At 40.4% G+C, this 60948-nt stretch overlaps 3 protein-coding genes across 5 annotated transcripts in view; 2 read left to right on the top strand and 1 right to left on the bottom strand.

Moving 5' to 3' along the window:
• Positions 1-847: 847 nt before the first annotated feature.
• LOC112201442 (zinc finger protein WIP3) lies at positions 848-20726 on the top strand. 2 transcript variants are annotated; one of them, XM_040519775.1, is made up of 3 exons: positions 848-867; positions 17563-18127; positions 19618-20726. In XM_040519775.1, the coding sequence occupies exons 2-3, from the start codon at positions 17597-17599 to the stop codon at positions 20047-20049; spliced, it is 963 nt and encodes a 320-aa protein (XP_040375709.1). In that variant the 5' UTR covers positions 848-867; positions 17563-17596; the 3' UTR covers positions 20050-20726. The 2 variants fall into 2 exon arrangements, with proteins under 2 accessions (XP_040375709.1, XP_024198090.1); XM_024342322.2 differs by lacking the exon at positions 848-867 and having other exon boundaries at positions 17266-18127.
• Positions 20727-51468: 30742 nt separating this feature from the next.
• Positions 51469-59034, top strand: LOC112203797 (protein ADP-ribosyltransferase PARP3). The gene is made up of 19 exons (XM_024344716.2): positions 51469-51656; positions 51911-52064; positions 54710-54993; positions 55087-55282; positions 55383-55496; positions 55578-55635; positions 55725-55794; positions 55887-56061; positions 56166-56299; positions 56373-56610; positions 56680-56807; positions 56896-56972; positions 57042-57202; positions 57267-57476; positions 57567-57669; positions 57883-57965; positions 58056-58199; positions 58277-58459; positions 58596-59034. Exons 1-19 carry the CDS (start codon positions 51469-51471, stop codon positions 58662-58664), a joined length of 2769 nt encoding a protein of 922 aa, XP_024200484.1. The 3' UTR covers positions 58665-59034.
• A 1817-nt stretch (positions 59035-60851) lies between these two features.
• Positions 60852-60948, bottom strand: part of LOC112166526 (beta-1,6-galactosyltransferase GALT29A) — a 4105-nt gene continuing 4008 nt past the window's right edge. The window contains exon 3 of one of the 2 annotated variants that reach the window (XM_040506644.1): positions 60852-60893. In XM_040506644.1, the coding sequence (XP_040362578.1) occupies positions 60867-60893 (27 nt within the window). In that variant the 3' untranslated portion in view covers positions 60852-60866. The other variant, XM_040506645.1, reaches the window with a different exon arrangement.

Raw genomic sequence — 60948 nt, 5'->3', positions numbered from 1 at the left:
AAGTTCAGAAGTGCTTCCTCTCACAGCACAGCAATCCCAAACTAAGCCTTAAACTGAAACTTTCTTTTTTCTCTTCAAAAGTCCACTGGGCTCCGTATATAGCAGGGATGGATTTCTTTTGGATGAAAAAAAAAACAAAAAAAAAAAACACAAAAAAAAAGAAAAAAGAAAGAAAGAAGAAACTACAACAAAAGCCCATGGGGCAGTGGGGGATTCAAGATTTAAAATTGGGGTGAGTTTGAATTTTTTTTTCTTTTTACTTAAGTGATAGGAAAATTTAGTCACAGTACTAGTATTTAATTAAAATATATTAGATATATTTTTAATTGAGATGCAAAAAACAAAAACCCATCCAAAACTATTATTTAATAGAATTACTGAAAAATAATAATTTTATAATCATTTTTTACTAAATAAAATAATCGTGATATTGAGAAAAGAACTGAACTAATGCAAAAAAAAAAAAAGACCTAACATCTACAAAATAATGCAAGCCCAGAGATAAAACAAAAAATACAAATCTGAATACCAAATAGATCCAAAGCCACACATCAGGGAGGCCTAGTGTCCAACTTCGAGTATGCATTGGGAGAAAGAAATTAAAACAAAACATTTAGAATAAATCAAGAAAATAGGAAGTTTATTGGGCGCCTCCAACTTCGAGCCCAGCATGCTTGGTGGGAGAAAAAAAAAAAAAAGGGTCCTTGACCAATAGCATCAAAATAAGCCAAAATTATCTCACTTACCCTAACAACAAATTTTTTTTCCCACTAACCCAATTTAACATCAAATGACCATTTTGCCCTTAACCTAATTAACAAACTACCATCATGCCACTCAAACATCTCTCTCTCTCTCTCTCTCTCTAGGCTGAATCAGGGTCGCCAGCAAAGGAATACTGCTCGTCGACGTCAGAGCGTCTGGGTAGTCCAGCTCGAATCGGGTTACCGGCGGAGGAATACTGCTCGAAGATGTCATAGTCTGGTTGTAACGTCCCGTATCTCAATTACCCGTTTGCTAGTCATTTGGACAGTAAACGACTTTTATTTTCACTTTTACTATCGGTTTCAGTACGTTTAGTGGCCCTAAAAGTTGACTTTTCGTTCGGGTCAAAATTTGAGAAATTTTCCTTCATGAAAGTTGTAGAGGGCGTTAAACCGAGCGCGTGCATATGTGGTGCGTAAAAATTGGAGTTCGTATGTGAAAGTTATAAGCGAAAGATTAAAGTTACTGTTTACGGTTACTGTTCATGGTAAGTTTCTATAAATAGCCGAGTTACTGTGGTAAGTTTTCATTTTTGGAAACCTACCCGGCTCTGTCTCTCTCCTCCCCCGACATTTCCTTCCTCTTCGGCCCGATTCTTCCTCCTTCGATTTCTCCCTCCTCCGGCCGACCCACAGCGAAATCCAGCCATCCCCAAGCTCTTCTCCTCCCCCTTGACGCATATGTGGTGGTATTTTGGGGAGATTTGGCCGGAGGAGCTCGATTTCTTGCTGTGAAGATTACTGTAACAACTTGCGGGTTTTGACGATTTCCGGCGATTCCGGCCGTCTCCGGCCACCAAACCGGCGTCGAAGGTTCGGTTTTTGACATAGATCATTTCCCCTAAGGTCTTTCATTTCAATTTGCAGTGTAGAGGTCGAATTAACGAATTGAAATTTCTAGGGTTCTTGGAGTTTTCTGGGAAAAATTTCACCGGCCGATTTCGACTGTTTAAAGGTAAAATTGGGCAGTGTTTTAATTTCAGTTTTAGCCCTTTAAATTGTTTAATTGTTGTAGAGGTTAATTATGTGATTTTGGTTAAGTTTGGAAGAAGTTTGACATGGATTATGAATTTCCGAAGTTTGGGAGTTTCGGTTGTTGAATTGTGGGAATCCGACCTTCGGATTTCCCTTGTTCCGATATGGAATACATTAATCGACGGATGGATATTAATGGTGAAGTTTGGTAAGGATTGGTGAATTTTGATTGGGTGTGGAAGAGGATTGGAGAAGTTGAGGTTATGGGTTTTGAGATTAATTATTGATTATCGTAAATAGTTATCAAATTGTTGTTTACGGATTATAATTGTGTACAGGACGTGTTACCGACCTATCGCTCGACGAGGATCCTTACGCTTGGAGACCACGTTAGCCGTATATCGTGAGTGGACTTTTATTTTTTTCAAAGAATGATGCATGCTTTTATTTAAACAGTTCCGAAGATATAAATTATTTATCAATTTACTTTCTCGAGCATACGGTTATTTTCGGAAACGGTTTTGGTTAATTGACTTACTTGGAGATTTTATGGCGTGCGGGGTCACGTCATTTGGATTACGCTTATCTTCTTTTATTTATTTATCTCCGATGTGATTCCCGGATTTATACTATTTATATTATACTTATATTCGGCAATTTGAGATTTCTATGAGATTCGATGAAGTTAATCCTTATACTTATTTATATCCTATTTATTTTTGAAGATGAGATGATCTTGGCGTGTGGGACACGTCTTTGGAAATTCATTTACGAGAGTTGGGGAAGTTTTATGGATTTACTTGGTTTTCGGGTTTCTTTTGCCATACTTTGGGTGACTTATCATTGTTAGCAGTGATTTTCCGCCTTTGTGGCGTGGTGATGGGATCACCGTAGCCCTTCCGCCTTTGTGGCGCAGGTTACTGACTTTGTGACAGTAATTCTGTAGCCCGGTATCCTATCGCTACACTTAGTGGCGTAAGGGTATATTACGGGAGTCATGGGAGTATTTTTTAGCCTGGGAGGCTATCACCCAAGCCTGGGAGGCTCACTCGTATGGCTATCGCCTTCCCCTACTCACTTTACCACTTAGCTAGCGGGGCTAGCTCGATTTTTGTTTAACCAGCGGGGCTGGTCTTATTTTCCGTAAGTATCGGAGTTCCAACTTTTTCTTTTAAATCGTATGTGACTAGCGGGGCTAGTCGGTTTTCATGAGTGGAACTCCTCTTGTTTATTTGTCATTAATCATTGCATGCATCGGAAGTTTTTAGAGAAATAACTGTGGGAAAGTATAAAATCCCTTTTATTTGAAATTGTTTATTTTTGTCCACTCACGCTAACGTTTTTCTTGTACTTTCCCCTGGGCCCTTCGGTTTCAAATGCCCAGTTCGCAGTGTAGCTGTTCGGCTTTAGGAGTTGAGGCTTAGCACCACCGCTGTCATCTATCCCTCGTAGGTTACTTGCTAACCTACTTTGTGTATCGTTATTTCTTTTGGTTCTAGATTGCTCTGATAACCTTGAGTATTTTGTACTAATATTGTAACCTATGACTTGGTTGTAATTTGAGTTATTTGGATAATTTGGTACTCTAAATTGTGAAGTTGTGCGGTTTTGGGAGCAGGGTGGCTCCAGGAGTTTTTTTGGGAGGGTTGTTTAGAAGTGAAATTGAAATTCTACAGGTTTTGGGTTACCCATTTTTAAGGGAGGTTATGCCGAAATTTTTGGTAAACCTTCTTTAAAGGTGGGTCCGGCGGGGCCACTTCGGATTCCAGGGTGGAATCCGGGGCGGACCCTGTCACTGGTAGTCCGGCTCGTTAGTGGCTAAGAAATACTGCTCGTCAATGGCGGTGGCGTTAGCTCGCTGAACATGCAGCTCCGGCAGCGAAGGAAAGGAAAAAAAAAAGTTTTGAATGTCTATTGGGGGACAATAGATGTTTTTAAATTGATATAATCTCTTAGTTTTTTTTCTTTAATCAAAATTTTATTTGTCTAATTTTAGGAATATTAGGAAGATTAGTTCCCATTCCGCTACCGAAAGTTCTATTGGGGGGCAATGGAGGTTTATTGCCCCTCTATTGGGGGGCAATAGACGTCTATTGGGGGCAATAAATATTTCCCACGACCTATGAAATCTTCAACTACCTCTTTAAGGACCTCCAGCTAGGTTTTCAGAAAAGTCTGGTGGGCTGCGGTCGATGACCAGATTCCAACAAAAGTTGGTCGGAATCCGGCGACAGGTGACCAAATTCAGGCAAAAGTTGGCTGGAATCCGGCAACAGGTAATGGGGCTCCGGTGAAATCTCCTACGGTTTCTCTCTTTTCCATTTTCTCTCTCTCTTTGTAAGTAACAAAGGCGTGAGGGTAAAATAGTCTTAAAAAAATAAAAAAACAAAAAGAAAAACTTAATGGGGTATTAGGGAAAACTTCCTTAGAGTATTTTGGGTAAGAGGGAATTAAAAAAACTTAATGAGGTAAGTGGAAAAAAAATCCCTAGAAATGGAGTAAATGGACAAAAACCCCAAAAAAATAATAATTGGTGGGACTGCTATTGATGTGATTCAAACTTGGGTGGGCTTGGTATTAGTTTAAAACACTAAACCAAGCTTGCAAGTCCTTAAATATGCACATTCTACACATACTCAGTCATTTATTCTAGAAATCTCAGGTAGGCTTGAGTTGTCCAAGCTTGTATGTAGATCCGCCCTTGCCTGGGGGCATCCTTCCCCATTTGATTCGAGTGAAAAGCAGAGGAAGAAGATAGGGGCAAGGAATGAACCTAAGATTGATTTGAAGAACAAAGACGATTAAGAGAAGCAATGTGATATGCTACAAAGTTTGCTTCTCTAGATTTATGTGGGAATGAAATACGAATCAATCATCTTGCTAGAAGGTGATGTCTTGGACACTTTCTTGTAGGCGTCAACGAGTTGAAATGAAGCCCTTGAACGAGTCATTGACCAGCTTAGAATTACCTTCTACAGGAGAAATTTTATGTTGCAAGGCTGTAAATAATTTATATCTTATGACCAACGCTTCAGTAACTAACGCATTTCTTAGCTCTTGCAAATAAAGGATTAAATTCTTTTTTCTTTTTCTTTGTTTGCTAGTTTGACATTCTGTGTCTTGTTAAGAAAAAAGAAAAAGAAATAGCGGGTGTCCATAGACGATCTGTGGGTGGGCATCTTTAAAATGGAAGTGTACTAACAAGTAGAAAAGGGCCTATACTGATTCACAGCCCAAGTCATAATTTTAGGGTTCACACTTCACAGCTTAAATTCTGGATTGACCACATTCAGGACAAAGAAAGAGCTTCCTCATCATTGCGTAGTGATAGCCATACGTCATGCTTACGTATCCTCCAGCCAATTAGTCATTTACTCCTTGAGAGTACTTGAATACAAATTTGTCAAACGTGGTAGTTAAAAACTAATCGTGAAGGACATGATGAAGATTTGGAATTAACATGACACGATGGGTTTCAGTTTCAAAGAAGGACCTAGACATAAGCCCACATGCACTTAATCTTCATCATTTCCGTCGCTTTACAAAGCCCTTGCTTTGAATTTGCAGACCGGTATGTTTGGTATTTTCCCATTCAGAGCTCAACGTCTTAAAACTGCCATATGACTACAGGTTTGCGAAAGAGTGAGCAAGACTAAGGTCAAGGTCCACTCTTCCCATGAGTTTACGAAATGGGATCTAATTTCTACAAGCTTGACCATATGTACAGCTCCTTATGCGTGAATGGATTGTTTTTGCTTTGAACAAGAGAAAGAAGGAAAAAAAAAATAAATCTAGCAGACTCATCGAACGGCCGTAAATACTAGCGGATCAAATATAGGTATCATGAAGCTGGACTTATTCGAAATCAAAACAAGAGTTAGGTCACAATTTGAAAATAGTGTTGGTTCTGCAATCAGAAATGTAGCTCATATCATGAGTACCATTGACTAAGAGGTTGATGAGTCAGTAAGTTTCCTAATTTCTGAACTTCTATTCTGCTTTCTTTTGTTGACGCAATCTAGCTTGCTACTATATGTTGGAACATAAATGTCAAAATATAAATTTCTTCCCGTGAATCTAGCCAAACAAATTCATGACATTTCATCTGGGTTTACCTGCCTAACTAGTACAACGTACGCACGGTATCATAATCCAAATAGTAACAAATTATTGTTGATGGTTTTGACCATATATTTCATAATCACTTCAATGTTTTAACCAAAACAATTTTTTCACTCTCTTTACTTTTCCCTCGTTTGATTGGTTTACAATATCATGGAATGTACTGAAAGGGATAGTTAATTAGTTTCGTATTATGAATGAAACTAGTAATTCCTTTTGGGACAAAGTAATATGAAAGTAATTAGTTCACTATTGAGTTCAATACTTTGTTGACTTTAAAATTTATCAGAAGGAATATTGAAACAACGGAAATGGACAGTGCAGATAACATACAATGGCTTCAGAGAAAGATAATGTTCGCAATATGTCATCATCTCCTGAAAATCCGCTCCTGATATCTTGATGTCGGCAAAGCTTTGGATTTCTAAATTTTATTAAAAGCAACACTATAGTTCCCAAACAAGAGTTCGCATTATTTTGGCAGTGTCCTGTATATGCTTTACCGACCTTTCTATATATATATATATATATATCGATTTTCCAAAATCTCTTCATAGATTGATAGAGATTGATCGGGGCCGCTGTGTGTACTTGATCAATGAGTTACTTGTTAGAACACATAATTAAGCAGCCTAAATCTTGTTCAAATGAAATTCATATCTGAACGTATGACATTGAGCCTCTCGATCGAATTAGGTGATCAAGCGGCGAAGAAAATACAGAAATGAATTAAAATCAGAATAGTCGAATAAATATGGTTTGATCCCTACCAAAGAAAAGAAGACAACCTTGTACGGAGCAAAAACTAATTTTTCGACCTCCTCTTGCGTAAGATTCCATTTCTGTTAAATCTGTAGACCATGTCTTACGCTCACGTTGCATTCATATGTACCAGGAGGTGGCATCTATACGTTCCCCATTTTCATTTGGTAATTTCATTATTTCCACTCTCTATTTTGGCCAAATTCATTAAGAACATAGATGGGATCTACTAACACAAGAATGTCATCATGGAAAAGTGGAAGCTAAATAATGCTCGGCTAAGAATACGTATACAGTAAAACTTTGATAAATTAATAATTTCGATTAAATAATAAAAAAATTTAGTCTCAATTCGGGGCACTGTATTAAAATAAGGGCTAAATACTGTTTACTACTCTGTGATTTTAGTCCAAAATCAATTCAGTTCCTAAACTTTCAATTTCATCAAAAGCACCTTCACACTATCATTTCTCATCTAATATGTCACTCCATCATAATTTCGTTAAATGGAGTCGTTAAGCAACTAACGTGGCATGCCAACTCAGGAGTAAGTGGGGTCCACATGAAAGGCAAAATTAAAATTAGTTAACAAAATTAAAAATAATTTACATAATATTTTAAATAATATTGTTAGAGTTGTTCTTGACATTTTTCTTTTCTGGGCTTTGGCCTCCATTAAAATAAAAAACATAATTCCTGGAACACAATGCCTATTCTGCAGGGTTCAGGAAGAAGAAGAAGAAAGAAATAGATTCAAAAATTGAGAGCAATTAATAGCCCCAAAGCAAATCCAACAAAAGCTATAAAATTATGAAACTAAAACTTCAAGATAAGATCTTGATAATATTTCATCGTTCACTCAACCCACACCTGCATTCATGGCAGTGGAGAAATTACCGGCACTAAAAGTCATATATATACAGATGATGACAGTCATCACAAACACCCACACATATCTAATGATCAGACCCAGAATACAAGCAAAAAAAAAAAAAAAACTAGGACCAAAAGACCAAACCTTTAAAGTTAAGTTGTTTAATTTTGATTTGATGGGTTATGGAGAAAAAGATGAGACCTTTCTAATTTAAGTAGCTGACTAGTTCACATGGGGGCATGAGGTGAAGACCTAAATCATGATCCTTTTCTAAATCAAGTACGCCTTAATTTCTCTTTTGGCTGTGTAATTAGATCTCACCGTCCGCCGCTTAGTCTACTCTATCCTCGGTGAAGCCGTCGACGGTCTTCTTTTGTTCAGGAGTCTTGTTACTCGCTAGGCTTATGTAGCCTTTGGTGCTGGATTGGGGATTGTAGGGGTCATCATTTGGCCCTTCGGAAGCCCGCTCCGCCCACAGGGCCAAAGCCCTACCCGACCCTTGCATTAGGGCGGGCTGGCCCGACCCTTTCTCAAATAGGGTAGGGTAAGGGCCATGCAATTAAAACCCGGCCCGGCCCTTCGGCCCTACCGGTTTGAGCCCGTTAGGGCCAAGCCTGGCCCGACCCTCTAGGCCCGCCCGTTTAAGCCCTAATATTTTCTATTTTAAAAATAAATTTCTCTTTTTTCTATAGTATACAACTTATCTCTTTTTTGGTAATTGATTTCCTAAGCTTTATTTTCTTTAATTCTTGTTTCCTTTGTTAAATAAAAATTAATTTAGAGATTTAGAGAGATAGTTAATTAAATATGATCAACAAAAAACAATGAGTCTTATATTGCCTATATGACCATGGAGGTGATGGAGCCACATTTTAAGGAAAAAAGAATAATGTATTTCTTTTGGTTAAACAAATTAAAGCCCTTTTAGGCTCATTTCGGCCCTATTTGGAAGGCCTGCCCGTCCCGGTCCTTTTGGCCCTCTCGGGCTTTTCGGGCGGGTAAAGATTAGCATATTTACGCCTCGGTCCTACCCTACCTGGGTCTAAATTTTGATGACTTTAACTAAGCCCGGCCCGGCCCTACCCTAAGCCCTAAAATTTAGGGTAGGGCCGGCCCTAGCCCGGCCCATGATGACCCCTAGGGGATTGGATCTACATAAACATATTGTTCTCGTTTATTTGAGCGATCTCCTGGAAGTGCAAAGTTAGCATCTCGTAAGATTGTTGAGACTCCTGCTTCTTAGGATGGACATGATTGAGGTTATGCGAGTGAAGCTAACACACTTTTGGGATTCAGACCATAGAGTTCCTTTTGAGATTGTTGGACAAAGATTCAACCTGATCTACTATGAAGGATACAGAGAAGATAGAGAAATGAGAATAGATTGAAGATGAAGATGAGAGAGAAACTGAAGCCGGAGAGGGGGAGAGAATCAAATTTTATTTTGGAATTTTGAAATTTTTTCCTTCCATATGGGTCCTACCTAATACTGAGTTGGCATGGTACAGCTGCTTAACGGCTCAATTTAACGGAATTATGACGGAGTGACCTATTAGATGAAAAATGATAGTGTGAGGGTGTTTTTGATGGAATTAAAAGTACAGGGACTGAATTTATTTTGGACCAAAACCACAAGGTAGTAAACAATATTTAACCCTTAAAATAATAACCTCACTATATGCATAAGATAATAAATTTTCTAGACATCCTTTAGAACCCAGCAAATATATAAATTAATAATTGATGATATATATAAAGGAAATAGCACGTAAATATTTTTTTTCATCAATAGGGCATCAATCCATTAATGTAAATGAGAGTTACATTACACAATGACTCACCCAAATACTAGACTACGACAATATTGAGCCATGAAAGAAAACCCTAGAGAAAAGCCCTAGAGCAAACTCATATAATGCAACCCTAGAGTGAAGCTCTAAGTAACAAACTCACCCAAACACCGAGATATGACAATATTGAGCCATGAAAGAAAACCCTAGAGAAAAGCTCTAGAGCAAACTAACATAAAGCAACTGACCTGCACAAAAGTTTGTGCTCAATTTAAAACCCTATTAATGTAGTAAGAATAAGTAGGGATCGTTCCAACTGAGGATCAGGGCTCTATTTATTCCTGCAAAAATAAAACGTTAGATAAAACAAAACAAAGTATATATAAACACAATATTTACGATTTGTACAAGAAAGGGGATTTTGGGATTTCAAAATCTAAATTAACAACTAACTAGATACATGTGACACACCAAAACACAGAATCAAATAAATAAAGATGAATGGAACAAAAATAGATAGAGTCAACTACTATTAACACATTGGCAAGGTTTCAAAGTCCAAATCACGAATCAAAACATGTTATAGCAAGGAATCGATCAAGAACAGAGATGAATGCATACAAAGTCCTTTTTACTTCCCTAAATTAAATTAACTAGATGAACGCACCATAGTTAACCCTATTAAGCATGCAATTACTAGTGGTAGCTAATCACTAACAAAAAACACTTTTAACACATTAAGCACATATGGAAGTTTGATCAATTCAAGCCAAGAACACAAGTTAGAACGTTAATCAAGCATGCAGAGCTCATTGTTGATTTACCTAAGGGATTATAGGTTTTCCACTTTAATTATTAAGACATAGAACGCTAACATATCTTAATATGGATCAATGACATGTTCATCAATCAAATTATGCATCCAAAGAACAATAAACAAGTAAACGATAGGATTGAAGCACAAAAAATCAACAAACATGCATAACACTTATGAAATCGCATTTAAGACTTTGAAAACCCTAAAACATAAACATGCTTCATAGTATTTGAAAACTACATATCTAAAATCAAAACTTTATCCTCACATGAAATCGCAACAACCATAAAACAAAAACAAAAACCGAAATCAAAATCAATATAGAATGTTTTACAAAGTATCAAAACTGAAAACATAAAAAAGGTGGTCATGGTTACACTTTTGAAATCTTCAAGGAGGAAAGAAGCTTCAAAGGTGGTGGAACGGATGAGGATCACGACAAAGATGCTTGAATGGAGATGGAGATGCTTCACAGTCTTGAACTTTGAAGAATGGAAGATTGCCGAAATATTGAGAGAAGAAGGGGAACGAATTGTGACTTTGATTCTGAATTTTGTGGTCGGTATTTGACGTCTCACAATGTGTACCTACATGTACGTTTGCAAGCATAATTAGCTATAATGAGCCACGCTCATTGTACCGCCAGAGGTACCGACTCTCACCAGGGGGGTGACCGACGGAGGCACGGCCAGGCGGGCTACCGCCCAAGCCCGGGAGCGCCCCCAGATCACCGCTGACGCGCCTCCACGAGCCGCGCCAAGGTAGCATCAGAAGCTCCAGACGCTGGGAATCGAAGCACATCAGTCCCACATCGAAAATAAGAAGAAGATCAACCTTCTCCTCACCTATAAAAGGTTCTCTCCTCTCTCCTCATTAATTACGCATTTACTACTCATTTATTGTTATGCTACCTACATGCATTGATTGACTTAGGCATCGGAGAAGTGAAGACCGCCCAAAGCGGTCTCCCTCTGACGCCCTGTCTCTCGTGTGACAGCTAGCGGAGGCCATCAAATCCTCGGAGTAGCGGTCCGCCCACCGGACCCGCGTTAAACGAAAGATCGGCTACCGCCGGACTTTGAGCATTAACACAAGGCTTCCTTTATATAATGCACGTCACGCTAGGGTATCGAAGTCGATTTATACTACAGTGATGTCATTCAACCAATCAAAATATTGTGTGAAAAGTAGATAACAATCTTGAATCTTCAATGTAATCTTCTTTGGGGAAATTATTATGTATCTTCTCTAAATTTGGTCTTCATTCAACTCGTGTGCAATCAGGAAACCTAAATCAATATTTATTCTCTTTTATTTTATTATCCATAATTCACATGAAATAGATATTCTTCCAAACTCTAACAAGTTGACGTCAAGATGCCTTCTAGACTCTTCCTTTTAATTCTCAAGGCAATAAAGGAATAATTTTGGAAATAAAACTCCTCTATGACATCTTGATCTTTCTAGAATCTCACATGCTTCAATCTTTGGGCCAGGCTTCTTCACTTGGACAATTTCAAATCCCATCTTCAAATGTGACGCAATTCTTATGTATTCTAGCTAGAACATTCTTATACAATCTTGAGTCATCTTGAAGCCACAACATCTCCTAGCCTTCCCATGTATCCTAATATTTTGATTGGTTGCTAAGACAGTTCTTGATTACAACTCGGAAGCACTTCGCATTAAATCCTTAATGGAATTCTTTGGAAAAGATATCACAGATGCGATGCTGATTGAGATGACTCTCTCTACCTTCCCTGTCTCTATTTTAATGGTTGTTAAGAACTATCAATCGATGTTACGGTAGGATGGATCACAAGGTTTCATGAGCTCATTGGGGTCATGAATGTCGCTGAAAAGCATGATAACATCCTTATGGGAACAGAGCCTATTCCGGAGTCTAATTATAGTCGTGCCCCTAAGGGAGGGCGCTAAGAGCAAAACCTAAATATGGGGATAATTCTGGACATTCTGATCCATATTCTCGCTCTAATGAGAAAGGTAACCGCCAAAATAGTTGGACACAGAACTGAAGAGATCAGCATGGAAAGAGAGAGAGAGACAACACCTCTGGCCACGTTAGTGGCACCACCAACATTAGGAGCTATCCTTATGAAGCTTCAAAGCACCTCAATCAAGGGAATTTGAGCACAGAGATGTATGTTCTTGATATGGAGCATCTAGTCATTGGACAAACATTTATAGAGCTCGTGAGAGTATTGTCACCGCCTACAAAGTGTATTGTGAAGCAAGAGAAGATCACTATATAGAACAAGAAGATCAAGAAGGTGATCTCGAACTAAGGGTTGAAGACTTCAAATCAGGCCAAGATCAAGAGTTTGGCGATTTTAAATAAAGTTTTTATTTTTTCAAGAGATGTAATAGGCAATTGCCATATATTTTGTAGTAAATGCCATTGGTTTAGTTTTTTTCTTCAACTAGGCTCATCCAAAGTGAGTGTGATGTCTAGGAAGGTTTTGAGATAAGTGATACTTAAGTGAGCTTTGCTCCACTAACATCTCTCTACTCACCTGGTCATATTTATTTTGGAGTTACTGAAAGAAGTTAAACGACTAGCTACCTTTGTTTTGCATTAGCTACTTTCGGATTAGATTTTCTTAATGGTTAAAGAAACAATGATGTACTCCGTTGGATTATGAATAAAATTTCGAGTTCTTTTCATTATGACTCCATTTGAAATTCTAAGCATATTACTTTATGACTACGATGGCTAGGCCATCAGGATTAGTTCAAGGACATGGAATAGCCAAAATTTCTCTTGCCAAATAGCACCTTAATTACTATCACAGAAACTCTATACTCTCCTAGGGAAAATTGAACCTTATTGAGCCATTCAAGCCAACAGATTCCATGCGAAAACACATATAGAGAACGGAAAAGAGTTTCTTTACACTACCTCTAATGATTGCGAACATAGGCGCATCTTAGAGAAACTTATATGTCTCTCTAGTGGACATTATGTCACCACTATTCGAGTTATTAAATCCAATAAAGTTATGAGAGAAGATTTCTTGGATTTAGACACATATTGGCTTTGTCACGACATGATAGGTCATCCTAGTTATGATATGATGATCCATCTACTAAAGACTTCACATGGACATCCATTATTTCGAGCAAGAATCACAGGTTGATTCATGTACTAAGTGTGACCACTGCCACTGCCCCTGGTGCCGCCGCCATCCACTGTCAGCCTAAGCCTGGCACAGTCCATATCCATGACGCCATGGATGGTGTCCATCATGGTGATGGCGCCCCAGGTGATGCTGCAATCACCAACTTTGCTTCCAATAATGTTTTAGACTCTCTGGCCCAACCAAAATCCTCATTGGTTGCTTCTATGGCCCCTCACTCGTTCTATAAAGTCTGTTCCTTAGGAAAATTAGGAATGAGATCGTCTTACACAAAGGATATGAAAAATATTCATTTCGTTCTTAAATAGAATCCAAGGGGATTTTGTGGACTGATTCAACCAACTTGCGGGCATTTAAATATTTCATAATGATGGTTGACGTGCAAACACACTGGTTACGTGTTGTGCCATTATCCAATTGTAATGTTGCTTATACTACACTCTTAGCACAGATCATATGGGGACGGGCTCACTCCCCAGATCATCTCATTCAGTCAATTTGACTTGATCATGCTAAAGAGTTTCATTGAAGATTTTCGATGATTATTGCATTGGGACTGATGTTAGACATCATATTCCCATATACACACCCAAATGGTCTCGTGGAAACGACTACGATAGTAGCCCGGACATTGGTAATGGGCACCAATCTCCCTATATTCGCTTAAGGTGATGTCATATCTCATCCAGCTATGCTAATTTGTCTATGACCCATCGCCACTCAATCTATCTCTGCGTTATAGCTAGTGACTGGGTACTAGTATCTCGTACTTATGCATATTTAAGTGCGTCATTTATATGCCTATTCCGCCACCATAGCGCACTCAGATGGGTCCTCACAGATGAATGGGTAAATACATTGGTTTTAAGACTCCAACAATCGTCCGCCACTTGATACCCTTGCTAGACAATCTCTTTACCGCTAGGTTTACGGATTGTCACTTTGATGAGACAGTCTTCTTGTCGTTAGGGGGAGATAAGAACACGAATGTTCAATATGAACAACATGAATTGTCGTGGTCTGTCTCCACTACGTCTGCTGCAAATGTACCTGCAGGGATAGACGTTCCTACAAGAGAACATAGTGCCGCCCTACATGAAGGTAGGAGGCTCCGACGCCATAGAGAGAGGCACTCTGGAGTCACAGGCCATGGCCCCATTTAGGATGCGTGGGAGGCCCGTGGGTTCGAATAAAACTTTGGCACAACTCAATCCTTTGATCATCGACACTCAAAATCCGTCTCATGAGAACGTTCTGGATTAAGGTTATTGTTGGGGAAGCCTCAATGTCAGAACCTATTCCTGAGAATATAGAGCTCTCTGAAAATTACACTAATGTACATGAGACGTGTGATAGAAACTCCATTATCATTGATGATGTATTCACACAAAGCATGAGTTTGTTGAGTCCGATGATATCGAACCACGCTCCATTGATGAATGAATACCAATGTAGAGAAAATTGGCCTAAATGGAAAGATGTGATCCAGGTTAAGTTAGATTCTCTAACAAAGATGAAGGTTTTTTCTAGCCAGTAATGCTGACCAGTCCTATTGACTAAGGGGTCTTCGTTAGAAAACATGATAAGAAAAATATATGGCAATCTCGCCTTATGGCTCAAGGCTTCTTACAAAATGCCTTGAAATCGACTACGAGGAAATATATTCTCTCATAATGGATGTCATTGCACTCCATTACCTTGTCAGTTTGGTAGTTTTCAAATAACTGAACATGCAGCTTACGAATGTGGTCACTACATATTTTTGTGGGGATCTACATACATAATACACATGAAGGTCCCAGATGGACTTCAATTACCAAAGTCAAGTTGCTCTAACCCACGGAGAGCGTTTGCAATGAGGTTGAAACGCTCACTAAGTGACTACTTGATTTGGAAGGGATATGTCAATGATGAACTATGCCCGCACATTTCTATGACAAGTTTCGGATTCTATCACGGTTCATGTTGGTGACATGATCTTCATTGGAAGCCCTTAAAGAGTTGAGGGAAATTTCTGAACACTTGAAATCCGAGTTTGAGATGAAAGACCTTGGGAGAACACGATTTTGCCTCTGTTTGGAACTTAAGCACCACGTTGATGGATGCTTAGGCATTTTGACAATGCCAAGCCTTCAAGCATGCGCGCCAACGATCGTTCGTAGTCTTGATCTTAAAAAAGACCTTCTTCGTCCAAAGGATGATGACGAAGATATGCTAGAGGCAGAAGTGCCCTACTTAAGTACAATAAGTGCATTATTGTACTTAGCTCAATGCACAAGACCGAACATCTCATTTGAAGTGAACTTGTTAGCTAGATATAGCTCTGCGCCAACGTGACACCATCAGACTGGTGTTAAAGGATATCTTTCGATACTAATGGATTCATGTTGGTATGAGTTTGTTCTATCCCTACAAAGAGATGATGGAATCAGACCCATCATACACGATGAACGCCGCCAACACCTGCCTGCGTCCTCTATCCCTATCCTAAAACGACATTAGTGTTTTGGAAGGTTTTGCTGATGCTGGGTACCTCTCTGACCCGCACAAAGATCCCAAACTGGTTATGTGTTCACCATGGGTAAAACCGCGATATATCTTGAAGGTCTACAAAACAGACCCTAGTCGCTATATCTTTGAACCATGCAGAGACTGGCTTTTCACGAAGCGGTTCCTGAATGTATATGGATTGGATCCATAATTATGCATGTTCGAAGCAATCGTGGTTTGAAGTCTACTACATATGAGCTTACGAGCATTTATGAGGATAATGCTGCTTAGATTGAAGAAATGAAGTAAGGCTACATCAAAGGCAACAACATCAAACATAATTAGCAACAACAGACTCACCTTAAGTTCAAAGTGAACCAGGTTCAATCTGAGGACAATATGGTAGACTTGTTTACTAAGCCACTGCCTAAATCCACTTTCGAGAAACATGTTGATAGCCTCGTTTACGGAAGTTATCCTAACTCCCATGATCATAGTCATCAAGGGGAGATGTCTACATGTATGGTCTCGAAACGTGAAAGGTGTGTTGTACTCTTTTTCTTCTTCGACTGAGGTTATTTTTGTCCGACTAGATTTTTGTTACTGGGTAGGGTTTTTGACTAGGCAACGAGAGGAGCACCACGTGTGGGCGACACAAGGGCTAGTGTTTAAGGACATCTAATTTATGTGTCTAGCCCAAACTCTAAGTGACTTGTCCAAGTTGTAATAGGGTTAGTCTTACAGATATCTTCAGAGGTATCCTAATCATTGTATCATTCAGTTTTCTTGTCAGACCTATCTTCTATGCTTGTAATTCTCTATATAAAAGAGACCCCTATTATTAATGAAAGTACAGATCATTCTCTCCCAATTTCTGATTTCCCAAAACAATACATGAAAAATAAATTTTGTTATTGAATATCTTTCTATAAGACGTTTTATTCGCCTCAAGCCTTCAAATATGAGGACAGGCTGTGCTGTAAGGTGACTTGTATCGCTCAACCTTTTCACCGTCACCCCAAAGCTTGTATATAAATTACAATCTTTGCAATAGAAGTGATATCTTTTTCCTATTTTCGAATGACAAAATAATGTACGTTTGTTTTAGAAATTAGTTCAGCAAATTAAGCACAGATCGAGGACAGAGTATGGGAATTGTTCCGCAGCTAACTTTGAAATTCAACTTGCATTTAGTTCTCAGTAACTGATCAACAAGTAGGTCACTGCAGCCCATATAAAATTCAGGTAAATATAATGGAAGCTCAAATCACATTACGTATAATTTATTATTTATCTATAAGCCTCGCTGGTTCGTAGTGATCAGCTTTGCTTTCCTTCAAAATTATATATATTTCTCTTGTTTTAGGTATTGACCAAGTGCTCTACCTTTTTGAATTCCTTCCGTTATTTGAGCTCATCTGCAAAATGTCAATGTATTATGTGAAATGTGTCATGTAGGTCAAACTCCGTGATATTATAAGAAAGAAGAAGAAAATGCAAGGAATAAATACTAAGCTAACAATGAACATATCTGTATGAGATAGTTCAGACTGTTCTAGGATTCTCTTCCTTTTGGCGAGTCTCAATTTTTTTGCATATGTCATTATCTATAAACCCCACCAATTAGTGCTCTCTCTCTTTCTCCTAAACCAAACAAAGGATAGAGAGGTAGAAAGAAAAAGTTCCAAAAAGACGAAACCAAACCACACTTTCACAAATCAACCCTACTATAATTACCGAAAGCTTTCACGCAAAAGGTATCTGAATAAATCCTCTGATCGAGGAGAGAATTATTTCACCAGGCAGGGACCTCTCTCTCTCTCTCTCTCTCTCTCTCTCTGCAGATGGGTTTATGGAATAACCAGCACCAGGTGGAAGACTACAGAAATTTGTGTGTTCAAGCAGCACCGCCTTTTATCGAATGGCTCAAACCATCAGCGTCGTCCTCTTTTGCTTCATCACTGTCTTCATCATCATTGACGTCTTTTTGTTCGTTGGACGACCAAAACAGTAGTACTCTGCAATGCTTGCCTCTTTTAAGCAGGTTTACCGATACAAAGCCGGTGAAAAGAGAAGATATTGGGGTACAGAGAGAGGGTTTCGGAGTGAAAGAAGAGCAGATAGAGAAGGTTACAGTGGCACTGCACATTGGACTGCCTAATAGCACAACTGCCGATGATGAGAAGAAGGTTTTGGATGATGTCAAGGAAGAAGACGTAGTACTACCAATAACCAAGAATAGATTTAACGCCAATGGATGCTCTGCGACAGAGAGTAGGTTTTGGATACCGACGCCTGCTCAGATTCTTGTTGGGCCGATGCAGTTTGCTTGTTCCATTTGCAGCAAGACCTTCAATAGATACAACAACATGCAGGTACGTTAGTCAATTATTATACTAACCAATTGAAATCTGAAATCTCTATTGAATAATTAGGTTTTGTGGGGTTTGTCTTTTTTATTGGAAGAGTGGAGATTCGAATTGAATCCCCGAATTCCGATTACATCAACACTCAAAATGTATATTAATTACGGTTTTTAAACTAGGAAAAATTATTTTTAATTTTCATCTACAAACTACAACCTAAAAGAATATTAATTAAATGAACAAACGGAAGTAAAGTTGAGCAACGTGGTACACATCAAATTTTTGGAGAACGGCTGAGAAGATATATTATATTTTGGTACCAAAAAGAAATCGTAGAGAAAGCATGATATTAATGGAAATTTCATTTCTAGGTTTCCTTGCATAAGACAATAGTACTGGGCTACTGGCATTTGATCAATTTAACCAGAAGAAGAGATTATATTACAAGCTCTATGTAGATTTTCGTGGCAATGAGTGCGCCCATGTAGTGCTTTACAGAAAAACAGATCATAGCATTGGTAAACCCTATGTTATTGGGGCTTTAGGCACATACCCTACCCTCCAAGAGCTTTATATATAATCTGTATTTCATCTCATCATTTCGCATAGTAAGAAGATTTAAAAGTTTTTGGACGATTGTTGTCTAGATAGCAATAATTTTGTGAATTAATTTGATATGAAATGTGTCCACTCAATGAGTTAATTTATTATAGACTTTTTCACCATTATCAGCCTATTGAAAGGTGAATGGACTGAAGTTTTAGTTGATTAAATACAAAACCGTGACTATCTTTTATGGTTCTACAATTTAAAAGAAAAACATATGAACTTCCATTTCTATTTGCTTTGCTTAATTTCTAATATTCGATAACCTGTAATGTTGGACTTTGTAGAGATACTGAAATTATCATGGGCGTGAATAATTATTAACAGGGCAGTTTCCGCATTGCGAAGTTCTTATGGTTTAATTGTGATAATATCATTAATAGGTGATAATGTACGTGATTAATAGGTAATGCTCTCTTCCAGGTAAGATAGCTGAAAATATGTGTTGTTAGTCAGTCAATTTAGACCATATATATATACAAAACAAGATTTCACATGATCAAATGATCTAGATCGAAAGTTCCTCTCAACATATACAAGAAGGCCCATACAAGAATTCAACTTGCTCCGAATATAAATTTGGAGAGTACTGAAACTAGCTAGTAGCTAAAGTTACAGATCCAAATAATCGATGTAGGCATGTATCGAATTTTTTTTTAAATTAAGTCCAATACTCGTTTCTACACATATCTGCTAAATGAATTTTGAGATCTTTTTTGCTGCTGCGGGGAATGGATACTCTAGAATTTCAACTATGAAATTTATTATTTTTATTAAATTTAAAGATGAAAAAGTTATGAAATATATTTCATACTACGAAGTACTGTAAATTTTGTGAAATTGCGTCCGAATCATCTCCATCTAAATTTGAACAAATGAAATTATGATTACAGATGCATATGTGGGGCCACGGATCTGAATTTAGGAAAGGGCCAGATTCTCTAAAAGGAACACAACCAGCCGCAATGCTGAGGCTACCATGCTACTGTTGTGCTCAGGGCTGCAAGAACAATATCAACCATCCAAGAGCCAAGCCACTCAAAGACTTCAGAACTCTCCAAACTCACTACAAGAGAAAGCATGGAGCAAAGCCATTTATGTGCAGAAAATGCGGCAAAACATTTGCAGTCAAAGGTGATTGGAGAACACATGAAAAGAACTGCGGCAAGTTGTGGTATTGCAGCTGTGGATCGGATTTCAAACACAAAAGATCGCTCAAAGACCACATCAGGTCCTTCGGAAAAGGGCATTCTCCACGTCCTTGTGTCGATGGTTTTCATGAGGATGATCAGAAGGAATGCATTACTGGTTCTGAGGATGAGTGAGTTAATTTTATCAAAACTAGCAAAAGTTTACCCTAATCTTTTCAAAAAATAGCAGTTTATTATAGTGGCAGCGATATCTACACTCCAAATTTGAATGTTTTCTAGTTTCTCCATGCTCACAAAATGGAGTGCATGAAGCTAAAATTGGAGTGTAGAAATCGCTACCGTTTTATAGGAGCTGCTGTTTCTAGATGGAGGGGTTACACTTTAGCTGGTTTTGATAAATAACTCGAGATGAATTTGTTGCTTGCTCCTTCAGGTTCAATATTTGAATGCATGATCAAGGAATAGAAGATAAAGATAGTAACTAGGGTTTCTATATATATATATATATAAATGTCCAAGCTTGTGCTCAGTAACAAAAAATTCTCAGCAGCTTTGCAACATACACAGAGGGAGCGGTTTGCTACGGAGCACTTGAATTGCGATGGGGAGTATTTATTGTATTTGTTAGACAGTACTTTAATATCCTTAATTTGTGGTTTTAATTTATGAATAAGTTGGTGATTACTTGAAGCTAGTGATGAAGCAGATGAATTTTCTTCTCCTATCAATGTGCCTACAAGCTTTTAAACTGTGGCATCTTCAATGGAGAAAATTTGTTAGCTTCATTGTCAGCCGGTAATCTTTGCATGACAATCGATTGTATAAACAAATGGATTTGTTGGGATCGATAACTCTCTCTCTCTCTCTCTCTCTCTCTCTCTCTCTCTCTCTCTCTCTTCTTGTAATCAACTTTTCATGCTAAAGGTAATACAATCTCAGACTTTCTCATCTTCTTATGACTAAAATATAAGAAGAGGTCCTTAATTTTAATGTGTTTATATAATATTGTCATTTCATATGTGAATACGAGATAAACCTTTGTTGTTAAGAAATATATTTTAAGTTAAAATATCTTGTTTGTTCATCCCTACTCTGTTGTGTTTAATTATATAATTTATGACGTTGAATTGTGTTTAGATTGTACTTTTATATTTTAAAAAGTTTGTATTCTTCTTCTTTCTTGAGAAATTATATCAAAAATGTAGTTTTGAAGTCCTAATGCTTATTTAGTATTGAGATATCTACACAAACCCCCTTTTTTTTTTAATGTTACTAGCTTTGTTATGCAAATTTGATCGTCATTGTTGCAAATATAATTATGGTTTCTGCCGATGCTACTTCCATTTTCTGAATGCCATTGTCAGCGTTTAGGATGAAGTTTAAGGATGATCTTATAGCTAGAATGGTGGAAACGGAAAATGCTCTTCAAAATTTTGCGTTTATGATATTAGCCCACTATTCTATGTCAATTTGACAAAATAAAGTTAAGCATACCGGTTAATTTACAACACTTCTACTTATGTCCATTATTTTCAACGGAATGGTAGACAAACAGTGCAAGTCCAATTTGGAGGCTTTACCAAATCATCCATCGAGGCTATAATCTTAGCTAGATAATGATTAGATATTGATTAAAACGATGAGTCAACATACTTATATGTGTGTGTGTGTGTATATATATATATATATATAGAGATATATATATTTGTAATTACGATTAAAGAATGTGATTAAACCCGGAAAAAAGCATTTTATGTGTGAAAAAGATATTTACACAACGACTTTTCTAAAAGGGCACTCGGAAAAGAGAGGCTCTTTTTAGAGGTTGAAACTCGGTTTCTTTTGAGGTAGGCTTGACGAACGAAAATAAAGTTAGGGAGAAAATGTGAACGGTGTTTGATACTTGAAGATAATTAGGGACCTCCACCATGCTTTGTCGGGAGAGAGACAAACCTGAGGAGAAAAGAACAAGCGCCCCCTTTAATTTCTACACACTGGTTTTACCATACTCTTCCAAACCCTTGAATCTTATATATGATGTGTAATTAATGATTACCTTCTTTTTAATTTTCTCATAAAAGAAATGCTAACTAGGACCAAATGGAAATGTCACACTAGTTATTGATTAAAGTGAGTCTTTGATTCAAGCACTTTGTGACTGAGTCCTTGGTCCTCTTCGTCTCTTCAATATGTATATCTATTCTCCTGCTAATTAGAGTGTTTGTTTGGATTATTGCAAAGGGATTTATAAAAGAAAAGTGTTTGTTTGGATTAGATGAAGGCCAATGTGGCTATATGGTTGTATATTTCTACTTCTAATCTTTCATTCCGAATAATGAAATTTCTAGTATGATAAAATATGGGGAGTGAAATTTGCACTCTCCAAATTGTAAACCCCCACTCCCTTTGATTTTTATAACACACTTATATTCAATGATATTCCTCTACTCCAGAAATACCCTCTCTTTTTCCTCTATCTGCTCTCCCTCTCGTCTGGTTAAAAACTCGGTTCTCCCAAAGAAGACTAATTTCTTCTTTCAATTATAAGTGAAAAATTCCTCAACCCAACAAACCTACGATGCTGATCTGACCAACTAAATCAATCACCCACAACAGCCTCATGGGCACCTCTAAGATGAATATGGAAAAATCTATATTTGTATATTCTTCCTTCAAAGAAACCAGATTCACGAACACCCAAATTTGTATCCCAGATTTAAATCAAGTTATTCAGTGTGTGTGTGTGTCTGAGAGAGAGAGAGAGAGATTGACTGACTGCATCTTGAATTTGCATAATGGAATGAATTACGCAAACCTCCTCCAAAGCTCCATATCAGAAAGTTCAATAATTGCCAACTGGGTTTGGATTTATGTGACTGACTACGTCTATGTGATCAAGAAGCAATGAAAAGTATTTGAGGAATAATTATGATGGAGTTAAAAGCAATGAGACAATCACATGCGGCTATTTGTGTAGTGCACACTCATCAGCGGCACCCCGGCCTCCTCCTCCAACCGCCAGATCAAGATCTCTTTCATCGGTGCCCACAACGTCGGCATGGCCATCGCCCAGAGACAATCGTCACCTAGCACCTCGTCGACGTCGTCCCTGACAAGATCCGCGGCACTCGGATCACGGAGGGAGAGGGAGACGAGGGCAATTTGGGAACGGAAAACACATTATCCATAAAAAACTATTATAAAAATCAAAAGGAGTGCGGTTTACAATTTGGGGAGTGCACTCCCCTATATATTGATTGTCACCGGTTAAGCTAGGAATGAAAAGTTACACTAGTTATTAGTAAACACTTTTTCTGATCTCATACTATTGATGAGGAGAAGAGAAGAGGTATGATCGATCTCAACGGGTGTGATCGACTATCAAAGAGTAAAGTAATATCTAGATCAGAATTTGAAATACATTTTTTTTTTCTTGCTACAACTTTTGGAATTACACTTTCCCTTTGTCATATTTCCGAATTCATTCTTACACATTTCAGTTTTCCATATTTTGAATTTTTTTCTTCTTCTTTTTTTGGCAAAAGTAATATTGCCTTAGACAAAAGGAGATTAACAAGAAGAAACAAAACACAAACACTAAGATGATGTTCGGTAACGATTTCATGTATGTATTTTTATTTTTAAAAATAAAAATATAGTGAAAATGTTTTCGGCAACCTATTTTTCAAAACATGAAAAATGAAAGAAAAAAAATTTCTACTTTTACTCAGAGAAATTGAAAACCACAATTTAACGTTTTCACTTTTTTCTTCACCGAGTTTAGAAAATATATTTTTTTTTATCAAGAAGAACTTCATTAATAATGAATTGATTACAATGAATTTGGGCAACATCTCATACATAGAAATGGTCACTAGACTTCACACTGGAACTCTATAATAACTGACTGAATGGGCCAAAAAGGCTCCGACTCCAAACAAAGCCACTTTTGCTAAACGGTGAGCAATCTTGGTGCCATCACGTTTCACAAAATGGCAACTACAAACTTAAAAGACACTAAAAGAAAACTTGCACAACAACTAAATGGCAAAGACAATATGAGCAGAAGCAGTGAATCCTTGACAACTCAACTTTGTCAACACTAACTTGCCACCCAAAGTCCACCTGACCTGCCTTTGATCGACCAAGCCAACACTCGTTGTGACTTCGACCCGACCAAATTGAATTGCTGGACCGTCAGACCTAGGACTAAAGTAAACCCAACACCGTCACCACCAATGTCAACATCGTCAATCCACTACTACTCCAAATCGCCATCACCTCCGACACGAATTCTGATCAGAACGACCCACTAGAAGGCCAAGGATGATTGTCTATGCCACAACCAAACTTTTTCACCATCGCTGCTGACCCAACTCTAGAACATGAACAACCCTCCAGATGGCCAAAGAGAAGATTGTCTCTGTCACAACCTGCAGTGCACCCCAACCAACAGCTAATACCTAATTTAGACCCTCATCGAAAACCATGACAACAACCTTAACACGAATGAGTAAGAACTTATTGGAGATCTAAAAATAGATCCGAAAATAAAAACAACCAACAACCACTAACAAGAAATAACCAGGAAGAGACAAAAGATCTTTATAGATCGACAACCCCTAGCTACCACTATGGACCACTCATCATTTGGTTGGAACACCTCTCTAATGATATGCAACATCAAATCCTCTTCATGCTTTGGCTGGTCAATACCTCCCTAATCGCAAGCAGCACTTGCTAATCGCGATTTGCACATGCAAATCCACCAATTGCCATACCTCCCACATTAACACCCCTTCTTCCCATTGCAGGGGGGAGGGTAAAGGAACACGAACCAACCACACCCAATCCGCTCTCTGTACCTCAGCCATCGCCACTTCCCAACCACCGTTGCACCACCAGCCGCGTCCAACCCACACCTACCCGACACGAACCGCAACTCCTTCGACTGATTCATCCCACAATCCCTCCAAACCACTCCTGAATCAAGTCGTCTGCCACCCACCACCTCACTATCGACTAGATCTGCCACCTCTCTCCCACCAAAAGCTGCTAACAACCGTCCCTTCCGCCGATCGGAGAGTCCACAAACTATCCTCTGCTTTCCCATCGCTATGGAGATCACTAGAAACAAAACTATGAGAAAGCAAAAAAAGGAAACCCGTCCAGCGACCACGTCCTTGAGACACGCCGCCAGACGGAGATAGTAGAAAACAGAAGGGGAGGCGCTCTCTTACCGTTGATCGAGTTTAGAAAATATGGAGAACATATATATATATATATATATATATTGCAATAAACTAATAAAAAAAATTTAAATTTAAAAAATACAATCTTATTTTCTCTTTTAAAATCATATTTTGAAAACGTACCGAACAAGCTCTAACCTCAGTTACATTTTAATAAAACTTTTAAATAAAGGCCCACAATATATTAATTGTTAATTGCTTATTATCACACAAAACCTCACTTACAATTTGACAAAATTCTTAAATGAATGCCCAGCAAGATGCTAATTGTTGACTATAATATAATCAAGAGAGGACCCATAGAGAATATTGACATTAATTGCGGACCAAAATAGTGTTGTGCAGATGTAGACTTATCACGATTAATCCCATCACCATCTTTCACGCCATTCAATGTTAAAAATTCTTCTTCTCCAAAACACTTAAATACTTAGTAGGTTTCGTTTGCAATTACATAAATACCCTTCCGCTCAAAAGAGCCTCGTTTCCAATTATAGAAGGTGTTTTTATTTTTTTTTATTTTTTATTTTTATCACAAATAGTTTGAGTCATTCAGCACTTTGATTTGTAACATTCGAAAACTATTACATTGGCACCTCAAAATTAATCTCCGACATACTTTTGGTACCCTCCGTTAGTAACATCGTTAACTCCTCCTTTTTGTCAAGGGCAATTTTGCCTTTCCTCTCTCATGTTAGTCAATTAGTAGTTATCCTAATTGCTTCTCATTTTGCAAATACTAGTACTTTTTACGTTTTGCATTTTGAGAGGTGTTAACCATAATTACTTAATACACATACTATACTCAATACACTAACCATTTAATATCTCATTCTAATATTTTACTAAATACACAACCCAAAGTATCCAAAATATCCTTAATCTAAAAAACCATTAAATATCATATTATTTGACTATATTAAGGTTACTATTTAATATATTGACGTTTTGTAAATAACCATATTGATTACTTGTTTTAATTATTAGAAAGTCCATAAAGATTTATTATCGACTAGAAACAGGTTTTGTACTATTTGAGTTCTCATCCACCAAACACCTTGATGATCAAATATAAAAATTTTAGTTGAACATTCAACAAAATTATATCAATAGTTTGTCAACAGTGGCAGAACTACAAAATTATCGTTGGAGGGGCCAAACAAGTTAAAAATTACAGAGTTTTCTACCTGTGATGTATCATATATATTAGATAATAATAAATTGACTAAGCATAATTTTTAGAACAAAAAATAAAAATTAACTAAAAAATGGGAGTTAAACGATATATTTTAAAAATATTTAATGCCATTGATTCCAAAGTTCTAAATTATATGGTATCTCACTCCATTTAATTAATATTTGTTTAAGGAAAATTTAAATTAGATGGTTTCTAACTTTATTCTTGTATTAAATGTGGAGTCCTTGTATAGAAATTTCTTTTGTTTATCTAACTATTTATTTATAATTATAGAATAATATAAAGAAAATATGACTATTTTTTTCTTCTTTTAATATATAGATGTCTATTTTGGACATTTAATGTATCTATAAAATCTGATTTGAAATATAAAATTATAGACATATGTATTAAGAAGTTAGGTGTGTGTAAAACGAGAGAAAAAAACTCTTGAGAGAAAAACCCTAGAGAGAACGCCGTTGGCTGGGATTGCGCCTGTCCGGCTGCGCCTCAGCGCTGGCACTGGCCACTGGCCTTGTCGGTGCACTGTGCGTGTGGCCAAACTGGTTCTGTTGCCCGTGGCCAGGTCCGACACTCGAAGGCTATGGTGTGGAGGTTTCTTTCCCCGTTTCTGCTTGGATCTAGCTGCACCAGGGTATGATCTATTGTTGAGGGATGGGCTTGACATTGGGTGGATCCACGATGCTGCGATGAGACAGGCGGCGGTGCCACCACGGGTAGGTGAAGGGACGGAGAGGGGCGGTGTTTGGGCAGGTTTCCTCTCAGGTCTGGATCCCCGATTTGGATCAAGGCTGCGTGGGGATGGGATCGTGGAGTTGGATGGTGTCCTCCTTTGGTGGTCCGACGACGGCGACATAGCGGCGGTGGTGGAGACCCGACGTCGATGTTGGAGTGGTGGCGTGGTGGTGCAAGCGAGATCTTGGGCTGGGGGTGAAGAATGGAGGCCGACTGCATTTGTTCTCTGGGCTCGGGCTTTGTTGCTTGGGCTAGATGGAGTTTGGGCCTGGGTCTGTGTTTGGGCTCAGGTCCCAAATTGTTTTATTTTTATGTTTGATTGCATGTTAAATTTAATTAGACGCGGCTTTATGTGGGTAATAAGTCCCTCTTTGGTAGGGCGACGTGGGCTTGGTCATGGTATGCGCACCCAGTGTGCCTTGTCTGGCCTAGTGAGGAGGTGAGTTATTTGCTTGATCAAATGGATGCAACCTCCTAGTGGCAGGATGAAATCAAGTGTCGCCGGATTGATTTCCGTGCGGAAACATAGTGGGAAAGCTGTGTTATTTGTAATGATGCTTCTTCATGATAGAGTTATCTTTTCGGTATGTCACCGCCATGTCAAAGCAAAGGGAGCAGTCATTCATGCACTCTTTGCTATTTGGTGCTTGTTGGAATACATAGATTTTGTGGAGAGTCTTGGTATTATTTCATGATGTTCTCTTTATGATTATTGTAATCTGGGGTTCCGGCTTTACGTCCCCCCCCCCCCCCCCCCCCCCCCCCCCCCGCTTGTAGTAGGCAATTTCATTAATCAAGGTTTGAGGACAACCACACAAGCCTTTTTTTTTTTAAAAAAAAAGAAGAAAATAGGAGTGTGTATTTAAAATTTCTCTTACATTTTGCTTATTTTTAATTAGTACTTTTTAATTATTTTGGTACCCTCCGAACTCCTCCTTTTTGTCAAGGGCATTTTTGCCTTTCCTCTCTCATGTTAGTCAATTAGTGATTATCCTAATTACTTCTCATTTTGCAAATACTAGTACTTTTTATGTTTTGCATTTTTCTTATTTTTAATTAGTGATTGGTGATTAATTATCTTGATCAAGATGATGATGAATTTTTTGGTGGAAAAAAAGAAAGGGCAAGACAAAAATACCCTTGAAAAAATGGAGGAGTTAATGGTGTTATTAACGGAGGGTACTAAATATGTCGAAGACTAATGGTTGGAAACCAAAGTATCAAATGGCCCAAACTTCAAGAAATGCTAGTGACATTTACTCTTACAGAAATACCGTTGTATGCCTACCTAATTACATTTGTGGTGTGGGATAGGATATAATGAAGAACTATCATCTAGACATGACTTAGTACAAAAATGCTATTATGAAGTGGGAATTTTGTTGAATGACCATTTTCTAGAATTGTATGCATTTTGCAAGCTCCAATCAGAGGTTCAGTATGCATCCCTCTAACACACTAAAAGTAGCGCGCAATTTAACCCTGCAAAATGTAGTTATCAGTAAAGAATAAGTAGGGATCGTTCTAGCGGGGGATTGACGGTACACCTATAATTGTAAAAACAAATAAAGAATTAATAAAAGTAAAAAGTATTATTTACAAAAATAAAACAAAGAATGAAAATATATACAAGTAAACACAAATAAGGGGGTTCTAGAATTATAAAATCAAAAATTAAAATAAAATAAAGAAAATGTAAAAACACATATACAAGGGTGGAACGCAAGGAACAACGATCAAAACCACATCCATATGCAAGAAATCCAATTACAATTCCTATAGTTGATTTTCTATGTCATGAGAAAGAAGTTGACCATGTGAAACGTTCGAAAGCAAACGATTTCCCATATTTTACTTTCCATGAATAATTAATCTAAGTGAAAGCACCTAAATTAAACCTATTGAACATGCAATCATAGTCTAGAAAGCTAGATACTCAAGAACACATTCAATGCATGAAGAACAAAGAAAGGATGTCAACCAAAGTGCACAACATAGTATAAAAAAGTTCATCTATTTACAATCCTCCTTAATTGATTTCGACTTTTGTCCAAAGCCTTCACTACTTATGATTTAAGTTCACAAAACTATTAGGTGAATTATTTACCAAAATCTAGCTCCAATTACATGCATATATCCTAAGTTGGCCACCAAAGAACACATAGATATTAAAGTTTTCTGTAAAACAAAATCAATTAAGCAATCTCACATAAGCAACATAGAAATCAACACATAGAAGTCACAACTTTATTTCAAAACATATAAACGGGCTTTAAACTTTGCCCTTAACATCATGTTAACTAGAATTCATAACTCTACGAATCAAACAAAGGAAAACAAAAGAAAGTATGAAATACACTGTGAAAGATGAATGACAAGCCTTAAGACGAAGAACTTGAAGATCCTTGAAAGCAAGCAATCTTTTAGGGACGACACAAGGGTGGATGGCGGCTAGGATCTTGATGTATTGCATGACTTCTTCTCTTCATTGCTTGAGACACAGAGCTTTGAAGACTAGAGAAATGAGAGAATTTTTCTGATGTTTAGAATTGTGGGAGAAGTGGTGTGGTGATGCTCCTATTTATAGGAGGATGAAACTTAGTCTTCAAGTCTTCATGAATTTTCTATTAATTCCTAGGAATTATCTGCTCATGCCACACAGCTTCAACCAATCAAATAATGTCACGTCAGCTCCGTTATGTCATCTAACCAATCAAAAGTCTTCAAATTATCACCTTGATTCTAGGGAGATTATTTTTGAATTAATTACATGATTATTTTCTGATTTATCTCCTCAATTTTGGCCAAGAATGAATGTGGACATCAAGGAATGTATCTGGACCTGTTTTTAACCTTTCTGCTTGTTGTAATCCCTTGAATTTCTCCAAGATAAGTTCAAAACATCACTTTCCAGAATCTTCTTTTATTTTCATGACAAATCATGTATTTATCCCCCAAAATTACTCCTTTTACGTCCAAGACCCCTATAATATCTAGGGTTCTTTGTTTTGCCGAAAATTCCCAAGTATTCTAGAAGATTCTCGAGTTTTGAGTCATCTTGAAGCCACATGGTCTCTTAGTGCCCTCAGGTTTCCTAGCCTCATCAGGATTCCTACTTTGACTGGGATTCCTAGTCAGACCAGGAATACTCCATTTCTTCATTTTAGCTCATTTCGGCATCCCTTGTGCCTTGCCTTTGTCATCTCCAACGTCTCACATCTTTCTCATGTGTCTTTAAGCTCATTTCCTTGTCATTTTATCCGATGTACCTAGAAAATAGAAATTAAATTAAAATTTATTTATTTAAGGAAATAACTAAGAAAAATATGAGGAAATAGCTATTAAAATATCGCATTAAAATGCTCCTATCACCCTCTTGCTATATTTTCTCTTCCACGCCATGTTTCTTAGTTCTTAACATAAATTCTCTTTGCTTCACCATCCTATCAAATTTTGAAACAACACCATTGACCAATAATGCACCTACACACCACCTTTTGAATTAATTCCACACACACCATAGTTATACACATATCAGAATTCACAGACTATTCACAATGTAGATTATTTAGAAATCAGATTCACAATCTATAGTTACGCACACCACACCAATCCCCATATTTAGAATATGTAGACTATTCAGAAATCAAAATTCACAATCAATAGTTATACACACATTAGTCACCAGTCACCATATTTAGATTTTGGTAGATAAGGATACCTTAAATTTTGGCCAATCTTCTGCAATTAAACCCCCTTCCTCTTTTCCATGTTCAGAATATTTTGCATAGTACAAGGCAATTTGAAACTGGTAATGATGTGCTTGGTTGAGAGACGAAATGTGATGCCCCGGAAATTCGTAATTATTTTTCGAGGATTTTCCGGAATCTAATTTATGGTTGTTGGATGGTTTCGTGGCTCGTGGACGGAGCGAAAGTGTTTCGGACGAATTAATTATTTGAAAAGTATGACTTTAGGGGGGGGTTCAAGGTTGACTTTTGATACACTGGGATTCTATGAAAACTTCTTTCACGAAAGTTGTAGAGCGTGTCGATACGAGTTCGTGGACATGTGGTTCGCGTCAATCGGAGTTCGTATGAGAAAGTTATGGTCATTGGAAGAAATTTCCTTTTTGGTATAAATAGAAGTTTCCCGAGTGGGAAACTTACTATTTTCATTTGGTTTCCTTTTCCGGAAACTCACTTCCTCTCTCTTCTCTCTCGGCTGCACCTTCAGAAACAAAATAATCCGACTGACTGATACACTAAAAGCAAGCGCGCAATTTAACCCTGAAAATGTCATCGTTAGTATATGGTAAATAGGGATCGTACTAGCCGGGGATTGAGGGTACACCTGTAATTGTAAAAACAAGTAAAGAATTAATAAAAGTAAAAAGTATTATTTACAAAAATAAAACAAAGAATAGAAATATATACAAGCAAACATAAAGAAGGGGGTTTAGGATTAATAAATTGAAAATTAAAATAAATAAAATAAAAGAAAGGTAAAAACATATATACAAGGGTGGAACGCAAGGAATAAAGATCAAAACCACAATCATATGAATGAAATCCAATCACAATTCTTATAGTTGATTATCTATGTCATGAGAAAGAAGTTGACCATGTGAAACGTTAGAAAGCAAACGATTTCCCATTTCTTACTTTCCTTGAATAATTAATCTAAGTGAAAGCACCTAAATCAATCCTATTGAACATGCAATCATAGTCTAGAAAGCTAGCTAATCAAGAACACATTCAACGCATGAAGCATAGAGAAATGATGTCAACCAAAGTGCACAACCTAGTTATGAATAAGTTCACTTATTTGCAATCCTCCTGAATTGATTTCGACTTTTGTCCAAAGCCTTTACTACTTAAATCAGCTCCAATTACATGCATATATCCTAAGTTCGTCACCAAAGAACATAAACATGAAAAAGTTTTCTATAATCCAAAATCAATCAAGCAATCTCACATAAGCAACATTTAAATCAACATATAAAAATCACAACTTTATTTCAAAACATAAAAATAGGCTTTAAACTTTGCCCTTAACGTCATGTTAACTAGAATTCATAACTCTACGAATCAAACAAAGGAAACAAAAGAAAAAGATGAAATACACCGTGAATGATGAATGATGAAGCCTTGAGACGAAGAACTTGAAGATCCTTGAAAGCAAGCAATCTTCTAAGGACGACACAAGGGTGGATGGTGGATAGGATCTTGATGTATTGCATGACTTCTTCTCCTCCTTGCTTGAGACGCAGAGCTTCTGAAGACTAGAGAATTGAGAGAATTTTTCTAATGTTTATTTTCTAATGGAGAGAGGTGTGTTGTGGTGTGTTGGTGGTTGTGTGATGGTGTGTAGAATTGTGTAGAGAATGCTCCTATTTATAGGAGGACGGCAACTTAGTCTCCAAGTCTTCAAGATTGATCCACACAGCATTAACCAATCAGATAACGCCACGTCAGCTCTGCTATGTCATCCAACCAATAAGAAACCTCCAATTTAACACCTTGATTTAGGGAGATTATTTTTGAATTAATTGCATGATTATTTTCTGATTTATCTCCTCAAATAACTATCCAATCATGCCACACAGCTTCGACCAATCACAGAATGCCATGTCAGCTCTGTTGGGTCATCCAACCAATCAAAAGCCTCCAAAATAAGTCCATAATCCTTCAAAATATATTATTGCTGATTTTCCCAAGATTTTATCTGATTTTTCTCTTAATTTTCGGCCAAAATACTCTTGAGTGAAAATAGGAATGAATCTGGACTTGTTTTGGACCTTTTCTCCCTTAACTCTCCATGGCGTCATCATCCTTGATCCTCTCTTGATTTTTGACATTAACTCCATGATTTTCACATTATCTCCATGATTTCCCATGCAAAAATCAGATTTAATCTCCCATAATATCTCCCACGTCATCTTCAAGCGATGTGGTTTCCTAGTACCATTAGGACTCCTCTCTTTTCGCCATGTGTTTTCATTTCAGCTCATTTCTTCTCCATTTATTCCAATGTACCTAGAAAATAAAAACTAAATTAAAATTTAATTATTTAAGGAAATAACTTAGTAAAATTTGAGGAAATAACTATTAAAACATTGCATTAAAATGCTCCTATCACTGACCCGACCCGGACCCGGCCAACCCGACCCGGCTTTTCCGGTGAACTGCGGCAGTCTCCGGGGACGAAACTTTCTAGATAGGATCGTCTCCTCCGTCTGGTCGTCCCTCTGGTGTCCTCTAGCGCCGATTCTCCTCCACGGCAGCGCTGCAAGGCGACGCAGTTGAGTGTTTTTGGACCTGATCGGTTCTCCGATCTCCTACGTCGGCGGGGCTTCAAGTTGAGCTTGGGGAGCTCAGAGCAGCCTCCTTGATTGATCCTTGGTGGTTGTTTGGATCGATTCACGTAAAACTTGGTTCAACTCAGATTGGATTACTATTCACGGCTTGTGAGGTAGTTTTGGACCCTTTATGCTTGTTTTTTGACTTCGAGCTAGTTATGAAAGTACACAAGCATGCTTAGATGAAGAACTTTGATGTTGGGAGTTTTGTGAAATATTGAGTTTTGGCCGGCGGCGGTGCACCACCGTATGTGGCCGCTTTCTGGTGGCTTTCCGGTCATGTAGGGAACTTTTTTTGGTATTATATATGTTCTGCTCGTTGATACGAGCGTTTTGATATATAATATGCAAATTTTGGAGTTCGTTTGGAATTGTTATGATTTTTGCAGTTTCATACCGATCGATTTATTCGATTCGTGAGGATTCGAGCGTCCGATCGACTTGTGGTTTGGTCACATCGATCGTGGACGTATTTTGGAGATTTTGGGAGGTCTCGGATGTGGTTTTGCCTCGATTGACGCCACTTTGGGGATTTTAGTTCAAAACATGGGTTTCGAACTTAAATCAAATGTGAATCGTTACTAAGTTGGAACCGTATGTGATTAGGTACTTGACGAAGTATTTGGACGGCTATTTTGTGGATTGGCTGCCTTGTTCTATATTGAAGACGCAGTGGGAGTTTCAAAGTGAGTAATCTCACGATGTTCATTCATGAACGGGTTCACCATATTGTTTTGAGAGTTATTTAGTTAGCTGCAAACTATAATTCGTATTAGTAGGCATTCCTGAGCGAATGACTATGTATATATATATTTACGTGAAATATATATGTTTTGGTGGTTTGTGGATTTTGAAAACAATATGCATGAAATGATGCTTTTTATTGTTTTGGGTTGTGGCTTTTGGAAAACAAATGATTGTGGAAATGTTGATTTCGATTTGTTTTGAAAAGCTTTGTGATTTGTGTATTTGTGGAACATTTTAGTTCGCGGTGGGTTATTTAAATATGGGTTTTAAACCGGGAGTAATTGATAGGGGTCAATTACGGGGAATCTTTCATTTTAGATTCGTGTAACATTTTGGGTCCACTGTGACTCCTTTAATGTTTTGGTATTTATACCGCGGGTCCAAAGACTTATGAGTTAAGGATCGTGGATCACAAAATGTGATCGTGGGTGGAAAAATCGGGACTTCACGCCTTTGGTCGGGTTTGTGGATACGATCAGTTAGAGCTCTAGTCTGTCTGCCGTGCTTTGTTTCTTGATTGAAACGTGAATCGTGTGAGTTTATCTTGTGATTTGTGTGGGTTTATCCTGTGTTTTGTTTCTTGATTGAAACGTGAATCGTGTGAGTTTATCTCGTGATTTGTGTGGGTTTATCCCGTGCTTTGTTTATTGATTTAAACGTGATTTGTGTGCTTTTATCCCGTGATTTGTTTATTGATTTAAACGTGTGAGTTTATCTCGTGATTTGTGTGGGTTTATCCCGTGCTTTGTTTATTGATTTAAACGTAATTTGTGTGGGTTTATCCCGTGATTTGTTTATTGATTTAAACGTGATTCGTGTGAGTTATTCTCATGATTGGTGTGAGTTGTGTGTGGTTTGAGTTACTCATACAGGCTTGCAAAAGCTTACCGAGTTTGTTGTATGGCAACCCGGTACACCATTCAAACGGTGTAGGGTTTAATCCTGCAGGTCAGGGAAATCATGGCTGAAAACTGAGGCAGCAAGATAGCAGCTTTACGGTAGGAAGCCAATTTTGTGACTTTACCGTTATTAAGACTTCCGCTTGTAGTGAGCTCTGAGGAGCATTTACGTTTTATTTTGTTGTTGACAATTTAATTCGTAAGGTTGTGTAATATATAACTCTATGAAGCGAGTGTATATTAACTTTGAGGGTTAAGGGCATCAGTATGTACTTGGTTTAAAGGAAAAAAGATTCCAGGTATTTTGTATTGATGACTGAACGTTCACACATGTATAATTATGGGATTATATATATCGATTTTCATGTGTGTAAAATCAGGGGCGTGACACGAAAGTCTTCTCCTGTCTTAATTTTTCCTTTTACCTATAGTATTTTTGATAAACAGTTTGAAAAGCAAGTCCCACGTTAATTCTTTTTTTTGTTTTGGGCAAACATTAATTCATTTTTTTTAGAAGGCATCTTAAATCCAAAAACCTGGAACTGGGAAAATAACTGCCAAAACCTACTGAAAAGTTGCTGAACCGGCCTGCAGAAGCGCCACACGTCCCTGAACTATTAGACTCCCCAGATCGTTGCCCTCTTTCCAGCCCAGTACCAGTCCAGCCCAAAAAAGAAAGAAAGAAGAAGGAGTGTCCCAGAAGAAGAAAATAAGGTGCAGCCTAAGCCAGAAAAGAGAAGAAGAAGGCTGACGCGGGCCAAATCAGGAAAAAAACAAAACAAAAATCAGGCCCTGCCATCCACTGCTGACAGAAGAAGAAAAGAAAGAAAAAAAAGAAGTAGAGCCCAGTTTTTTTTTTCCTCAAGCCCATCTAAGGTATTTTCTTCTCTTTTGTTTTATTCAATTCCTTTTGCTTTCGTAATTTCAATTTCGTTTCTTTTTCTCGGGGACTTGTAACCTCTCTTCTTCTACTCCACTTTCTTCTTCATAGGAGAGACCAAAAGCTGAACTGTGGGGGTTCGTACTCATTCCATGCATGGAACTTGTAGAGTCCTCCAAACTTAGGGTTTGTTGAGATGTTATGATTGACCACAAACACATCATTGTTTCGATCTAATCTAATTTATGTTGGAATCGGATTTTTAGGAAGCGATTACACTAAAAAAATCCCTAATTTCTTGGAAGCGACTACGCTCAGAAATTTTTATTGTTTTCGCAGTTGCCTTTTCGCTCCGAAACTAAACCTAATCTTTTGTTGTTTTTCAGGATGAGTAACTTGAACAAGTTAAACTTTGTCCCACTAAAGACAACAGGCGCAGGATACCACAAGTGGGTGATCCGAGCATTATGAACACTCTTAGTTCATACGAACACTCGTTAAGTGTGAATCCCCACAATTCCGCTTTATTAAATAATCGAACCCATGTTCGTATATTGAAAATCCTATAGAAAATAAAGGAATTTAAAAGACAAGAAAGCAGGAACTTTAATCTTTAAAACTTACTTGTTGAAATTCGGAGCAGATTCGCTTCTAAACATCTCCCACTTCGAATGGTATACAGATCTCAAAACGACTCCAATAGGGCTGCAATTTGGAGGTCAGATATAAGAGGCAGAGACGAACAACTTTGATGAAGGAAGGATTTTGATCTGAGGTCCCAATCAAGATGTTTCGGGGGTGCAAACAGGCTGATCTGCACATGAATGAGCGTGCTGCTGTGCTACAGGGGCAGCAAGCGTGCGACGATGCTGCAGGGGCAGTAGGAGGCACACGGGTGCTGAAGGGCTGCAAGAGCAGAGAACGGTATGGCTAGCAAGGGCTAGGAGCTTGCGGCAGTTTTTGGTGAAAGAAATTTCGGGTGGTAGGGTTTTTTTTCCCTGGTTAGGGCTTGGGTTAGAGTATCATGCTGATAACGTGTTATAGAGAATTAGGAAAATGTATTGTATTCATCTCACCATGAGGTTTATATAGGGTTACATCATGTATACTGTTAATGTTTAAAGTTCAGGGTAGCTAAACTTTTACTAACGCTGGTCCGATGGGCGGACCGCTATCTATGATATTCTTTAGAGCTCCCGCTACCTGTCAAATGAAATACAGAAGGCGTCAAAGGGAGACCGCGCTGGGGCGGTCTTCTCTTCTCCGATGCCTAAGTTAGTCAATGTATTTGTGTTGACAAAGTAACAATAGATAAGTATTAAATGCGTAATTAATGAGGAGAGAGGAGATGACCTTTTATAGGTGAGGAGAGAGCTGATCTTCTCCATGTTTTCAATGTGGGACTGATATGCTTCAGTCCCCAGCTTCTGGAGCTTCTGATACTCTCTTGGCGCGGCGCGTCATCGGTGATCCGGCGGCAAGCCGAGGCTCAAGCGGTAGCCTACTTGGCTGTGTTCCTGTACGTCAGTCCTTTGGCGAGAGTTAGTACCGCTAGTGGTAGCATAAGTGTGGCTCATTATAGATAATTATGCTTGCAAATGCCTATGTAAGTACAAGTCCCCCAAGTCCCCAGTCAAGGAGGGCAATCTTGGTTAGGGAGTTGCCTAGCGGTTCGAAGCGTTGCTTCCTCCAGTCTTGCAAAAGCATAATTAGTGTCAGTGCGTTGTCAACCATGGACTTACTGAGCAAACGCTTTATACCCTTCCGGGTGGACCCCTTCTAGGCCCCCTAGGGAGTCCCCCACTCCCCGGCTAAGATAGACCTCCGTTTGGCCGATATATTGTTTATTGAGGGGAGCTGCGCTGAGCAGAGGGTGTTGGGTAGCGAACCCAATCTTTGATACCCAAGTGGGGGGGTTAACATGCCTGATCAGGGCCGTCGAAGACTGTTGACTCATCCCCTACCTATCCCGGAGGACCATGTTTTGACTGCAACGCCGCGTTGCGGTCGTTGTGAAAGTGAGGCGTTGCCTCGGGAATCGCCTCTGGCGGAAGTCCCTCCGCTGATGATAAGTGGTTGACAATGTCGAGGGGACCTGCCTGGCTGCAGCTTGGTGCATGGCGTTGCGGTCAGCGGTGACGGTCTTCCCAAGTGTTGGGGAGAGGTCTCGCTAGTGGAGTTGTCATTGTCAGAGACTAGCTTGCTTGGAAGATGATAAGTGAGAAGTTCTGCAAGCGGAGTTGCGCTTAGCGGAGACTATCTCGCTTGCAATATGGAAAGAGAGAAGTTCATCTAGAGGAGTTGCGCTTAGCAGAGACTATCTCGCTTGCAAGATGAAAAGAGAGAAGTTCAGCTAGCAGAGTTGCGCTTAGCGGAGACTATCTCGCTTGTAAGATGGAAAAAGAGAATTTTCGCTAGCTGAGTTGTGCTTAGTGGAGACTATCTCGCTTGCAAGATGAACAGAGAGAAGTTCAGCTAGTGGAGTTGCGCTTAGCGGAGACTATCTCGCTTGCAAGATGAAAAGAGAGAAGTTCAGCTAGCGGAGTTGCGCTTAGTGGAGACTATCTCACTTGTAAGATGGAAAGAGAGAAGTTCAGCTAGCGGAGTTGCGCTTAGCGGAAACTATCTCGCTTGCAAGATGAAAAGAGAGAAGTTCAGCTAGCGGAGTTGCGCTTAGCGGAGACTATCTCGCTTGCAAGATGGAAAGAGAGAGGTTCAGCTAGCGGAGTTGCGCATAGCGGAGACTATCTCGCTTGCAAGATGATTGACGATTTTCCTTTCGATGGTTACCTTGGACAGACGCTTCATGTGATGGTGCCCAACACGTGGCCTACATGTATTGGATTAGCGTGTGCGATAACGTCTCTTCAGCACGCCTGTCATCTAGTCATTAATGCGAGTGATTATTGATTTTGTAACCGAGGCGTCGCCTCGGTTAATCCGGAAAGTAAGTGCGTTTGTGGGGCACGTGTACGGTTGTGGTGCGATGTCGTTATTCGGCGGACGGCCTAGATTAGTTTGATGTTGACATAAAAGAGAGGGAAACCTTGTGTTTTGGCACTTCGTACTTTTTACCTTGTGTCGTCGTCTTCAAGCTTCACCCTGCGTTCCGAGAAGAGGATTGTTAAGATTCCGTGAAGGTATCCAGTTTTTGAAGCATGAAGATCTTTTGTAGTGAAGAGAAGCGCCTTTGACTGCACCCAAGTTCTCACCTTTGAGGTTGGTACTCTGAATCTCATCCCTGTTTTATTAGATTTCTGTGTTTGCTTTTGTCGGTTTCTGGGTTTTTTTTTTTTTCTGATTTGGGGTACTTTGTTCCTCCCCGGTGTGTTCTAAGGGTGTAAAGCAGGTTTTGGGGATGGGTTTTGGTGTTTGGTAGAGAGTTAGGGTTTAGGGATTTGCTGGATGGTCGAATCTGGGTTAAGTATATGGGTACTTTATGTTATTGTTTTGGTGTTTTCTGGGCAAGTGTTCTTGATGCTCTTGGATGTAACTGATAAAGGGATAGCTTAGATCTTGTGCGAACTAACTGGTTTGGGTTTTAGGGTTGTGGGATGGCTAGCGTCTTACATATCTCGAGCGGTGAGGATTCCGGGTCTGACGAATCGCTCAACGTGGCGGATAGGATGTTTATTGATTCGTTGCGTTCGTCTGCCCCTGCAGGAACCTCCTGGTCCGAACCGCTAAACATTGAACCGCTACAGACCATACCTTGGGAAGTTGCCATGGGTCGTGCTAGACTTCCTGTGAGTTCTAGGGTAGGAGAGGATGCCTCTACTTGCAAAAGGCGGGAGGAGAGGCTGGCGAGTAATAGTGCCGCTAGCGGCTCTGCTGATGGGGTGAGAGAGGCTGGCGGGGAAGAGGTTGAGTCAGCCTGGGTTCTCCGCGACGGTACAGCGGTTGACGAGGCGGGAAGGCCGATGACGGTGGCCGCCGTCAACCGTGTGAAGCGGGTGTTCCGCCTGCCAATTGTTGTGAAGCTGCGACCGCCGCTGAAGGATGAGAGAGCTTCGGTCTTGCCAGCCGGGTAGGCCACCGTGCACGAGGCGATCTTCCGCTAGGGAGTGACATTCCCGCTACTGCTAAATCTCCATATTTTAGTCTGTGAATTTGGCCTCGCTTTTGGGCAGATTTTTCCTAACATGTGGCGGTTGTTGATGGTGCTCAACTCACTATGGCGGTTTTCCAGCTGTGAGGGTCCTACCGTGGCGGAGGTGTTACACTTCTACGAACTAATATATCTGCGGCGCCAAGGTTGCAGTGGGTAGGTGAACCTGAGTCGTCGTCAGGGGGAGCCTAAATTGGTCGAGAATCTGAAGGATTCTATGTCACCCTGGCAAGGGAACTTCTGCGTTGCCACCAATGGATGGGAGTACCAAGCGGGGTCGAATGCGGGGGAGCCGACATTCAGGATTAAGTTGGAATGCCAACCTATCCGAGGTTGTCGGTCTGCCGCCATTTAGAGTCGATTTTTGTTGCATAATAATTCTTTTTGTAATGACCATTTTGTTGTTTTTTTTTGTGTAGCGGGCCTGCCCTATAGCCTACTTACCGGCTGGGAGCTGTTGGTCGATCAGCAGTTGACACGAGCCCTTAGTAAGTACCATTCTTGGATGAGTGTTTTAGTTCGTTGTTGTCAAGCTAACTCTTTCTTTTGTATAGATTCTCCGCCTGGAACCAGAGCAAGCCGCGAGGGGTTTGAGAAAGCCATGGACAGTGGCGGGATCAACAACTTCTTGGAGAGCATGTATGCCTCTGGGCCAGAGGCTCAACAGACTGTCGTCGACCCTCAGACATTGGCGCTGAGCCAATTTGAGGTTCCTGTGGTGTTGCCGATGCCGCATCACTCACACCTCAGCCCCGACAGCTAACCCGTGGTGTAGGCAGGAGCTGGCGGAAGCAATGTCCCTGCTGCGCTAGTGTAGCAGAAAGAGAGGATGCCCGCCATTAGGCGTGGGTGGCATAAGGAGAAGGTGGGGCCCTCAAAGGAGCCAGTGACCATTGCGGGGCTAGAACCGCAGATGGGAGCGCTCCCTGTCGCCGCTGGTGTGACACAGGTGGTACTGCAAGGGAAGCGGCGACAAAATGACGAGGATGATGTGGCCGATGTGGAGACTATTGGGGTCCGCCAGCGGAAGAAGGTAAGGTAGGACTCCTCGAAGGCAACTGTGACCGCTGGGCCGAAGGTGCAGATGAGCGACCTCGACTCATTGGCCGCATATACCGAATTCTTGTCGGAGCCTGAGCGAGAGTTTATCTTCCACCTCTGCGAGCGGTTGGGTTTCGGCGGGCTGGAGGGAATCGTGCGCTCAACTGCCATTGATCAGTCGCTGTACAGCTCGGCCTTCGGGCACTTGTCCGTTGGGCTTCATGAGATGTTCCTGGCAGCCTCAAAGCAGCCTCGGGTGGAGCGGTAGCTCAGGAAGGAGATCGAGGGTCTCCAAAGGGAGCTGGCGGAGACTAAGGATAGTTTGGCGGATGCGGAGCGGCGCCTGACCAAGGCAGAATGTGATGCCGCTGATGCCCGCGGCAAGCTATCTATCGCCGTTGTGCGGGACGTGGAGCGGAATGACCATGTCTGCAGGTTAGAGTAAGACATAGCCCTGCTGAAGGATCAGGTGGCTGCAAAGGTGAAGAAAGTTGAGATCCTTCAGCGGGATTTTGCCGCTAAGACTGCTGAGGTGAAGAGGCTGGAGGGTGAGGTTGCTCGTCTAGGAGCGAAGGGGAATCATGCGGCGTCTGCCGCTGTGGAGGCGTTTAAGTAGTCAGCGGAGTACAAGAAAGCGTTGATTGAGGTGGTAAAGGCCGGTGTTATTGCCAACGTGGAGCTACTGAAGCAAAAGGGCGCCATTGACTGGGTCAAGGCGTCTCAGCCCGTTGGGTCATCAAGTCAGAACGCACCGCCCGCGCAGGGTGTGGTTCACGCTGAGGCTGAGGGTGCCCGTTCAGGTAGCGGGGAGAGTGGTGCACGTCCGGCGGACGACTCTCAGTAGACCCCTCCTCCTACTCAGTTCGAGGTCTCCCGTGCTGGCTTTCTGGCCACCCACACCTGAGCGGATGGTACCATTGTAACGCCGAGCCCTACCGCTCATGGGTTGGATCAGACGAGCCGTCATTCTGAGCAACAACCACCGCCGGAGGGCGAGACTGCCGCTGATGCCCCTCATCAATGAAGATAGCTCCACAGCCTGAAGTAGTGCCGCTGAGGCCTTTGTTTTTGTTTTTTTTTTTTTTTGTGCCGCTAAAGCCTTTTGTAATTCAACAATATTCTTGAGCGGGTAGTCCCGACCCTTAATATATACAATTGGTATTTTGTTTCTGAAATATTTTCGAGTGTGGATGCGTTTGCTGATTGCATTGTTTGAATATTTCTGAACCGCTAGAGTTTTGACTGCTGTTTTGTGACAATGAAACATTAAAGGGATTAAAATTGTTCCAAGTGCACGAGGTAGCGGACTTAGTCCGCCCAATATTATTGGCGTTGCCAGTTGATTCTTGTGCTTGGACTTGGTGACAATGGTTTGAATAATTCCTCGTTTCATTGATAGCTGATATGTCAGCGTTTACAAAAAGCGGAGTTGTACCCGTTGGGTAGCTTCCCTTAGCTAAATATTGAGTCAAAAATTTAGCTAAGCCAAGATGCTCTAGGGTAGTGGTGTGACTACTTGTAGTAATATCAAAGGTGCTCGGTATTCCAAGGGTGGGTCGTTGTGACGCCATCCTTGTCCATTAGGTAGAAGGTGCCGGGGCTAGCGACTTCCACAATTTTGTATGGACCCTCCCAAGTTGGGTGAAGTGTTGTTGGCGGTGGAATGACTTCCTTCATTACCCAGTCCCCCAGTTAGAGGTTCTGGGATTTGACCTTGGCGTTGTAGAAACGCGATACCCGCTGCTTGTTTTGCAAATGGGCCTTGTGTCGTTTTTCCTCTAGGAGGTCTCTGTCGAGGTTGATGCCCTCGATGTTGGTCTCGGGGCAGTAGCCTTCGACCCTAGCGGTAGGTTGAGTTACCTCAATAGGTAGGACGGCCTTAGTTCCGAACATCACGCAGAATGGTGTTTCACCAGTGGCGGAAGTTGGGGTAGTTCTGATGGCCCACAGAACTTCTAGAAGCTTCTCCGCCCACAAACCCTTGGCATCGTCAAGCTTCTTTTTTAGCAGCTTCTTGATTATCTTATTTGCTGCTTCGACTTGGCCGTTGGTTTGGGAGTGAGTGACAGATGCGATGAGTAACGTGCCCAAGTTAGCAGTGAAAGAAATGAGTTCCTTATTATTGAACTGTGTGCTGTTGTCTGTGATGATCGTGTGGGGGACACCATAGTGGCCAGAGGAAGTGAGTTACCTTGGCAATAGTTATTGCCGTCAGTGGCTCTGCCTCTATCCACTTGCTGTTGTAGTCGATGGCGACAATGATGTACTTGAACTGGCCCTTTGGCGGTTTGGAATTTTCCCATCAAGTCCAGGCCCCACGTGGAGTGAATCCAAGGACCAATGATGATGGCCAGTGGTTCTGCCGGGCCATGTGGGAGATCAGCATATTGTTGACATTTGTGGTAAGATCTTGATATCCTCCTAGCGTCGTTGCCGAGCGTAGGCCAGAAGTAGCCTTGTCGCATTGTGCGATTGGCCAAGGATCTGGCGCCCGAGTGGTTTCCACATTCCCCGCCGTGTATCGCTGCCAGGACGACCTTCCCCTCCTCTGGGGTTAGACACCGGAGGTGGGTGGGTGAACCCCTGGCGGTAAAGCTTGTCATTCTGGATGTTGTAACGGGTTGATCTCCGCTTGAGCTGTCGTGCTTCGACCTTGTCCTCTGGCAATGTTCCATTGCGCTTGTATTCGATGATCTCGTTCATCCAACGGGGATTTATGTCAATGTTGAAGATCTCCGCTAGGGTTTTTGTGATGCTTGGTTTGTCAAGACACTCCACCCTTGTGTCCGTCAGACTTTGGTGTGGCTGAGCAGTTGCTAGTTTGGCTAGTGAATCGGCTTTGGCGTTCTTTTCCCTGGGGATTTGCGTGATGGTGTGAAATTTGAATTTTTTTAGGAGCGTCTTGACGTAACCCAAGTATGTCGTCAATTGTTGGTCCTTGGCCAGGAAATTGTCGTTGACGACTAATTGGGAGTCGCTGAATATGTTGACATTGTCAGCTCCTGAGTCGATGGCGAGGAGTAGGCCGGCGATGAGCACTTTGTATTCCGCCATGCTGTTTGAGGTCTTGAAGATTAATTTTAATGTGTATTCTACGTTTAGTCCCCCTAGCCCTGTTAGGATTACTCCGGCGCCACTGGCCTTGGTGCAAGTGGAGCCGTCCACGTGTAGGTTCCAGTCTGACTGCTGGGGAGCTGGTTCCTCAGCGATTACCATTTCCGTGCTGGGTTCAATCTGTCGCTCGGTGAGCTCAGCAATGAAGTCTACCACCGCCTGGCCCTTCATGGCGATTCTTGGTTTGTAATCAATGTCAAACTTGCTGAGCTTGATGGCCTACTTGTTGAGGCGTCCCGAGTGTTCAAGGTTCTGCATTACTTGTCTCAGTGGTTGATTTGTTAAGACATGAATTGTGTTGGCCTGAAAATACTGGCGGAGGCCCCTAGCAGCGACGATGAGTGCGAGGAGCTCGTCTTGGCCCCGTTCATGCCTCTGCCGGCGTAGAATACGGGGAGCTCATCCTGGCCCTCCCGCATGACAATGGCGCAGCTTATCGCTATCTGTGATAACGCTAGGTATATATATAATGTCTCCCCCTGCATAGGAGTAGAGAGGAGCGGAACTGCGGCCAAGTACTCTTTCAAGCTTTGGAACGCTACCTCATAGTCTGGGTTCCAGTCGATGACCTTCTTGTGAGTTGTCTTCAGAACTTTGAAAAATGGGAGACATCTGTCAGTGAGTCTGGAGATAAACCGAGAAAGGGCGATTAGTTTGCCCTGGAGGCCCTGAACGTGCTTCTTCCACTCTAGAGCCTTGATGTTTAGGATGGCCTGTACCTTGTCAGGGTTGGCCTCTATGCCCCACTCACTGACTATGTAACCCAGAAATTTACTAGCGATGACGCTGAAGAAGCATTTTTCTGGGTTGAGGCGCATACCGTAGGCCATGAGAATAGCGAATATGATTATGAGGTTTGTCACGTGTCTACTGGCCTTTATGCTTTTTACCAACATATGGTCCACGTAGACCTCGATGATTTTTCCCAGATGTTCAGCAAACATAGCATTCATCAGCCGCTGGTAAGTTGCACCGGCGTTCTTCCAACCGAAAGGCATGACATTGTAGCAGTATAGGCCCTTATCAGTGGTGAAGGAGGTGCACTCTTGGTCACCAGGGTGCATCTTGATCTGATTGTAGCCGGAGAAGGCATCCATCATGTTGAGTAGCTCGTGGCCAGCGGTTGCATCAGCCAGTTGGTCTATGAGAGGTAGCGGGAAACTGTCCTTGGGGCATGCCTTGTTGAGGCCCTTGAAATCGACACACATTCGCCACTTTCCGCTGGGTTTTTTGACCATGACCAAGTTGGAAATCCACTGAGGGTAATTTACTTGGAGAATGAATCCAATGCTCTGGAGCTTGGTAACCTCTTCCCCTATTGCACGGTATCTCTCCTCATCAAAGGCCCTTCGTCGCTGCTTGATAGGGTAGGCGGATGGTTTGATACTCAATTTGTGCATTATGATCTCGGGGGAGATGCCTGGCATGTCAGCGTAGGACCATGCAAAGACGGCGGCGTTGTCACATAGAAACTGGGTGAGTTCAGCCGCTACCTCTGGGTCTAGCTGAACGCCGATGTGGACTGTCCGTTCAAGGTGCTCGTCGGAGATGCTGATAATCCTTAAGGATGTTTCTGGGTTGACAGACTCTTTTTTGACATACTTCTTCTCGTCATCACGGGTGGTGGTTGGTGTACCTTAAATTATTCCATCTTACCATCTCGGTATAAGGTCTCAATGGCCGTTTTGAGGGTGTTGCAATTGTTAGTGTTGTGGCGGCTGTCCTCTTGATATTTGCACCACTTGCCAGTGTTTCTAGGCTTTCCTACCCTTAAGTATTTCCTTGGGGGTGGTGGCGGGATCTAGTCCTTGCACTGGTCGTATATTTCCTCGTATGAGGCTGTGAGGATCGTAAACACTGCGTACCGTTGGGATGACTCTGTCTGTTTATTATGGTTATCCCCATGAAATGAGCGGCTGCCCTTATTGTAATACTAGTCCTTATGCCGCTTGCTCTGGTGGTTGCTCTGTTGCCATTCTCTCTTCTTATCAGTTGGCAGTGAGGCAGAGGTTTTGCTAGCGGTTTCCTGATAGCTGGCGGAGGGTTGGATGGACTTTACAGGCGTTGGTGGTGGTAGGGGGTTTCTCCATATGTGATGAATTCTGCCTATGCATGGATGACAGCCTCGCTCATGACATGGTCGTAAGCGGCGTTTGGATGATTGTAATTGAGGTGATAGAGAAATGGCCCCTTGAGGAGTCCCTGCTTGAAGGCTGCCAGTGCCATTGTCTTGTCAAGATCGCGACATTGGGATGTTGTCGCTCGCCACCTGGTGACGAACGCCTTCAATGTTTCCTCCGCCCCCTGCTTGAGGTTGAATAGCTGAGTTGTACTATGGTGTCCGGCCGCCAACAGGATGAACCGAGAGAGAGGAAAGCATTTGATAGTGCATAAAATGAGTCAATGGACCCTGGCAGACACTCAAAAAACCAACTCATTGCCTCGCTATCCAGCGTTTCGTTGAACAAGTGGCAAAGGGTGGCGTCATCGGACCCCTTGTTATTGGTGACTTTTTTGAAGGTGTCCAAATGGACAAAGGGGTCAGTCATGCCGCTATAATGTGACATCTTTGGTGTCTTTGAGTGCGCCGGGCGGATGGCATGCAGGATCCTGGCGGTGAATGGTCCTGGTCTGGATGCAAAGAGTGGATTTGGTATTGGCGCTGGGGCGCCTGCCTCGACCCGGATTAGCCTTTGCCCTAGTTGTTGCATCCGCTCCAGTATTAGGGTGATTGTGTCTCCATCGGGTCCTGCCTGGATGTTCCGCTGAACCAGCTCTCGCCTGAGGACAGGTATATTACCCTCGGTTCTGGCCCTGATTGTTGAGCGGCTGGTGTGTGGTTGTGACTTCGCCTCCTGCTCCAACATTAGTCGGGGTTCAGGAGGTGGTCCCATCCCTCGTAGCTCTAGTGGGTTCAACGGTATCTGCATCTGTATGATTGGTCCGGGTACCAATCCGCCGGTGTTGGGCTAACTGCGCCTGGTGCTCCGTGATTGCTCGCTTTGCGCTGGGTTGGCGTTTGCTTCCATAGCCTTCTTCAGCTCATCAAATCTTGACATCAGTGTGACCACCTGCTTTTGTGCCTCGGCCTTTTCTGTGCGCTCCTGCTCGCACCCTCGATTTTCCTTGTGAAGGTCCGCCAGTGCCAGCTCATACATAGCGGCGAGGTCCTGCACCGGAGGGCGGCTGCCACTCGGTTGAGCCTCCGCTGTAGTTTGGGTTGGTGGGACCTGGGAACTGGCCTGGGGTTCCCCGCTGGGGTTGACTGGCTTGTTGAATAGTGCACGGTTAACGTTAACCGCTGGATTGACTATCACCGGGTTGGTGAGATGGGGGTTGGGGAACTGTTTCGCCTGCCGCTCAACGTTTCCCCCGCTACCGTTAGTCATGGTGGATGTGGTGGGATGGCCTTTTGTTCAAGGTTTCCCACAGACGGCACCAATCTTAATGTTTAAAGTTCAGCGGTAGCTAAATTTTTACTAACGCTGGTCCGATGGGCGGACCGCTATCTATGATACTCTTTAGAGCTCCTGCTACATGTCAAATGAAATATAGAAGGCGTCAGAGGGAGACCGCGCTGGGCGGTCTTCTCTTCTCTGATGCCTAATTTAGTCAATGTATTTGTGTTGACAAAGCAACAATAGGTAAGTATTAAATGCGTAATTAATGAGGAGAGAGGAGAGGACCTTTTATAGGTGAGGAGAGAGCTGATCTTCTCCATGTTTTCAATGTGGGACTGATATGCTTCAGTCCCTAGCTTCTGGAGCTTCTGATGCTGTCTTGGCGCGGCGCGTGGCGGTGCGTCAGCGGTGATTTGGGGGCAAACCGGGGCTTAGGTGGTAGCCTGCTTGGCTGTGTTCCCATAGGTCACTCCTTTGGCGAGAGTTGGTACCGCTAGTGGGAGCATGAGCGTGGCTCATTATAGCTAATTATGCTTGCAAATGCCTATGTAAGTACATATACAAAAGGCAATACATAATAGCTATACTAATCAATCGCACATTACAAGTATGTCAATCGCATACATTACGAGTCTGTCAATCGCATACATTACAAGTCTGTCAATTGCATACATTACGGTCTGTCAATCGCATATATTAAGCAATACCTATTGCATGAATAGTCATTATCATTCACAACAACTTAGACATTTTTCTTCTGTCTAAAGATGTGGATAAATTTTTTTGGATAACTTAATTTTGTTTAATGTGGCATACTGATAAAGAACTATGGGATGTTATGCTTCTGCTCAAAAGTGATGCTTGACATTGTTTGAATTATGGATTGTTTTGAATGCAAGTATGTTTTGGTTTGATGTGTGTTTTCTTTTGGTTTGTTTTATGTTTTGGTTGCTTAAAGATCATAAAACCTAGAAAACTTAAAAGTAATTTTCTTTACAAATTGATTACTCACTCGATTTTATTTTGCTCCTTAGGTAACTACTTTACGAACTTGAACAGTGTCTTGATGCTAACTGGAACCAACTACAGAGCTTGGCATTATTCAGTATAGAACTATATGAGTATGCATGAGAACATTGATATTGATTTACTGAGGATGAACCTGAAAAATTGACTGAGGAGAGCACTACGGAGGACAGAGAACTTCACAGGAAGTGGTATAGTTCCAATAGGATGGCTAAGAACCTCATTCGTACCTCTATGTCTAAAACAGTTAGGGGAAGCATAGATGAGCCTGAGTTAGCATCAGTGTTTATGGAACTAATAGCTGCAAAGTTTAAATAAAGTAAGAAAGCAGAAGCAGCTAGGTTGACTAACGCCTACAATGACCTTAAGTACTCAGGTTCTGGGGGTTCCAAAGAGCATATAATGCAATTGATTAACATCAATAGCAGGCTCAGGGAGCTATTAATGGGGGTAAGGTAAGGGATGAGCAAGTGGTACACCAAGCACTGCAATCCCTCCCTAACAATTTTAGTCAACTGAGGACTAGTTACAATGCTCAAAAGGAAAACTGGACCGTAGATGAACTCATAGCCATCTCTATTGATTAAGAAGACAAGATTAAGAGAGAGAGAGAGAGAGAGAGAGAGAGAGAGAGAGAGAGAGAGCATGCCACCACCATAAATCTCATAGAAAAACCTAAGAAGAAGAAGCCTCAGAACAAGTTAAAGCCTACCAAAACCATTACTAATGGTTCAACAGCTGCAGTGCCTAAGGAAAACAGGCCATTTAGGTTCAAATGCTATTTTTGCAAAAAAGTAGGACACATGAAAAAGGATTGCACTGGTTATAAAAATTGGTTAGCCAAAAAGGGTAAGATGCTTTCTAATTCAGTTTTTTTTCTCTAGAAATTAATCTTATAAATGTTGAACAACAGTTTTGGTGGATAGATTCAGGCTCACCTATTATTCATATTACTAATTCTTTGCAGGGATTCATAAGGAAGAGAATCCCAAAAAGTGATGAAGTGAACCTGTGTGCAGGCAATGGCATGAGATTGGCAGTCAAGGCTATTGGCACTTTAAAGCTTGATCTAGGATTAGGAAAATTGTTAGTTTTAGACAATGTTTTTTATGTACCTTCCATGAGAAGGAATTTGGTTTCAATTTATCTTTTAGTTAAATTTGGTTGTAGACTCATTATTGATAGTAATGGAATTCTTATTTCTAAAAATTCTGTTCAAATTGGTTCTGATGTTATTATGAATGATTATTTCCAGCTTAATTGTTCTATAGCTCAACAAAAAAATTTACTTGTTGAAAATAACACAAACAGTACTAACACTTTAACAGGTGTTAAAATAATCAAACTAAACGAAAAGTCTACATTTTTATGGCATAGAAGACTTGGCCATGTTTCAAAAGATAGACTGAAAATTTTGGTGAAAAACAAAATCCTCAATGAATTTGATTTTTCTGATCTAACAGATTGTGTGGAATGTTTTAAGGGAAAAATAACCAACTTAAGAAAGAAGACTGCATATAGAAGCCAAAACTTGCTAGTGGTCCATTTAGGCATCAATCTATCTGTGGGAATGTGTATTTTATCATATTCATTAATGATTTTTCTAGATACAGTTATGTTTATCTACTCTCAGAAAAGTCTCATGCAGAAAATCAAAACAGTAAGGTCAGATCGAGGAGGAGAGTTTTATGGAAAATACACAAAATGCACAAGATCAAGTGGTTGATCAGGAAATGCGTATATTTTAATGGTGATCAAGCTGCGCCTACAAATTTACCTGAACCATTGCTTGATGTAAAACCACAAATCCTCAAGTAGCTCAACCCAACCCTGAAAATTCTCAACCTAGAAGATCACAGAGAGCAAGAAAACCAACTTATGGGGGGAAAGAGAGTGATTACATTGTTTATCTGCAAGAAGCAGAACCATTTCTTGATGTAGAACCACAAATCCTCAAGTAGCTCAACCCAACCCTGAAAATTCTCAACCTAGAAGATCACAGAGAGCAAGAAAACCAACTTATGGGGGGAAAGAGAGTGATTACATTGTTTATCTGCAAGAAGCAGAAATTGAAATGGGCTGTGCAGAAGACAATGATCCAACCACTTTTAATCAAGTTATTAAGAGTAGTGAATCAAAAGAGTGGCAGCTGGCAATGGAGGCTGAAATTGATTCCATGAGCCAAAATGCAGTTTGGGAATTAGTTGAACCAGACCCCAAACAGAAAACCTATAGGTTGTAAATGGGTTTTCAAAACAAAAAGAGATGCAAATGGCAATGTAGAGAGACATAAAGCAAGGCTAGTTGCCAAAGGGTTTACACAAAAAAGGGCATTGACTTTACTAAGACTTTTTCTCTAGTTTCTACAAAAGACTCATTCAGAATAATCATGGCTTTAGTGGCTCATTTTGATATGGAGTTGCATCAGATGGATGTTAAAATTGCATTCTTGAATGGTGAACTAGATGAAGTGATTTACATGAGACAACAAGAAGGGTTCATACAAGCAGGGAGTGAAAACTTAGTCTGCAAATTAAGAAAATCAATTTATGGCCTAAAACAAGCTTCTAGGCAGTGGTATAAGAAATTTGATTATGTGATTTCAACTTTTGGATTTATAGAAAATCTTGTTGATGAGTGTGTTTATTTGAAAACATTTGGGAATCAATTTATTTTCTTAGTACTCTATGTGGATGATATTCTCTTGGCTAGCAGTAACATGAAACTGCTTAAAGACACCAAGAACTTTCTGTCAAAGAATTTTTGACATGAAAGATTTAGGAGAAGCATCCTATGTACTAGGTTGAGATTAAAAGAGATAGGGCACAGAGATGACTTGGCTTATCTCAACAAGATTATGTTACCAAATTTTGAAGCGATTTGGTATGAAAAAGTTTGCAGCTGGAGAAGTTCCCACGTCCAAGGGTGACAAGTTAACTAAGAAGCAGAGTCCTAAAAGTGATGTTGAAAAGGAAACCATGGAGTCAAAACCTTATGCAAGACTTGTTGGAAGTCTTATGTATGCATAAGTCTGCACTAGGCCACACTTTTCTTTTGCAGTTGGGATATTGTCAAGGTTTCAATCCAATCCAGGCCATGAACATTGGGTGGCTGGAAAGAAAGTGTGGAGATACCTGCAAAGAACTAAAAACCATATGCTTGTATATAGACAACTAGAGGATCTAAAACTTGTTGGATTTTCAGATTCTAATTTTGTAGGGAATTATCCAAACTCCAAGAAATCAACTTATGGATATGTATTCATGCTTGCAGGAGGTGCAGTTGCTTGGAAAACCATGAAGCAAACTCTAGTTACAACCTCCACCCTATGCAAGCTAAATTTATTGAAAGTGTGCGTGAAGGGCTTTGGATAAGAAATTTTCTGATGCTGACCAAGATATTAAGTCACAATGTGGCTGACGCACTTGTAATTTATTGTGATAATGACACTGCTGTTTTCTTCAGCAAGAACAGCAAAAGGTCAAATAATTCCAAGCATATTGATTTAAAGTATTACAGTGTCAGAGAAAGAGTAAAGCATGGTGAAATAGTTGTTTTCAGTATTGACACAAATTCACAACCTGCAAATCCTTTCACCAAAGCTTTATCAGTGGCTGCATTTCAAAAGCATATAGCAAGAATTGGAGTTTTAGCTAGTTTAGATGCTTAGGTTCAGTGGGAGTTAGTCTAGTTAGAGCAATTTAAATTTCTAAGATTTATGAGTTCTTATATTTTTCAGTTGTGATTTTCAGTTTTATTTGTCACAACTTGTTTGTAATGACAGTTTATTGTTATTAATAAAATTTTGAGGCATTTCTAGATTTTAGTTTTTTGCTGTAGCTTTATTGTTTTATTCTAGAAAAATGTCATTTTGTTTTAAATGTCATACTTGCTATCAGATGGCCTTGAATCATGTATAGCAATATGTTACAGTTCAAGCAATGAATTATAGGCCATCAGTGTTCAGTAAATTGCTTGAGTTTCTAGTTTAAGAAACATTCAGTAGGACATAATATATGTTTACTTGTTTATACACATTAACATATATTGTATCACTTCTGGTTTTGACATATGTAGATTGCAGGAGCTGATGTTAGTGGCTTTGAAACTTTGCATTTTCTGTTAAAATGTATTATGTTTCTTGTTCTGCATGAATGACTATGATCTGACCATGTTGGAATGGATTATTGATTTAAATTTGTTATCTGGCGCGCACTACAGTAAGTTGAATGAGTCTTGACATTTTCTGGTGCAAATCATTAAGTATACTTTGTGTCAGTCCAAGTGGGAGATTGTTATAATCAAATGTGGACTTTTCACACATTATCATAATGTATATGATGATTAGCTAAATATCAAACCTAATTTAACATGGATACAAACTATAAATCAATACTAGTAGCTTAATGAAACAGTGTATCAGTTCATTAAGGTTAGTAATCTAATTTTTAGTCTGCAAGAAAGATTACAATGCAATGATACATTAAAAGTCTAACTAGGAGACCTAATTCCTTATGAATTGCTTTTATGGAAGGTTTATGAGGTTTAGTCATTCTATATAAATAGATGAGTTTGGTCACTATTACCACCACGTTATTTTTGCATTAGTTTTGTTCATTGAGAAGATAGGTTGGTAAGTAACAGAATGCCATATTCAATTATTTTATATATTTATAGTGTTGCAGAGATAGAGTACATACCAGTCATAATAGAAGGTAAGCCTTGATTCTTGTACGGTTAATGTCAAACTTATATGCATAATGATTGTTAGCATGAATTTTGGTTTTACAAAATAAACAGTATGGGAGCAAAAAATCAACAAACCAATTCATCTTCTTTAGGAACCAAGAGAAGAGGAATAGCCCCGGCTAGCTATTAATCTTGCACCATTGCTGAATATTTGAAAAGTGTTGGGTACATAATTAATCAAGCATTGCTGATAGTATTGGAGCCTGCGTGTAAACAGTATGATCTGTCACCCACAAGTTCTAAGGACAAGTGTTGCCCTAGAGGGCTAAGAAGCTGCCAAGTTTCAAAACCAAAGCACTCTGAACTGAAGGATAGACATTAACAGTAGCTAGCTAGTAGTAAAGAAACCAATGGATTAATAGCTTAATATCGCATGCAGCGGTACACCGAAATAAGTCTCTCACACTAATATGGGTAGAATACCACGTGCCGAGGCCTGAAGCAATGAGATAGACACGTTTCAAACAAGCATACACATGTCGTACAAAGAGCATGACAGAGAAACCATGGCCTTGCCAGGAAAGGAATGTACGTGTCGTTTTGGGGTGCGTCACAGTCGGTGATGCATGTAAAAGGGTCTCACTCTGCTCCTATATGATTACTACCATACTCAACTTGGAAGACCTGTTGTTCTTGATTGGAAAATCCAGACTGTTTAGCTGTGAAGTTGGAAGTTCTCCCTTTGTTTGCTGCAGAGAAAGAAATATATAGCTGAAAAAGATGAAGGTACGTCTTTGTTTGTTTCAGCTATTAGTACCACTGCAGTACTAAAATGGTTTATTTATTTCTTATTACTTATACACTCTTTTGAGAGAGTTGCATCAGTTTAATTACCATTTTTCCCTTGGTGGTTTTGGGTTTCCTATTTGCTTTATATGCATGTGTGAAAATTTACAAGCCAAATTAGGACGAACAGCTTCAAAATTCTGAACATCTAAGGCTGCATTTTGAATGCTCAGATTAAAGAAAAAAGCCAACCAAAAAAAAAACATCTACAACAGAGATGGCATGGAGAATCAAATATTAAATGGCATTCAGTAAAAGCAGTCATCAACATAGTGAATAGTATAAAACCATTTTAAGTTCTAGTAGGAATCTTTTGTATATCCAAACTTGCGTTGGATAAAATGTGTTTCGTAGCTACGTTGAATCTAGACATGCTTTTCCTCGCACACAATTACAAGAAGAAGTATCAACCTCAGCTAGCTGAAATAAAACATTAAATCTGGATAGTAGTAGGAAGGAGCAGATCATCAGCTTTTCTCTCTCTACTTTCTCAAAGATATAGGTCTCTAACTACTTAAGTGCCGACCAACTGTGAAGGTTCATGAAACGAGGTCACACTCTCATTCAAACCCTGAAGAGGAGAAGAAAGTAATGACGCGGAAGCAGAAGGCTGAGAACAAGGCACATGATGGAGAGCAACCTCCAAAGAAGCCTAGGGCTGATGATCACAATGGCCATGCAAATGGTAAAGCTTTACCTGCTGAGTTTGAGGAACTGTATTCTGCTGTCAAAGGGCATTTGTCAACAGAACAAATGCGAGAAATCTTGGAAGCTAATGATCAAGACTCTTCTGGCTCAGATGCTGCTGTTCTAAGAAAATGGTTAGCTGGAATTTGTTTTGGTCACAGTAATGATGAATAGAGTTCTGTTGATCTCAAGGTCTATTTAAATTTTTGATTGCGTTGTTTGGACAGCCAAGATCTGCTATTCTATGGGCCATTAGATAGTTGTCGTATTTGCAATGGTAAATTAGAGTTCAATGGTATACGCTATTCTTGCACCGGAACTTATAGCGAGTGGGCTTCTTGTACTTTCAACACGAGGGATCCACCAAGGAAGCAGGAAGCGATCAAGTTACCTGAGAGTCTTGAGAAGTCTCCTGCTTCAGATGTAATTACACCATCACCCATCTTTTGTTTTCTTCATCTTTGATATGCTGTACCATGTGTACACGTTTTATCAACTTACGGGAGCCACCTATGTGATACAGTTGCTAAAGAAATATCAGGACCCAAGTCGCCGGCCCAAGAGGGATTTAAGCACTCCTGATAAGCCCTTCACTGGGATGTTAATTTCTTTAATGGGCCGTCTTACTAGATCACATGTATGTAGGACAGTTGATTTACAAACCGTCTTATTTGTCATTTCACGCTGTGTACTGATCATGCTTTCATTACCATTGCAGCAATACTGGAGACAGGAAGTAGATAAACATGGAGGAAAGGTTGCCAACCATGTGATTGGTAATTCAATATATCCTTATCCTTTATATTTTAGTTGCATGAAACCGGCATTCCTGTTCTACACTTATTCTATACAGGGACCTTTGCAGGTGTGACATGCCTAATTGTGTCTCCTGCGGAACGAGAACGCGGCGGCACAAATAAACTGGCTGAAGCAATGTGTGTAATATGTTTCTTTCCGTAGCCTAAAATTTGCAAGGCACAAGTCATATTGCAACATTCTGCAAATGACCGGTCTAATGATTTTGCAGGGAGAGAGGGATACCTGTAGTAAGTGAACAGTGGCTGATTGATAGCATAGAAAGACAAGAACCCCAGCCTCTCGAAGCATATGAAATTGCTAGTGATCTTGCTCCTGATGGCAGAGGAATCCCATGGGACAAAATGGATCCCAGTGAAGAGGCAATTGAGTCACTTTCAGCAGAAGTATAGAACTCTAAGATTATAATTTTACTAGATATTTTGTATCAAATTTGCTTGTATCAAATTTGCATCTATATTGACAACATTATGATCTCCTTCCTATGCAGCTCAAGCTTTATGGGAAGAGAGCTGTCTACAAAGATACGAAACTGCAGGAGCAAGGCGGAAAAATCTTCGAGAGGGATGGGACATTGTACAACTGTGCCTTCTCACATTGTGATCTAGGACGAAAACTGAACGAGTAATTGACCCTTCTATTAATGTTTAAGCTTAGTTCTGATAAAATGTGGTCCCTAAACCTTTGGTTGTTCCAGTTATTGCATCTTGCAACTGATTATGGTGCCAGAGAACAGCCTGAACTTGTACTACAAGAAAGGCAGAGTTGGGGATGACCCCAATGCAGAGGAAAGGCTTGAAGAATGGAAGAATGTGGATGATGCTGTGAAAGAGTTTGTTAAAATATTTGAGGAAGTAACCGGAAATGAGTTTGAACCATGGGAAAGAGAGAAGAAGATCCAGAAGAAGCCATTTAAGTTTTACCCAATAGACATGGTATGGTGTCTTGCTGTTACTTTGTTTGTGATGTTATCCAGGTTCATGAACCTTTGTCACTATGAATAGGACGATGGAGTTGAAGTAAGACATGGAGGACTTGGTCTTCGACAGCTGGGAGTTGCTGCTACACATTGCAAACTTCAGCCCGAGGTTGCAAATTTTATGAAGATCCTATGCAGTCAGGAGGTTTACAAGTATGGTTATGTTTCAAGGCACTTGAAAATTTGTCATGGTTTTGCATTAGTAATTTAGTACTACTAAAACTCGTTGTGTTGAATTTAGATATGCTCTGATGGAGATGGGATTGGATGCCCCAGAATTGCCAATGGGGATGCTTACCGATGTCCACCTAAAAAGATGTGAGGAAGTTGCTTCTCACATCCTTGTTTCAGTTGTTTGTGTCTAGTAAACTAACGGTATGTGTGCAGGTGAGGATGTTCTTCAAGAGTTTGTGGAGAAACTGAAGTCAATGAAGGAATCAGGGCCAGAGTCTGAGGCTGTTTGGTCGGACTTTAGCCAAAGATGGTTTACCCTGCTGCACTCTACTAGGCCTTTCATATTCAGGAACTTCCAGGAAGTTGCAGATCATGTAAGCAAAACAGAATCATGTGTGCACGCATCAGAATCATGCTAAATCTCTCTTCATCTTGTAGGCTGCTGCTGCACTGGAGACTGTTCGGGACATAACTCTGTCCTCACATCTTATTGGAGACATGAGTGGAGCTACCATTGATGATCCCTTGTCAGATAGATGTAGCAAATTGGGATGCTCAATCTCCCCACTTGATAAGGAATCCGATGATTACAAAATGATTCTGAAGTACCTGGACAAGACCTATGAACCTGTCAAAGTTGGAGATATTGTAAGCATGAAGTTCTTAGATGTTTATATAATCCAACCATGACATAAATGAACAGAACTAGTATTGGTGCTGATCAATGATGCCTTGCAGGAATACGGGGTGTCTGTGGAGAACATATTCGTTGTTGAATCAAATGCCTGTCCATCTTTGGATGAAATAAAGAAGTTGCCTAACAAATTTCTCCTATGGTGTGGTAAGATGCTAGTATGATTTCTTTCTCTACTTTCCTAAAATAAACATTTTCAAGTTTGCTGGGAAATCAAATTAGAACACATCGAGTTGAGCCAGAAAGGCTGGACGCGAAATTGTTGTTTGATTAAACAAAACTCTTGAGCCATTGTAAGACGATTCCTACAAGTTAAAGCCGACTTGGTTTGTGGAAATGACTTTGTAATGATTCCTGCAGGGACACGGAGCTCAAATCTGATGAGGCACTTGAATAAGGGTTTCTTGCCAGCAATATGCTCTCTCCCTGTCCCAGGCTATATGGTAATACAGATACCAAGTAATTTTCAATGCATCCTTTATGCAGTTGTGTTCTAGTTACACACATTAAGGTGCTGCGTTTTTGGTTTGCAGTTTGGGAAAGCAATTGTTTGCTCTGATACTGCCGCAGAGGCTGCAAGGTATGGTTATACTGCTGTGGACAGACCAGAGGGTTTCTTAGTTTTGGCTGTGGCTTCTCTAGGTGAAGAGATTATTGAGTTGAAAAACCCACCAGAGGTATGAGCTTTATGCTAAAATTCATATACCATTTCCTAGAGATTTTGTAGTAACATTGTTGCAATTTGATGAGGCAGGACACAAAATCTTTAGAGGACAAGAAACTTGGAGTGAAGTGCATAGGGAAAAAGAAGACTGATGAATCGGAGCACTTTGTATGGCATGATTATATCAAAGTTCCCTGTGGACGATTAGTGCCTTCAGATAATAAAGACAGCATTGTCGAGTATAACGAGTATGCTGTCTATGATCCCAAGCAGGTATGGAAAAGAACTGTTGGAAAACTTTCTTGTCCCCAATCTACTGGCTATTGAATCAGCCAAAAAAAAAAAAATCTACTGGCTATTGATTTGTGATTCCATTTGTCTGCAATCGGTTAAATGTTTTGTCTTGCAGACATGCATAAGGTTCTTGGTGGGTGTGAAGTATGAAGAGAAGGATGCTGTCATGGACACCGAGGAGTGACCTTGAAGATGCTAGGAGGGATCCAAGAAACAAAGAAGCACACTCTCTTGCTACCCTTTTTGGAAATGAGAAGGATGTGCTGAAGATGGCAATAGGGGTCCTGACAACTTTTTGCTATGTTTCTTGGAAGGACTAAGATTGCTCGAGGGCCTCGTCGAACTCTTTTTTGTAGGAAGGTTGATCTTTTGTTGTATATAGTCCCCTCTTTTGTTGTATATTAGTATGACCACTACCATGTTGGGTAGTATGTGTGCTGACACGAGGCCTGTGAAGCCTCCAACATAGAAAATTGGATCCAGTGTAGTTCGAGGTTCTCTCTCTGATGTCATCTGAAAAGGTTCACTCTGCGTAAAGTGCACTTATGGTCTGATTTGCGTTTATGTTGTTTTACAATGCCATCCCGAATCTGGCTTTCTGATGCTCAAAGAAGATGCTGCGCGAGTACGAACATAGGCATGTGAAGGTGAAAAGAACGGACTTTTAGGTTTCTTACGAGTGGCGAAAATTTAGATTGATTTACATTGGTGCTCGTCATCTTATGCAAGATGTTGCATTTTTCATCTGGCATGCATGGGATGGTCTTCTGTATGAAAAGGTACGGAATTGTATATTGACAAGAAAAGCACCACGTAAAACGAATTGCAGACATTTTGAGCTTACAAAATGGATAGCCAGGAACATGCGAATGGCACAAAATATTGACACAGCAATAACATCACGACCGGGAGCTCACAGAAGAGGATAGTGCTACCAAACATTCCCACCATAGAGAGCTTTTTAAAAAATATTGCAACACAGGATATAAACCTAACCATAAGCAGAGAACCACATCCTAAAGTCATGCACAATGAACTATAAACGGAACGTTTGTACTGATCTCAACCAACGATTCCTCAGTTCTGACAATGGTTGTTAGAGCAATAACAGTGATTCTTTCAATTCTCACTCGTCCGACTGCGCCGCCATGTCAAGCGGGCCTCTGGCTTTGTCGGTATGCGCCGTGTGGTCGGACGGGACTAGTTTTTCTAGGATGCATTTGGATGATGATCAATACCTGGGTCCAGTTTGGTGATTAGATTGATTTCGATTTGGTTACGGGCTGGCGAGGGGATTGGAAGCTTTTGGTGACTGCAGGAACCTTGAGGGGTGCAATCTGATGGGATCTCGATTTGGCAAAGGATATGCTCAAACGCAGATGGGGTGGCTGTGTGGATTGGTTGTGGCGACGGGATGAGTTTGGTTCAGCGGCGGGGTCGATGTGCGCTGGTGGGGTGATCACCTGGTGTGCGATAGAGACGGCGACTTCGATGGCTACCAATGGCGGCTTCGACAGCTTTTTTGGCTTGTGGTGCTGGTGCTTTGCTCGTCACCAGGGTTCTGGGCTGATCCTGGTGGTTGGGTCTGGGTGCTTGGGCTTTGTCCTTGGGCCAAGTCTAGTGGTCATGTTGGTTGGACCCCTTGTTTTAGTTTTCTTGCCTAGCCTTTTCTAGTGACTTAGGGGCTTCTGCCTATTCTAGCTTTTTCTCTAGTTTAGCCTAGCCTATCACATGGATTTTAGTCTTTGTCGGCTTAATTCTTAGTTTCTCTAGTTGTACACCAATTGAGGTCTCTAGGCGATCAGATTTACTATTTTAGGAGAGTTAAGTTGTGAGGGTGGTCCTTTGATTATTTTATTTTTTTTGGATAAGAAAAGTTTAGGTAAGAGGGAGGCTTCCCTACACTACTAGGGTCAAGACAAACCTGCGACCTCAACCCAACAGGACTTACGAAACTAGCTAGTGTCCCAGCCCAGCCCATTGGTATGGAATTATGTAGGACATTTTCTAAATTGCCCACCAAATGAGAGATTGTGGGTCCTTTGATTTTTAGGCTCGAATAAGTGAGCTCATTATGTTTACAATGAGGGTTACTTGTCATACCGCTTGGCGGCTTGTGCCATTTATGATTTTGGTGTGAGACAACATATGATGTACGTGCGTTATGGTCATAGATAAATTAATGAAATTATCCTTTCCTCAAAAAAAAAAAAAAAAAAAAAAAAAAAAACAATACATTTCCTTACGCCTATATGCTCAGAAACCCAACATAATTAACACTTCGATCAAAAATCAAGTAGGCCACCTTCTTATGAGTATGAGGGGCCCAAATGAACCCCCAGGCCCAAAACCACAACGTAAGGCTGAAGAAGGAAGTCTAGCCACTTCAATCTTTGACCAGTAGCCGCCGCCACTGTCACCATATTAACACCACCACCAACATCAAAACCACCACTAGGAATCCAGAA

This window comes from Rosa chinensis, chromosome 5 (assembly GCF_002994745.2).
Source record: "Rosa chinensis cultivar Old Blush chromosome 5, RchiOBHm-V2, whole genome shotgun sequence".
Taxonomy (NCBI): Eukaryota; Viridiplantae; Streptophyta; class Magnoliopsida; order Rosales; family Rosaceae; genus Rosa; species Rosa chinensis.
The sequence above is the reverse complement of the archived record's forward strand: the minus strand, read 5'-3'. Positions and strand labels throughout refer to the sequence as shown.

Bases quoted from the DNA above. Each gene is read 5' to 3' on its own strand.
- LOC112201442 (XM_040519775.1), top strand. From the start codon at position 17,597: ATGGGTTTATGGAATAACCAGCACCAGGTGGAAGACTACAGAAATTTG. The intron at 18,128-19,617 runs GTACGTTAGTCA...TTATGATTACAG, and splicing joins ATAGATACAACAACATGCAG to ATGCATATGTGGGGCCACGG.
- LOC112203797 (XM_024344716.2), top strand. From the start codon at position 51,469: ATGACTTGGCTTATCTCAACAAGATTATGTTACCAAATTTTGAAGCGA. The intron at 56,611-56,679 runs GTATGGTGTCTT...CACTATGAATAG, and splicing joins AGTTTTACCCAATAGACATG to GACGATGGAGTTGAAGTAAG. The intron at 57,203-57,266 runs GTAAGCAAAACA...TTCATCTTGTAG, and splicing joins TCCAGGAAGTTGCAGATCAT to GCTGCTGCTGCACTGGAGAC.